This window comes from Pyrus communis, chromosome 11, assembly GCF_963583255.1.
Source record: "Pyrus communis chromosome 11, drPyrComm1.1, whole genome shotgun sequence".
In the NCBI taxonomy this organism is placed as follows: domain Eukaryota; kingdom Viridiplantae; phylum Streptophyta; class Magnoliopsida; order Rosales; family Rosaceae; genus Pyrus; species Pyrus communis.
Window position 1 is genome coordinate 12,552,652 of NC_084813.1, and position 72,089 is coordinate 12,624,740.

A 72,089-nucleotide genomic window follows, 5' to 3' on the forward strand; every position below is an offset into this window, starting at 1 on the left:
CAGGCTTGTATTTATAGAAGCAGATGTGTGGTGCGGCTTCACTTGTGTAGAATTTGATTTTAATTCAAACTCATCAGCTAGAGTCTAGGTCAAAGACTTCTCAAGGTAAGCAACAACCTATCTTTTAGATATCATTTATCTTTAAACGATCCGCTGGATATAGCTAATATTAGGCTTAGATAATCCAATATATATTAAGAGATAATATTATGATTAAAACCACAATATTATTCCTTAATAATAATTGAAAATTATCTCAACCACTTTATCATCCAACGGTCTAGAACTTTACTCATCTAACGGCCTTGATTGTATGGGCCGATAGCGTAAATTTAGGTCCAAACATTGCCCCCCAGTTTCCTTGAGCTTCGGCCCATAAGCCGAATGGTTAAGGAAATTAAGTCTTTCCAGCCAGTCAGGAGTACCTCGACCACCTACTTATCAGGCCGAGAGAAACCTGTTGCTGTGTTGAGCCGAGAAAACATGATCCTGGCTTCTTTTGACCAAAGAACAACTCATGGTTGAAGAGAAGTGATAAGCAATCATGAACCAAGGTCGAGAAGAATTAGGGGGTAGAAAAAATAATTTGGGGTCAATAGTTCGGCCGAACTTTCTTTTATTCGGCCGAAGAATTGTATTCGACCAAATAGTTTTGTAAAGTGGGCCGAGGCCGAGGCCAAGAAGAATTGGGTGTAGAACCTATATATATATATATATATATATATATATCCCATTGTATTCGGCCAAACTTTCTTTTATTCGGCCGAAGAATTGTATTCGACCAAATAGTTTTGTAAAGTGGGCCGAGGCCGAGGCCAAGAAGAATTGGGTGTAGAACCTATATATATATATATATATATATATATATCCCATTGTATTCGGCCAAACTTTCTTTTATTCGGCCGAAGAATTGTATTCGACCAAATAGTTTTGTAAAGTGGGCCGAGGCCGAGGCCAAGAAGAATTGGGTGTAGAACCTATATATATATATATATATATATATATATATATATATATATATATATATCCCATTGTATTTGGCCAAACTTTCTTTTATTCGGCCAAAGAATTGTATTCGGCCTTATAGTTTGGATTGCCGCACTGTAGTTGCCCCCTTTTATTTTCTTTACATCGGCTTGCATAGCCGTATGTTTAAGAAAATAATTTATTTATTATATATATATTTTTAGCATACGGAAATAAAAGTGGTCGAACCATAAATAGGAGGAGGCCAACGATGTTTTATTCCAAGCCGAGATCGTTTAATATCAAAATTTTCAAATTGATTTCTCTCTAGGCCAAATAAAGAATTTTCTCCAAATATTTGTAACTTGGTGAAAATTTTTCCATTTTCGGCCGCCGAATGTGTTGAACAATTATTATGCCCTACAAGCATAATTTCGGCTTTTAATTCAAACAACTTAGCCGAATGAGATTTCTCTATATCGGTGTTATCACCAATAATCATATTGATTGGCGTAGTTTCGGCATCTAAAACCATGTCTCCAATTACCATATCAATTGATGTGGTTTTATGGTCCGAAGTCGTGTATCGGTATTGTTCGTCATTGGAACACTCCTCTAAAGAATCATTTTCTGAGTCAATTTTTGGCTCAGAAACTTGAACATTTTCTTCTAGGCCTACCACACTTTCAGTCTCGACCGAAAAAATAGGTGGCCTTTGTTCCTTGACCAAATTAACAATTTTCTTAGGCCGATGTCTGATTACGGCCGAAGCGGAAAATTGCCCCCCAGTCTTTTCAACCAACCATTCCTCAAATGGAATTGATTTGTAGTCGAAAACGTAAGGAAAATATTTTCCATCTAGCCAGGCATTAAATCGAGCCCTGTCTTCATTTACCCATTGCTCTTGCAGAGCAACATGAGCTTTTAGTCTCAACATGTAAGCGAATGACTTTTGCAACTCTTTATGGCCACGAAGAACTTTTTCCACTTCCAAAGATCTTTTTCGTTCTTCATTGTGTTTTTTCAATTCCTCTAGGCGCTCGTACAATCGGCTACGTTGAGCCAGATTGGAATCTTGATATATCATATGAACTTCGTAGTTTTAGCAATGGGTGATATCAAAAGTGTATACTTTTGATGACTTGCCCGTTTCCTCGGCGGTCAAACGGGTTTTGGCGTCTTTGGTATTTACTTGCGCCAAAGCCTTGCAAACATAAGGTTTGTCTATTATTATCTCGGCCGCGTCCACACTAACATACTAAGGGTCCTCACTTTCGGCCGATGCATAGCTCACCGTGGGGTTCTTATACAACGTCCCCCGGGATGGTGACTTCGATATCTTTTCTTCTCGGAGCAGATAATCATATTGTTCGACATGTTGAGCAAGTTCGTACATATCCCGAATATTTGCCCCCAGAAACTTCTTTTTGTACTCCACGTCTAATCCGTTAAGGGCGATCCTGACGAACTCCACTTCGGGGAGTGGTACTCGGCACCAATTCCTGGCCAACTTAAACCTTGTTAAGTACTCCATTGGAGACTCGTCGGATGCTTGAGCCATCCTGGCCAAGGATGATACGGATATCTCCATCCCTGGCCGATAGAATTGTTCATGGAATTTTTCGACCAACTCTTCCCAACTCTGCACAGAATTGGGTGGAAGATTAATGTACCAGGCGAAAGCTGAACCTGTCAGTGAAAAATTAAACAAACGTAGTTTGTAGAAGTCGCTATTGACGTCTCCACACTGCGCTGTGAACCGAGCCACATGTTCTAATGAGGATAAAGACGACTCCCCGGCAAAGAGGCTGAAATCAGGGATCTTAAATCCTCGTGGGTATTCAAACCTTTCTACATAAGCCGGGTATGGATGAATGAATTTTGGAAACTTCGGCCCTTTCTTCAGGGCCGAATCAATCATTCTCTGGGCTTCGGTCACGTTTATGGAGGCGACTTCTTCTCCCTGGCTTGGTCCCTCGGCTCTATTCCCTGGTCCTCTTCTTTCTAAGGGGACTGGTTGTGGCCGAGCGGACCCTCTCTCGGCTGGTATGGGCACATTCGTCGGGAGCTGCCGCGGTTGGCCGACCTGGCCATCTTCGAAAGCTTTACTGACTAGTAGTTCAAGCATTCTGGTCTGTGTATCGCTATTACTACGTATTGCGTCTAGCAAATCATTCATCTTCTGACCAATCGACTGCTCGACCTGACGATATTGTTCATCCAGTCGTCTCCGAAGGAATGTCCTAGTTGGTGGATCGGAACCTTCTCCACCGTCGTCATCACAATCTTCTACAATCCCTTCCATGAACATTCCAGCTGTTTGATTCGGGACTGTGGGGTTGTAAGGTTGTCCGCCGAGACAGACTTCATTCTCCCGGCGTGTTATACTAGTGGCCTCGGGCGGCGCAATTATGATCGGATTTTTTGTAGAATGCAAATCCTGCCCAAGGCCTTGCACTGGCAAGTCAGTTGTTGACCTTCCCATGGTTGTTTTCTGCTTCGTAGACCGTGTCTCAATGGTCATGAACTCCGAAGGTTTAGCACAATGGTCCCACTGGGCGTGCCAAAATGTTGACCCTAAAAATTACAAAACCTACGTGGCGCGCAGGCCGAGCAACTAATAAGCTAACTACGTCCTTCGGTCGAATGCGGGGCGTGCCAACTCGTAGGCCGAGCCTGGCCGAGGAGTAAAACTTGTTGATGTAGCTTTGAGCGCGTTGCTGACTTCTTTAACTTGCGATTGCGACCGAGGAAGGAACACTCTCGGTCTCTGGGTTCTACAGCCTGAAGACAAGGCTGCTAATTCTGCGGAGTTCACAAATCGTCCGAGCCCGATTCGGTCACTGTGATTATATTCGTGAGAGTATAAGCACGTCGAATCAAGACCAAGGTGTATGGGCACAGGTACTCGAACGTGATATATGTTTTGATGGTAAACGTAGTTCGGCCGTCGGAGTGCCGAACCCTGAAACTCACCTGTGAGTATCCAATCATAAAACCACTCGGCGACCAGTACGCCGAGCAATGTAATTCGTAACACCTAACTATGCCTAGAAAGCTTAGTAAGGTGACCTCTGCCAACAAAGGTTCGAAAACCTTTCTCGACCGAGACTTGGATAGATAATCGGTCGACCTCGACGCAGTGCTGTTTATCCAAACTGAAGATGCTTCTTGGTCGGCTGATTCTGCGGCAGCAGTGCTGTTTATCCAAACTGAAGGTGCTCGCCGGTTGCTTCCACAGTGCTGTTTATCCAAACTGAAGGTGTGTCGGCAGGAAAAAGAAAAGGAAAAAATCTCAAGGTGATTGAGAGGTTTTGCGCAGGGCAATTGTATGTTGAATTGGAGGTCCTTTGAATGGTGTTCGCAGGCTTGTATTTATAGAAGCAGATGTGTGGTGCGGCTTCACTTGTGTAGAATTTGATTTTAATTCAAACTCATCAGCTAGAGTCTAGGTCAAAGACTTCTCAAGGTAAGCAACAACCTATCTTTTAGATATCATTTATCTTTAAACGATCCGCTGGATATAGCTAATATTAGGCTTAGATAATCCAATATATATTAAGAGATAATATTATGATTAAAACCACAATATTATTCCTTAATAATAATTGAAAATTATCTCAACCACTTTATCATCCAACGGTCTAGAACTTTACTCATCTAACGGCCTTGATTGTATGGGCCGATAGCGTAAATTTAGGTCCAAACAACTATGTTAGACTTGTTATCATAAATCTTAAGCTCCATAATTTGACATTAGAATATGTAGATTGAAAGTTTGGAATTCGACATTAGAATACATGTGACTTGAAAATGGTTAAATTTGATTTTGGATTAAAATGTGATGATACAAGAAGTTTGGATTAAAAATGTAATTGAGATCTTTATCCAAATACCAACAATGCACTAGTTCTTTTCTTTTTCCTTTTATTTTACAAACTGAAATTTAGACCAAATTTACATAACCTGCAGCTCTATAGCATATATCATTTAGCAAGCAACCAATGTTTTCTTTAAACCAAATTTATATATGTTTCAGAACTCCATTACCTCACACAAACTCAATGAAAGACCAAGATAATGACAACTCCCAAACAAAGCATTTTAACAAAAAAAAACAAAACAAAAAAAAAAAAAAAAACCCTTTCAAATCATCTAGAAAGAGAAATTAATTTATCAATGGAATCTATATATTGCACAGCTCCTCCATATAAGGGCAATAAAAAACTACAGAAATTTTCAATTAAAACCCAAATTCTACATCTAGACAAGGAAATTGAAAACCCCAAAAACTAAAACTAAACTAATCAAGGTACAAAGGCTTCCATGGGTTTAGGGGTGAAGAAGAATATGGAACTATGAAAAGCCTCGAGCTTTGGTTTCCCTGGCGAAAATTGTTTTGATGGGTCAAGCTTTGCTTTCACCGTGGCACCACTAGTTCTTGGGGTTGTGGGTTGCAGGAGCATTGTGATTCAGCATGCAAGATGGAAGGGTTATTTTTCCCCTTTTTTCCCTTTTCTAGCAAAGCAATTTTCCTCCATTTTCTCTCCTTCATACGATAAGGATGAGGAAAAAGATGGACTTCATATTGCTAGCAGCCCTATTGTGATGAGGCTAAGTCTTCATCCAGAACTTGGAAAAACAAAAAAAAATTGGCAGTAGCCTTGTTGTGATCGCCCAACGACAAGCAAAGTGTGAAAAAGCTTTCAATTGTTTGAGACTTCCTCCAAAATGTGCTTAAGTGAAGGAAAATGCGCAAGAGCTTTTCAATTGGGTGGAAGGAAAGGGGTGATTAATTTGTGGAGTAGTGTCGACAAACAGCAGTATAACGGAAGTCGAAAGATATAACAGAGTTAAAAGGACGTCTTTTGTTTTTGACTTTTCAGCCTCTCCATACGATTAAGTTAGCAAATGACAAAATTCAACTATCAAAGTTTAATGAGTTGGGAACACCATCTGCCTTGCTGAGGTGTATGTTCCTGTCACTCCCAAAAATTTCTCGTTACGTATGAAGAACAACCCATCCAAATCTTGGATCAAAAAGAAAAGACCTTGAGAAATCGAGTAATTCCTTTGGTCAAAGTTCTTTGGAAGCATCATGGGAATGAAAATGCCACTTGGGAAGTTGAGTCTGAGATGCTTCAGAAGCATCCACATCTATTCTAAAATTAAGGTACTTATTCAAATTCCAAGGACAAAATTTATTTTAAGGAGGGTGGATTGTAATATCCCGAAAATTTTAAGTGGTGATTAAGAATGGATTACTTGTAGCCATTGTTAGTAAATTTAAGTTGCCTTGTTTAAGGTTTGGATCAATTGGTCTTTGGCCCATTTCCTTCCTACTTTCTTCTCTTTTAGCTCTTAATTGGCCAAAAAATTTAAGGGAGAGGAACGTAGTTTTCTTTTCCTTTGCTTGTGAAGATTAGGACAATTGAGGATTCTTACATTTGAAATCTAATTGTTATTTTGTTAGATAACCCATGAATTAGTTTGGGTGGGAGTAGGAAAAATGAAAGTATCATATTTCATGTTATAGTTTTAAAGATGAGCACCAAGTGCTTTAATAAAGTCCCCATTTAACTCTGAATTAGGGTGATAGAAGCATATTTCTGCGACTTAGGTAGCTTGTTTTCTTGCATTTACATAGCTAATTTCTACTTGTTAAAGTGTTTTAAGCTATTTTCGTGTGTTTTCATGTTCAATTGACAAAGTTGGCAAGAAAGTGCAATTTGGAGCATTTTAGAGCAGTTTTGGGCTTGGAATGGATTGCACATGCATAGAGCAAGGTGGATGGACGAATTTGAAGATCAAGAGAGGCTAGGAATGTGATTAACATCTGGAAGAATTAAGTTGAAGACTTGGAAGATAAGGAATCAACTACAAAGAAGGAATATTATCCAAATTTCCTTATCTTATCCAAACCTTATCCACCTTATCCAACCTTATCTTATCTTATCCTATCCTAATCTTTTCCTACCTTAATTCCAGCTTCAAAGAGGACTCATTTTCACATTAAATTACCTAAATATCATGTTCTAGAAGCCCTATTTTCGTGCCCTAATTTTATGCTACATGTAACCCTTCTAGAAGTTCTAGAATCTGCCACAAGGACCATTCCTTCCTCCTTGGAATTTGATTGAAAGTGTCCTTGTTCTTTGGTGATTTGGAGTCCTAATTCCTCTCATTTTCAGCCCACATTCGTGCCTTCCCTTCATCCTATAAATACATGATGCCGCAACACTCATAAACGACCACCCTCTACCACAATTTGACACCACACCTGATGCCGTGCTTGCCATTCAAAACGTTGGATTGTTGGAGCTTTTCTAGGGGTATTCTATTCTTTGTTTTCAATGTTTAAGTTTAATTATCTTTGTTTTGCGAACATGAGGAACTAAATTCGTTTTAGTTAGAGGTGAATTCAAAGCCATGAACATATATGTGATATAAATTGATTTCATCTAATTATTGTTTCATAAATCATGAATGCGATTTACTTATCTGTTTGATTGGTAACTTATTCTTGTATGTTGATTAAGGAGGCCTACTTAGTTTGCATGCATGAATTTGATGCTAGAATATAAAAGCAAGCCCAGCGTTGGGTTTGCCTCGGGGGACAGGGTCGAAAACAAGGGCCTGAGGGCCGGTGGGAGGGCTCCAGCGTGGGCTAGCCCGACCGAAGGTGGAGGCCCGAGCTCCGGGCCCGTGGCGAATTGCCGCCCGAGAGCCTAAGGGCCATGTGACGTCAGCTTGGCGTCAGGGAATATTAAATTTTTTTTGTGTCAGGCGCGTGCACCCCACTCGCGCGTGGAGGCGTGTCGCCGACACAAAAATCAGAAAAAAAAAAAAAAAAAAAAAAAGTTTGTCAGTTACCGTTGGGAAGCCACGTGGCTTCCCACGGTTCGTTAGATCTCAACGGTTACTTAATGTGGACCGTTCGATCTCAACGGTCAAAAAAAGAAAGTCAGATTTAATATCCACCATTCGATCTGAAATCAACGGTGGATATTAATATTCTTTATAAATAAAAAAATAAATGAAAAAATAGTTTTAAAATTAAGAAAAGTTACCGTTGTGACACGTGGCACAATCTGGAGTGTTGGAATTCAAATTTTTTTATATCCAACGACAGAGATTAATTAACTGAATAAAAATTTTAAAAAAAATTCAAAAAAATTCAAAAAAATTCAAAAAAAAATCTGAAAAAAAATTGTAAAAAAAATTGTTTTTACTTTTCTATAAATACCTTCTCATTATCATCTACCTTACACAACAATTTCATATTTTCTCAACTACTTTCAATCACATTCCTTTCTTTGTCTCAAAGTTTGAATCCATTTTTTTCAACAAAATGACCACTGGTGCAGGTACGAATTGGTCGCTTATTGAAGATGTTACGTTGTGTACTAGCTGGGTTGAAGTTACTCATAGTTCGCTTACGGGTAATGAGATGCAGTTGCGAGAGATGTGGAGTCTTATTCATACCAATTTTCTTGAGAAAATTGGTGGGAAAAGAACCAAAGAATCGATGTCCAGTCGTTGGAAATTACTTAGCCAATCGTTTAGTACGTGGAGAGACGCCTTGGCACAAGCTAGTAGTAATATTCGAAGTGGGGAAAATTACTCGGATCAGGTAACAATATATTATTTATTTGATACCCAAATTTACATTATAATTATTTGTTTGTATTATTTATTTGTTACCTACATAATTTATTATTTATTGTTTGTATTATTTATTTGTTACGTACAAAATTTATTATTTATTGTTTGTATTATTTATTTTTTACCGTCATAATTTATTATTTATTGTTTGTATTATTTATTTGTTATTTATTATTTATTATTTTTATTATTTATTTGTTACCTACATAATTTATTATTTATTGTTTGTATTATTTATTTGTTACCTACATAATTTATTATTTATTGTTTGTATTATTTATTTGTTACCTACATAATTTAATATTTATGGTTTGTATTATTTATTTGTTACCGACTTACATTATAATTATGTTGTTTGTATTATTTATTTGTTACTTATTTTCATTATAATTATTTATTTGTATTATTTATTTGTTACTTATTTTTATTGTGTAGGAACTTCAAGCACAAGCTTGGTACGCTGCCAAAACCAAAAGCAAAAATAAATCATTCAACCGGTGGGAATGTTGGAATATTGTTAAAGATTGTCCTAAATTTAGAGTTGTGTCAGTCGGTCCAGAAGTGCACATGAACAGCACCCCTCTACACTCTACACCGGATCATGTTCATGAAGATGATGCAGAAGAAGTGCCCGAAACGCCCCTCCCTGAACAAGCGTCGGGTTCAACCCGTTATCCAATTAGGCCTCAAGGTAAGAAGGCTTCAAAGAGAAAAGGGGGTGCTTCCAAGAATGATTATGCAAAGTTCATGGAAGAACTTACTCGCCAAGGTGAATTGACTTTGGCGAGGGAAATGGCGAAAGATGAGGCTGATAAGGCTAGAGAGGCAGCAAAAGCAGCAGCTGTTGAGAGAGAATTTTATGCTAATGAGAGAGAAAGAGAGCTACTTAGGCAAGAAAGGGAACATGTTAGAGAAGAAAGACGGGCTCAACAAGATCGTGAGATTATGAACATGTCTTTAGAAGGGAAGTCTCCAAATTCTAAATTTTTTTGGAAGTCAGAGAAAGCAGACGTGGTGCGAAGGAGGCGTGCAAGAGAAACGATAGCAAGCCAAGGTGGTTCTAGCACCGCAAGAGAAGATCATCCTAGCACCACAAATTGGTTAAGTGATGATGAATAGAGTACTTTTTGTAATCGGAGCCCATAATTTTCCAATCACTTTGGTTTGTAATTTATTATTTATTGTTTGTATTATTTATGTTGTTTCCAATTTCTTGAATATTTATTCAAATTAATTTACCAAATTATTTATACTAAGAATTACATAAACATAAACATAAACATAAAAAAATTACATATACTAAGAATTACATAAACATAAACATAAAAAAATTACATATACTAAGAATTACATAAACATAAACACACTAAATGAACTTAATTATCTTCAGCTTGTTTCAATGCCCACTGGTGCTCTATCAAGTCAATTTGTCGGGCATTGTGCATGTCTGGCATTTGAAATGCAGTATATCGTTGAATGAGCCTTTCATTGTAACGTCCATCTCTTTGTAATGGCTCATGTTGCACGAGCTCATCGGTGGCGTCATGAGCACAATATATACATGTTCTTGAATTGTTCATCGGGTCTGGCTCATATTCATCAACAGCTTCATAATCGTACTCATCTTCCACAATCATGTTGTGAAGAATGATGCACGTTATCATGATGGATCGAAGTGACTCTACATCAAACAATCTGGCAGCACCCCTGACGATCGCCCATCGAGCTTGGAAGATACCGAAACAACGCTCCACATCCTTCCTGCACCCCTCTTGACAGCTTGCAAAGTGTTTTTCCTTTGCACTCCGCGGACGTGGCACTGTTTTGACAAATGTTGACCATCGCGGGTAAATGCCGTCAGCTAGGTAGTATGGGCCGTCGTACATACGTCCGTTGACCTCATACGTAACTTTTGGTGCCTTTCCTTGCAGGACATCGTTGAACACTAGGGATTGGCCAAGGACGTTGATGTCATTTTGAGCTCCCGGGACCCTGAAAAAGGTGTGCCAAATCCATGTATCAAAAGATGCCACCGCCTCCAGAATGATACTTTTTGCTCCTTTTCTGTCCCCGTAAGCGCCTTGCCATGCACTTGGACAGTTTTTCCATGTCTAGTGCATACAATCAATGCTTCCAATCATCCCAGGAAAGCCACGCATCTCCGCCTTCTTCAACAGCCGCTCCAAGTCCATGTGTGTAGGTTTGCGGAGGTACTCAGTGGTGTAGATAGATTCGATTGCTCCGCAAAACCTCATCAGGGACTCAAGAATGGTTGATTTCCCCATCCTCGTTATCTCATCCACTTGGTCTGTAGATGCTCCATATGCAAGCATCCTGATGCGAGATTTATACGCACACAAATTAAACCCTCTTTTCGTCAAATTGTAGTATATGTATAAGTAGGGATCGTTCTGGACCGGGGATTAGGAGGGATTGTTAACCACTTGGATTTGACTCAAAAACGTAAAATAACAATATGAAACACTATACTAGACTCAAAGAATGCAAAGCTAAACTTTAAAACACTAAGACAAACCAAAAGACTCAAAACAACACAAACACACTCAAATCTGCCTAAAAACCACTTTCTGGGCAGATTTGAGCACAAACACAAATTTGGACGAAATTAAGTAATAACTTGACTCAAGAACGTAAAAACACAATATAAAACACTAAACTAACTCAAAGAATGTAAAACTAAACACTTAAAACATTAAAACAAACCAAAAGACTCAAACATCACCCAAAACACTCAAAACTGCCTTAAAATCACTTTCTGGGCAGTTTTGAGCACTTTGGTGAATCTGGACGAAATTGGGAAATAAAATGAATCAAAACACTTAAAAGCACAAACTAAATTGATTTCTAACTAAATTGGACATTAAAGTAAAGGGGGATTTAGATTTATACGAAAATTGAAATAACAAAACAAGTTAATAAACTAAACAGATTGTAAAACGAATTTGATGGAATGGAATGAATGGATGATAGAATGGCTAAGGGGTTCATCTCCATACATGTTATACTTGCATAATAAAATGATTTCCAATTGCATTTCAATAAACTATGATACTCAACACCCCAAGTTAACCGTGATGCACTAATTAACCTTCAAATCTTCCTAACGTTATTGAATTGGATGATGCATGCGACAATTCAAAACATTCCCCACAAGTCCTCAACATGAATGCATAGAAGAGGTACAAGCAAGAATCATTACGCTCTATGAAAATTATAAGTGTTGACGAGGCATTCGTTACTATGGATTGCATGAAACTTATGCCAAGAATTCATTTAACGCGATTGTTTATAAGCAACCTCCACTACTTGTGAATATAAGTTCATAACGATTAGGTGAAACTCACTTATATTCTAGCGTCATATTCATGCATGAAAATTAAGTGTGCACTCTCAATGAACATACATAAATAAGTTATCAATCAAACAGTTAAACGAATTGAATCCACAACTTATGAAACGCAATTAGAAGTATTCAAATCAAAATGCAAGCATAAACATATATTCGAATCACCCCCTAACCAAGGGGGGTTTAGTTCCTCATGGTACAAAACAAAGAGAATCAAAGAAACACCTAAACATTCCAACAACTCAAACTTGAATTGTATGAACGTTTAGGCCCTCTTATCATCCATTCCTCATTCGTACAAAACAAAGAGCATTGAAATTAAACATTGAAATCAAAGAAACACCTAAACATTCCAACAACTCAAACTTGAATTGTATGAACGTTTAGGCACTCTTCTCTTCCTCTTCGTTGTGGCACAAGGTCTAAGGTGAGTTTGATGGTGTGAATGGTTTGGGGAGTGGTGGAGATATGGAAGAGGAGTGGTGGAAATGGAAGGATGGTGTTTGGATTCTAAGGGAGAGCACGGCACAAGGGAGTTTGATGGTCTACATTTCTGCAATGGATGAGTGTTTATGAATGGAATGGATGGACTTTGTGAAAGGCACGGCCCCAAGGGACCAATTTCTGTTGTGAAATGAATGTGTATGAATGAGTGTGAATGAATGAGTATTTATAGGTGAAATGGGGGGAACATGACAGCTAGGTTGCATGTGCTAATGCTGGAATGGTATGGTGAGTGAATGTGCATGGCAATGAGTGTTGTTGGTGCTGAAAATGCATGTGTGTGCATGTGAAATCTGCCAAGATGCATGTGAAAATGAATGTGCACGGCATGGGATGTTTGTGGAGTGGATTGCGCATGTGGGTTGCTGGAACAAAGATGGAATGCATGTGATTAAAGGGTGGAATGAATGGAATGCAATCTGAAATGCATGTGAATTAAAACTAGAGTGATGATGATGAATGCATGTGCAAAGGAAGTGGATTTTCTGAAAATGCAAGGTGAATGTGCATGGCTGAAAATGCATGGGAAAGCATGTGAATTAAATAGATGTGGGTGGAAATGTGGCTGCAATGATGAAGTGAATGCATGTGGAATGGATGCAAAGGGAATTAGGCTCGGCAATGATGGTGTTTTTCTGTGGTGAATGGTAATGCAATGTGTTTGCATGTGAATTAAAGCTATGTGAATGATTAGGTTGAGTGTGCATGTGCTTTGACAGCTAGGATATATTGATGAATGCATGTGACTTGTTTGTGGTGAGTGATGGCAGATTGTGTGGGTGAGTGATTAGGTTGGAAATGCATGTGGAATGCATGGTTGTGTTGAATTAAAGAATGGGAATGCAATCTGAAATGCATGTGAATTATGTTGGAAAGAAGGGGAATTGGGATGGGTAGCCACGGCAATGAGAGGTTTGTGCATGTGGAGTTCTTGATTGAATGAGTAAATGCATGTGTTGGCTGATTAGAACTAGGGTGAATGGTGTGTTGGATGTGCATGTTTTGCACGGCAAAGGGGAATGGGTGATGTGTGATTGAATGATTAAAGTGCATGTGGGTTGTTTTAAAGGATGGAATGCATGTGAATATGCTGAAATGTAAAGGGGATGCACGGCATGGTTATGATGAATGTATGTGCAAAGTTGGTTTAGTGATAAGTGGTGAATGATAAGTAGTGAATGATATGTGATAAGTGATATGTGGTGTGTGATAAGTGATTGAAATGTTGGAATGTTATGCACGGCTAAGGATAAAGGAAAGGTTTAAATGTCCTAAAACTAAAGGGAACAAGGTTCCAACACTTTGGTCTTCAATTAGGTCTTCAATTTCGTCCAACACTTTGGCTCCAAGCATAAGCTATCCATCCTTAGCCCAAAAGTGCTCCAAAAGTCTCCAAAATGCATCTTTTTGCTCCTTTAGCCCTTTGGACCTACAAACACACGAAAATAGCTTAAAGTACTAAAATAACTAAAGAAACATAACGTAAATGCACGAGAACAAGCCATTTAAGTCGCATGAATATGCTCCTATCACATCCGCAAGGCAACAGTAATTTTTTGCTCAGGCAGTAGACCCATATCACCAAAAGCATCTTTCTTTTGCACAAAATAAGAATCATGGTTGCAAACAGCAATCATGATTTTGTTGAACAAATGTCGTTCCATTCTAAAACGACGTCTAAAGTATGTATCAGGGAATGCACTATTAGGAACAAAATAATCATCCAAGAGTTTCATACCTCGTCGTTGACTGCTTCTATCAAGGTTTCCGGAACGGCTGGGCCTGCAGATCTGAGCCGCAGCTTGGATGACTCGACGGGAATGTGAGGCTCTGCCCATTCTTACTTCGTCATCTCTCCTTTGACGCTCCTCATCCTCTTCCCTCTCATTTCTTACCCCCTGGTGATTGAACATTGCTTCTGATTCGTTAAACAATTCTTCCTCTTCCTGATTGAATTCCCACATCATCCTTGAGGAAGAAGAAGAAGACATTGTAAGAAAGAAACAGAAACTATGAATAATGATATAGATTTTTGTGAGTAAGGAAGCAGAAACTATGAATAATGATAAAGATCTTGAGAAAATTGGTGTGAGATTTGTGAGGATGGATGGTGGATTATATAGAGGATTCAGAAAGGATTAGGTTGTATATAATGCCACGTGGCATGCCGTCATTCGTTACAAATCTGATGGAAATCTATCCTCAAAGATTGTGAATAGATTATGACACGTGGCATGCCGTCATTCGTTAATAATATGATGGAAATCTATCCTCAAAGATTGTGAACAGATTATGACACGTGGCGCGACGTGATTGGTTAATAATCTTATCAGAAATCCATCACCAATAATTGTATTTTCAGATAATGACACGTGGCATAACGAGTACGATTAAAAAATTTATCGGAAATCCATCCCCAATAATTGTCTTTTCGGATTTTATGACAAGTGGCGTAACGACAACGATTAAAAATCTTATCCGAAATTACAAATAAAATTATTTTGTATTATTTAATAATACTTCGGATAATGACACGTGGCGCAACGAGAACGATTAAAAATCTTATCCGATATTACAATTAAAATTATTTTGTATTATTTTATAAATAAAAAAATACTAATATTTTATTGCCTATTGCCCGGGCTATTTACTGTTCATTAAGGGCAGTTACTATTCATTAGGTGGATTGAATAGTGCATTGCCAGGGGGAGGGCTCCAACGCTGGAGTTGCTCTAAGGGAGTTTCACGTAATAGTTATTCACTTATATTCACAAGTAGTGGAAGTCATTAGTCATGATTGTGTTAAGTGAATCCTTGGCAGGAGTCTCATGTGTTGCATAGTGATGAATGCCTTGTCAATGCTTATGATTTTCATAGAACTTAATGACTTTTGATATGTATATCTATCATGCGTTTCATATAGGGAAATTGAGAAAGATAATTTGGTTGTAATGCGTATTCATTCAATTCAATGAAATAAGGGAAGTCTGATGGTTGGTTGTGCGATGCAATTAACTTGGGGCATTATCATTCATGCTTTATTGGAAAAGCAACTGGAAATCAATTTGTATGCAAGTGTGTCATGTGTGGAGAAGGACCCTCTAGCTAGCTTATCACCCATATTTTTCCTCAATTCCGTCCAAGTTGTTTAGAGTCTTTACAATCTGCTTGTTTTTACCTTAATTTCGTCCAAAGTCCAATCCCCCTTTACTTGGTTGTGTCTTTTAGTTAGAATCTGTCCAAATTTATGTTTTTAAGTGTTTTAAGTCAAAGTTAAAAGTAATTTTCGTCCAAATCATCCTTTAGTGTCTAGTTTGAGTCTATTTGATTATTTTGTGTTGTTTTGAGTCTTTTTCGTTTGTTTTGAGTCATATAAGTATAGTTTTCTATTTTTAAGTTTAGTTTAGTGTTTTAGAGTCTAATTTGAGTAGATTAGCATCCCTTCTAATCCCCGGCCTAAAACGATCCCTACTTTCATATACTACAATCATAGGATTTTAATTTGAGTGTTAGAATATTTCACATCAAATTTTGGCGCCATTGCCGGGGATTAGTAAAATTGCTAATCCCTCTAATAGTTATTTTGTTAGATAACCCATGAATTAGTTTGGGTGGGAGTAGGAAAAATGAAAGTATCATATTTCATGTTATAGTTTTAAAGATAAGCACCAAGTGCTTTAATAAAGTCCCCAATTAACTCTGACTTAGGGTCTGCTTGTCTGTTATTTGTACAAGCAATGTTTGACGATTTTTCCTACTTATAGATAAGGAAGAGAAGGACAAGGTGATTGCGAAACAAATTGACGAACACCGTGGGAGTTGAACATCAACAAAATTGTCTTGAGGTAGGGGAGTTTAACTATAAAAATATTTGGATTTTTCATTTTTCCTTATAAAGGATTGTTGGCATTTTATGTGACATCGCACATCGCCCAAGGGAGTGATCCTTATATGTATATTCTCATTCTTACCTAGCATGAGGCCTTTTGGGAGCTCACTGGCTTCGGGTTTCGTAGGAACTCCGAAGTTAAGCGAGAAAGGGGCTAGAGCAATCCCATGATGGGTGACCCACTGGGAAGTTGCTCGTGAGTTCCCAAAAACAAAACCGTGAGGGAATGGTAAGCCCAAAGCGAACAATATCGTGCTACGGTGGTGGAGCGGGCCCGGGAAGTGGTCCGTCCCGGGCCGTGATGTGACAAATTGGTATCAGAGCCTAACCCTGGCCCCGTGTGTGCCGACAAGGACGTCGGGCCCCTAAGGGGGGTGGATTGTGACATCCCACATCGCCCAGGGGAGTGATCCTTATATGTATATTCCCATCCTTACCTAGCATGAGGCCTTTTGGGAGCTCACTGGCTTCGGGTTCCGTAGGAACTTCGAAGTTAAGCGAGAAGGGGGCTAGAGCAATCCCATGAAGGGTGACCCACTGGGAAGTTGCTCGTGAGTTCCCAAAAACAAAACCGTGAAGGAATGGTAAACCCAAAGCGGACAATATCGTGCTACGGTGGTGGAGTGGGCCCGGGAAGTGGTCTGCCCCGGGCCAGGATGTGACATTTTAGCTCTATTTCAACCTTACTTCAAATGTTTTACATTTACGATTATATGAAAGAAGTGAAGAAAATGTTTCTCTATAGTTTGATTCTAATGATTTTAATTTTCTTTCTACAACTTTGGTGAGTTTAAAGTAATTGCAAAGGTTTTTCAAGATCGCGTTTTTAACATGCATGCCTTCTATTTTACTTATTATGAGGTTTTAAAGCATGTTGAGATGAATGTTTAATTGTGAAAGTAGATGAAAAGTAGTATAATACATGTGCAATTAAGAATGTTGAGAAATGTATGAATGGACACAATGACCCGTGAAATTGTTTGATTATGGCATAATGACCCAATGTTTCCCAAGGAAAGCTCCATGTGTGGGCTGCAAGAATGTGATAAATATGTGTGATATGTATATTGGCCAGGTATATTACGATTCTTTCCAATCTGCTAATCAGCTTTATTTCCAAAGTGACTTAGTACTGCTAAAGTTGTTTTTTTTTTATTTTTTTATTTTATAAGAAAACAGCATCATGCTTGTTTTAGATTTAAATTTTCATATGCTTCTAGAACTTGAAAATCCATGAAATTTTAACACAAGTTAGTTTTAGATGTCTACTTTGGATCTGGAAATTTTCATACTTTTTGCTTAGACGATTTATTTTTGGTGAATTTTACAGTACAGGTTGTTTCTGCAGTTTGTATACAACAAGAAGTCTTTAACTTTGTTTCTTAAAATTACCTTTGTAGTTTGGTTTTATATATTTGTTGACTTTAAATTTTCATTGACATAATCTTAAGCTAATATTTATTTTACATCCTTAAACAACCACTTTGTTCTATTTATTTCTCTTAATCTCACACCTCGAGTTTTGGGGTGTGACAATTTTATGTCTTAAGCATTAAACATACTAACAAAATGAAGGAGGATCTTTGGAACAAAAATATGTAAAAGAAAAATGAAAAAGAAGAATAAAATAAGATTATAAATGTATTCACAAGGGGATAGAGGGCTGGTTTGGTATTGCTGTGCTTTGAAAAAAAACTGATTCTGCTGTGCTGTGAGAATAAGCAGCTGTGAAATAAAGCAGCAGAATGTTTGGTAAACGTTTTTATAAAAGTGCTTTTGAAAAAAAAAAACCAGTATTATAGTGTTTGGTAAACTTTTATGAAAAATAGATGTGAAAAAAAGTCAGTTTTTCAAAGCTGTGTTTTGCAGCTTCTTGTTTTTGGCTTTTTTTCACCCAAAACTGTGAAAAAAAGCTGAAGCTGAATGTTTACCAAACACAAAAACAGCTCCCAACTTTTTTTTATACCAGCTTTTTTCAGAATCACCTCAGTACCAAACCAGGCCAGAGAGAATTTGGCTCACATGGACAACTACTTTTCATGTAGGACCCATTGCTTTTTGGGTTGGATGTAGCATAATTTTTAGCTACACAAGTAAAGAATCTACTAGCCCAAGTGGTGGATCCAGTCACATTTTTTGGCCCATTGGGATAAATTTCTCACTAGGACTTCATATGTAATAGTATGAAATATAAATCCCCTATTGAAGATACCCTGAACTAGATCAATTTCAAGAATCATTTGAGAAAAACCGATTAAGTGTTTTTTTTAACAAACGATATTTGCACTAAATGAGAAGGGTTTGAGCTTAACCTTAGAATGTGCTTGCAATTATGTGATTCAAATTCTCTTTTGAAGAGAATTGACAAGTGAAGACAAACATCACTAAATCGTAATATTAAGTGGCAACATTATAGTTATATTTGATAAAAAACTTGTAACAAGTAATATTTGCGAGAGAGGATTTGACGAGGATCCTTAAATCACATTTGTTTATCATATATCGTACGATAAAAAATCATTGTAAATTTTTTTTTATTTAAAATTGAATATAAACAGTACCTGATGAAAACTAACTGCACAATGCACGATGAATAAATATGATCAAAGATCTTAGCTAAATCGGATCCTCTCTCGATATTTGCAACCGAAACCAATGGGGTAACCCTAGTACATTCCTCCACGAAAGGATTTTGGTTTCTGAAAGCAACCAAAACGACGCCGTTGCGGGAATTCAATACCCCAAAAAGAAACAGGTGGGCGCGGGGCGTGCGAAAAAATACCCCTTCAATTCGATCGACGCGCGCGACAGGGCGTGAAAAATGTCATAACGCATTCTCACGGTCTTCTTCCTCTCTCTCTCTCTCTCTCTCTCTCTCTCTCTCTAATCCTAGACTTCTAGAGAGAGAAAGTCCTCACACTTTCCACTTCTATCCCTCCCCATCCCTCCAATTCCCATCCCTGCCCCCACCCGCTTCTCAAGTTTAGCTGACTCCCTCTCTCCAAGACTTAGGTTTGGTCAAGGCCTCGTACGGCCCCAATTTTTCTTTCTTTTTAGGGATTTTTTAGGTCTGATTTAGGGCTAGGGTTTCTCCGTGAGAGATCGTTTCGAGTTTTGGGGATGGCGATGGAGCCGCGGGTCGGCGGCAGGTTTCGACTTGGCCGGAAGATCGGTAGCGGATCTTTCGGAGAGATCTACCTAGGTTTTTTATCTTTACCTTTTCGGTGATGATTTTTGTTAGTTTTTATTTTTTTCAATGTTATTTCTTTTTTATTTTATTTTTCTGTTATTATTTTCAGGTACTAATATTCAGACAAATGAGGAGGTTGCGATTAAGCTTGTAAGTTCTGTTTTAATTCACTTATTTTCTTGGAATTATTAATTTTTTTTCCGCATTGAGAAATTATCAGTTTTTTCTTGGATATTTATGCTTTTATGTAATAATCTTTTTGCCAAATTGACTTCAAAACTGTGATCAATTTGTAGTTGTGTCATTGCTTGCTGAAGTGATGATCATGCTGTATAGAAACAGACTATGTTTGGATGAGTGTTTAGAAGTGTAAATTTGGGCTCGTTTTAATGCTCAAATGTGACTTTGGCGGGTTTTAAATTGTGTTTCGCTGTTGTAAACTTAAGGGGGGCATTATGATTGTCGCATGATGTTCACAGTTGAAACTGAACCTAGTTTGCTTTATGATCTTTGGATTTGTACTTGTCGACCCATCTTCCACGTTGTGGGTGGTTGAAATCAGGTGATATTGGGCAATGAAAATTTGAAAAAGCAGAATGTGATTTTGTATGGTTGAGCTTAGTTTGGGCACGTCAGTTCACTGTATTGGGTGCCCCAAGTGGAGTAGTCCGTTCGATACTTTGGTGTCAAGACACTATAGAAGTAGATATTGGAATGTCTAAACTTAGCTATTGACAGGTTGCTAGGTTACAATCAAGTGGCTCTAGTGAACCTGAACTTTCTAATGCTTCAACTGTCCCCTGTGGATTACGATAGTTTCATCCACATTTCTTTTTTTTCTTCTCTTTAGCAAGTCTTTGTGACTGTAAAATTGCCTGCTCTTTGATCCCTTGAACTTTGTTGTGAGGATAAACGTTAAGAAGTCTGGTTGTGTGCATATTTGGATGAATATGCTGTTTTATATATATATATATATATATATATATATATAATATTATTAAATTCAATGTACTTCTTTTTCTCAGGAAAATGTCAAAACGAAGCATCCACAATTGTTGTATGAATCAAAGCTGTATAAAATACTACAGGGAGGAAGTAATGGCCTTTACCATTATCCATGTTGCTTTTTAATATTTTGTAAGGTCCAGTATGTATCTTTCTGAACTGGCTGCTATATACAATTTTCGCAGCTGGAGTTCCAAACGTGAGATGGTATGGCACTGAAGGAGACTATAATGTTCTTGTGATGGATTTACTGGGACCTAGTCTTGAGGATTTGTTCAACTTTTGCAGTAGGAAATTATCTCTTAAGACTGTTCTCATGCTTGCAGATCAAATGGTAGGATTTTTTTTTTTTTTTTGCACAAATGCATATTCTTCTAAAATCTAATCTTCCTTACAGCTTGATCATCCTAGTCTTGAAATTTGTGTTAGATCAATCGAGTGGAGTTTGTTCATTCCAAGTCCTTTCTACACCGTGATATTAAACCAGACAATTTCCTAATGGGTTTGGGTCGACGAGCAAATCAGGTTTTTGGAACTTGCTATTTAAATTTGTTTTTCTTTCTTAAGATGTGTTCTATGTAACTCACTATTAAATCTCTTCTTTCATGTAGATTTACATCATTGACTTCGGTCTCGCTAAGAAGTATAGAGACACTTCGACTCATCAGCATATTCCTTATAGGTTGGTTTGTTTGGATTATTTAATAAATGACTCTTTGTTTATATTAATTAGTTACATAGCTCACCTCAAATATGAAATGCTGTAAGTTCTGTTTGTCTTGTTGCTATTTTTAATAGTAAAATGTGTTTTCAGATGTACGGCCAATTCTTTAAGTGGTTGGTCTTTTTTGTGTCTGTTTGTTTTAAACTCTTGCTGCAATTGATGTCCAGTGTACCATCGATGGATAATCACTTTGAAGTAGCACCATTAATAGAATAATTTAGGTGCATGGACTGTGTTCTAAAATCTTTTATTTTTGTCTGGTTAAGTTTTGATCTGGTCTAGAGCAGGTTTCATCAACCATCTTGTATCTAATGATTATTGATGTTTAGTTCCATTCAAGGGGATGGAGGGCTGGAGTTCGTCAGTATCTAGACCACAAATAAATTATTAAGGAAGAAAATCGCACAATATTGTTTGCATGCAATTTATTCTTTATATGGAAATCAATTTTTCCTTTCATTTTGGGAGCTGCCCCAGTTCCCAGTTCAAGACTGTTTTGACAATTCATGTCTTTCTTAGCTTTTCTATGTATTGTTAATTTGGTTTTTGTTTAACTACAGAGAAAATAAGAATTTGACTGGTACTGCAAGATATGCAAGCATGAATACTCACCTTGGCATTGGTAAGCAAGCTCTCTCACTCTCTTAACTTTTTCTCTTCCTTGTTCCCGCCTTTCATGTGCTGATCATGTTAATTTTATGCTGTGTAGAACAAAGCCGCAGGGATGATTTAGAATCACTTGGATATGTGCTCATGTACTTTCTAAGAGGAAGGTAATTGTTGTGCCTGCCATTGTTACGTATGTGTATATATTTAATTGGGTATTTATCACAAATGATCCTTGAAAATGACCAAACTCATCATTTTGGTCCCTCAATGTCAAAATCATTCAATGTCGTTCCTAAAATCGGCTGTCCCAAATTAATTTGGTCCTGTTACTATTCCTTCAAAACTTTTGTTAATATGCCCATGTGACATAAATGGGACCCATTGACACAATAATATGGTGCCACATGGTATTTTACAAAAACTACACTTTAAAAGAAAAATCTTTTAAATCAAAATTATATAAGAATAAAATAATAATTTTTTTTTTTTAAAAGCATAATATCGTCTCCTTCTGCGGCATATCCTTGTCATACTTTGACGTTTCTCGAACCTAGGCACCAACTGCTGCCAGCCACCTCTTCTTCTAGATTTGGGCCGCTAGTACCATCTCTTCGTCGAGCTGCCCATCCTTATTAATCCCCTGACTCCTCCGTCCCTGTCTATTCATATGCCCATCCCTTCCCGTCAAATTGCCGCCGCGAGCATCTAATCAGCCGGATCCACCCTTCCTCGTCAACTCTCCTCCCCATGGAACTGCTACACCGAGACCCTTTCCCTCTTCTCCTCATCGATCTGCTCAAACACAAATGCTCTCCCAATAGATATGTAAGTATTTGAATCATCTGATAAAGGTCGCAGCTCCTCTAGGGTTAGAAAGCACACTTCTTTTCTCCTTCCTTGTTCAGCGTCTGCATCTGCGCATGCTTCAATTTAGCAGTGGGCTAATCATGCAGCCTGTTGTCTTCGTCGACCATTTTCCCCAAGATTGAATCTTTCTGAGTTCTTGGTTTTTATTTAGTTTATTTTTCTTTTCCCTTTATATTTAGTTTTAATAAGTTACAGAACTTTAAAGACTCTTTTTTGTACTAACCATGTGACATCGTATTATTGGACTTGTAGACCCTACATGTGTGCCACATCAGTATAATTGACAGAATGCTTAAAGGAACAAATTGATTTGGGACAACCAATATCATGGACAACATTGATTTATTTTGAAATTGAGGGACCAAAATGAGGAGTTAGACCAATTTCAGGGACCATTTGTGATAAAAAGCCTATATAATTTCTCAAGTTCTATTATTTTATGACTTTTTTCCCCCTTCTTTAGTCTTCCTTGGCAGGGATTGAAAGCAGGAACGAAAAAGCAAAAGTATGAGAAGATCAGTGAAAAGAAAGTGTCAACTTCGATCGAGGTAAGCTGAAATCTATTGATAACAATTCTTTGTTAATTTTTGTATAAAGACATAAGATTATATATAATAATTCAGTAGAAATATTGACTGCTTTTCTCTTGATTCTTTCATAGGCATTATGCCGTGGGTATCCCACAGAGTTTGCGTCGTACTTCCATTACTGTAGGTCTCTGCGATTTGATGATAAACCAGATTATGCTTATCTGAAGAGACTCTTTCGTGATCTTTTTATTCGGGAAGGTTTGAAATCTTTCTTTGATAGGTTACTGGAAGCAGCTCTAGTGATGTTAGCGTCGTTAGACTTGCCTACTGACATGGTTATCTTCTTTCTTCAGGTTTTCAGTTTGATTATGTCTTTGATTGGACTATCTTGAAATATCAGCAGTCACAGATTGCCACACCTCCTACTCGACCTCTTGTAAGTGATGTAGTGGTACGTTTTCAGTGCATTTTAGTGCATACATTTATCTGACATTACATAATATGTAATAGGGTCCTAATGCTGGACCGAGCTCTGGCTTGCCTCCCATTGTTGCAAATGCTGGAAGACAATCTGGTAATTCTGCCATTCTTTTCATTTTCTACATAACAGCTCCATTTACACGTCAAAACTCTGTTTCATGTCTCCCTGTTTACTTAGTGCCTTGGAAAGTGCACTCACAAACTTTTTTGCTGCATCATGCGGGTTACTTTATATGGCTGCTTGAAGTGTTCTCCGTATCTTCTTGAAGAGCGGCTTATTATATTTTATTCTAGTAATTGTATGTCTTTCTCTTCAAGTAGCTCAAGTGTTAGTTATTCATCTTCTTGTTCTTAACTTTTCTGTAGGTGGTGAGGAAGGTAGACCAACTGGTTGGTCGTCGTCAGATCCTTCTCGTAGGAGAAACTCTGGACCACTTGTAAATTCTGGAAACCTGTCCAGACAAAAAAGTCCTGCAAATGATCCATCTCTTTCTAAAGACACAATGGTAAAACATTTCTGTTTGTATCATGATTCATTTAAGTTTCATCCTGTTTTGGTTGTTTTTTGATTTACCAGTTTGACAAGTTCATCTCAGTTCTACAGCTAGTTTGTTTTATTCATTGCTATTTGGGTTTGTACCGTCTTGGATTAATTTATTCCATTCATTTTGCTTTGATCATGCAGTTACCAAGTTCTAATTTCATGCGGTCAAGTGGATCATCGAGGAGGGCTGCAGTCTCTAGCAGTCGGGATGCTGTGTTTGCTAGCAGTGAAACTGATCCCTCTCGCCTTCAAACCACAGAAATAAGTCCTGGAACACTAGGTAAAATTTCTAGTGGCCAAAGAAGTTCACCGGTTGTGCCTTCAGATAGCAACCGTACTTCTTCAGGAAGAAATATTTCAAACACAAAGAACTTAGAGTCCACTCTCAAGGGTATTGAGAGCCTGCATTTTAATAATGATGATAGAGTACAGTATTAACAGCAGCCTCTCTCAATTTCCGGTACACTGTAAATTTTAAAAACCGTATACATTTGTCGGTGGAATTTGTTTTCAAAGTGTAGTATGTTTGAGGAAAGCTGCAACTTTTGGGGGCCGTCTCTCGAAAGCAGTTTGCAATAAAGACGCAATACAGAAGTGGAAATTGGATGCCCCGGAAACCTACCAGGTAAAAAGGCCTCTGTCAATACAGTTCAAGTTGGGTCGCCCTGGTTTCACCTTCTAAAATACCTTTGTTTCCAAGTAACTTGATGTTATCATGTATGTTTGTGCTTTTCATCAAACATTACGTGTGCCTCGAATGCAGAGAGACACTGTAAAACTGTAAGTACACCAATGTTTTGATTTGTTGATGCATACTATGATAATGTAATCCTCCTTGTTATAAATAGTTAAAGTACCGAGGGTTAAGACGTACGAGTTGATGTTACGTATATTTTCGGGGCAATGTGTGTCAATATTTACTTGTATGGAAATTTATTACAGAAGATTGTATCGATTTCTTGTCTTGGGTGTTTTCTCTAACTAAAATTATAGATTTGAGTTGCCAACCATCCCACGCTTGGCCACTTTGCTGGGAAATTGCAATTTCCCAGGCCTTGCTGCCCGCGTTTAGCGTGTTTCTTGAGCGCGCCCTACCTGCCAACCAACTATAGCCAAGAGAGGCCGGCTCACCGCGTGCACTGTTGAAATTTTACGAGGCTCGCTGTGCGTTCTGTCCATACTTTGTGAGGCTCATTTAAAATATGTTGACATTTTGCACGGCTTACTGCACGCCATGTGATGATGGCGAGGGTCGCTACACATGCTACCGTCCAACCAAACCTAAGAACCCTAGCTCACAATCTAGACATGCTTTCTAACAGTTTCTCGACAGCAACTCTTCTCTTGACACCAAAACTCGACACCATGAATTTCAAACATCAAATCTTGGCAGCCACCCATGTCATTGACATGTTCTCTCGACAACAAGCTTTCCATGACATCCAGATCCAACCCTAGCCACCCCTTGTAGCCTTCACAATAGAACTTACCATTGCCTTTCCTTTGCTATCGTGACATGATTTCAAGGCATCGCACCTTCTTGTGGCCATGTCACTTGGTACCCCAACAAAAGAGTTCGACACCAACCTTCTTTGTCGGAGGTTATCTCAACGACCTTCATTTGTTCCTCCTAATTATCGGAACTGATTACGAACATCTCTTTCCAAGACCACTCCATCTGATCTTCCATGCCTTGATCTTCTTCGCTTGGCCCGTCTAAGTCACCACCTTGGATTCCTTGTGAAACATCCAAGTAACCGCCTTGGACTTCCAAAGTTGCTGCCCTCCTCATTGCAACATTCTTCTCAATACCAGCTAAGGCCTCGCGACCGCACTCTTCTTCCAAGTCATTGTTGCACCTTGAATAATTAGCACCCTTTCTACACCACTAGCCTCCACATTTTCTGATATATTTTCAACTTAATATTGCACAATCCTCGCAAGGTTTTCTTGGACTTCCGCATCATCACTAGAATCTTCGGTCGAAGTTGGGATACTTACCTCGAAATCCCATTCAGAATTCTTGTCCAGGTTCATGGCAGAGCATCCAACCCTCTGTTCCTCTGCTCATCCTTAGCCACCATGTTAGCAAGGGTTGTCTTGTATGCCCATTCAAAGTCGTAGGAATTCAAGACATCCATGTACTGATCAAAGTCCCACCAATTTGTTCACTCGAATAAAGGTTCAAAACATTAACACGAGAATACATCACAAATCTTGTACCTCGTAACATCAAATCCCACATGTCAGTGCATGTTGCTACCGCATTGTAACGTTCCAGAGATGCAAGTTGTTGCTGTAGCAACATGCATTGACATGTGGGACATGATGCTACATGACACGAGATTCGTGGTGTATTCTTGTGTTAATGTTTTGAACCTTCATTCGAGTGATAGATTGGTGAGGACTTTGATCAGTATCATGGATGTATTTAGTGCCTCCGACTTTGAGTGGGCGTACATGACAACCCTGGACACGGTGGCTAAGATTGAGCAAAGGCAAAGAGGTTGAATGCTGCCATGAATTTGGACGAGAATTCTGAGTGGGATTTGAATGTAAGTACCCAAAATTCGAACGAAGATTCAAGTGATGTTGCAAATGTCCAAGAATACCTTGCAAGGTTATGAAGAAAATATAGCAAAAAATGTTGATGCTAATGGTGAGAAGAGTACTAATTCTTCAAGGGGCAACAATGACTTGGAGGAAGAGTGGGATCACAAGGCCTTAGCTGACATTGAGAAGAACCTTGATGTGAGGAGGGTGTGGGACCATGATTTTTTAAGGCCAGAGTAAGGCGGATCGGAATACAAATACTTCAAAAGTTCAGTCATGGTCTTAACAGCTTCTAGGCAGAGCTGCACAGACAAAGCAACGATGCCACCATAATCATGTTCCAAAGTAGCAGGTGAAGTCCGACTACATCACTAAGATTGACCATGCTTGTTTTGCAAGATAAGGAAACCTAATCCATAAAGGAATCATTAGGTTTCCAATATTCTTGGAGTCCTTACCATTTAAGGATTGGTGAGCACCGCAAGTAATCATACTCCTAAGAGGATACAATATTTATTTCCTAGATACCCTATATGATTCTCCCAGTTTAATACGGATTTCATATACTTTACTTATGCTCTGATGTCGTGTGTGAAATGGGTTCATTCCCGCTCACAGCGCACTCTTGTCTTTAGGCACTTTTAGTTTTAAATGTATTCACATTTTCCACATCACTATACTTTATGGCTTCGTCACCTTCCAGGTGTCAGCCAGTACAGCTCGATTCAGAGTTCTAGTGGACATTCCAAATCAGGTTGTGTTAGTTTGGTATCAGAGTCAGGTTGGGCTGTATTGCATTCATCATTCACATGATGTAAGCATTCTCGGTTCTTGAGCCTAATGTTCGAAGCTTGCCACCTCGTCGAATACAAAAAATATGTTGGCTTTTCCTAAGTTTTGGGCAGTTTTGTCGACTTGTTGACACTTTAGAATATCACTTTGGCAAACGCTTTTAGACTTAAAGTGAAGAACTTCCCTGGCAATGAAAGATGTGGATTTAAGACAAGTTGATGGCCCTAAAGCAGGGCTAATGTATCAATAACGGTGTATCACCAGGGAACTATAAATCAATCCCATCATTATTTTCGCACCATCATTATCAACCTTTTCAAGATAGGAAACTAGAACTGATTTTGATTCCTTGGCAGTACCCGTTAGCGTACCATTCATTAGGATTCCTACAAAGTTTACTTTGTCAAGATTCCAAAATTGTCTTAAGCGACAACCTGGTGCTAAAGTGGTAGCACTCGATGAAAGAAACATCTGAGGGACAATTGCTTTGGTCCCCAATAATACTAACCTTCTTAAATGCACTAGTTATCATTTTGGATTTTCAGGAGAAAGATCGATGTCCATTTAAACCCCGTTCTAAAGTAGATTATTAGTAAATTCCTCTTTCCAGCTTTGGGACATATTAACCAATATTAGTTTCTGAATTTTTTTTGGTGATGTACTCGTAGACAGTAGAATCGAAGTACGGGTTAATTTCTCATTGTTAGAGTGAATGGAATATCGAGGAAGCTATGAAGACCTATTAGCATGTGGCGTAGTGAAAGGAAGTATTATGGTACATTTTGAGGACGTACATTCAGGCGTCATATTCCAAAGTCTTACCTAAGATATTATCATCGATCTACTTTCTCATACTACACTAGTTTCCTTGCATCTTTTCGAGCAACTCCTACTGTTTGGAAGAACTTAGTTACTAAAGCTTACCGATTAGGAATTTATTCAACTAAGCCCCTTATCTAGGGAACTTCGAACCTTAGGATCATACCTAGATTTTAACAAATTCCTCGGGTGACAATTAAAGAACCATTATCCCCTACTTCAAGATGATGATCTAGCCTATCCACCCTTTGTAACTCGAGTTTCTTCCATAACCTGATGACTTCGCAGTAGTCTTTTCAACGACTTTCTCATTTGCTTTGGCAGTAAGATCAAATGTCTCAAACATTAGTTGTGTTTAGATTGGTACATATCTCAGGAGACGTGATCTTTGCAGATGATATTCTTTCTTTTTTTTTCCAAAAAGAGTTTAGAGAAAGAAGGTTGAAATTCTCACAAAGTGTTGTGAGATTTGAGATATCTTTAGTCTTGTCAAGTTTATCGACAATTGGTTAGCGATTTTCGGCTATAGTGTTTTTCCTCACTTATTGGCCAAGGAAAGTTAGTTAAGCTTGGGGTGTTGATTATGGATAAAGTTTCTAACAACCGAACTGTTGTTCTCACCTGACCATCGCTTTACACTTTTCAATAACATTGATCATTTTGGAAGTCCATGATGACATGTTCCTTGGATATTTCAACTATGTAGAGGTAGTACAATGGTGTATCATTTACATTTCCCAACGGTAGAACCACTCAAAATGAACCATCATATACATGACCTAGAGTCAACAGTTGTCATTCTGAAAATTGAATGGTACTTCTCTGTGGAGAAAGATGTCCAAAATCTTTATTAACCTTAAAACTTTCCAATTTTACTTACTTTTGGAAAGACCTAAGTTTCTGATAGTAGCATCGGAAGAACTAAGTCAACGTCTATGATTGCACTATCGTGGATCATCCCAGTTGTACAAACGTAATTATTAAGCATCGTAGTAAGAGTTGTTTCTACCCCTAAACATTTTCAATCTTCCTTATCCTATTCCAATTGAAGTTCACGATTATTGATATGACGTTACCTCTAACCCATTAAGAAATTGTTTGAATGGTTATAATCACTTTTTGTATCCAAATGCAAATGGGAAATATCACCATAAGCTCCTGGTACCAAGTATCTTGTACATGTGGAGATTATGATGATGTTTCAGTGTTTATAGATCGATTTGACATGACAACCCATTTTTCATTGGTTCAGAGGGACTACATTTTAGACTACTCAATAAAATTACCCATTCTTGAATTTATCGGATTTTCCGGCATTTCGATCAGCATCTTTTCCAACTGTGACTCCATATTCACTCATTTGTGCTAGAAAGACATTCTAGTTAACTTTGGGTACATGTCTACTTTACTGCAATTCGCATTATTTCAAAGACATGTAGACTGTTCAGAAGAATTACTTTAATATTGGAATCAAGTTGTAATCATTAATTCTTCAATCACCCATTAAATACTCCGTTGAATGGATCGTTACCGTTGGTGATTGAATATTCCGGAAGTTGTTTTTGTACTGTGATGGCAGACAATCAATTTAGATATCTTGAACTTTAAATTTGATGGACTTGTTTTGGCCCTCAAATTCTTGAGTGTTCTTTTAGCCTTCTCGACATGGTCTCTTGCTCAATCAGTGAGAAATTCACGATAGATCGATTCGGTAGATGCATGCATCCAGTTTCATATCGATGCTAGCAGGAACCATTGGAGTATAATCTTCTTATGAATTTACCAAACTTACCAAGGAAAAATTTCAAGCGACTTTGGGGATTAAGCAATATTACAGCAAGATATTGGTGAAGGTATGAATGTAGGTTATGAGCTTGGCGATTGTGGCATTAATTTTCAAGTATGGCTCGAAACTAAAACTATCATTCGAAGAATGTCATCAGAGATATGGTTTCTCTAAGTTAAGCTTTCAAATCTTATTCCTTATGATTTGGAGAACAACTCTAGTGAGTAGTCCCGAAGGAAGATTTTCGCAATATGTGTTCGTCTCCACGTATATCTCCACTGCTTCACTCCAGGGTCTTATTGTTGTGGGAACGTGGACGTCGAGACACCTCTAGCAGCTGGTTTGGTGTGATATAGGCATATTCGCACATAAGGAGCAAAACAAAATTTTGGCATCTTTAGGAACTTCTCACTAGCTTATTGAGACAACAATGAGTTATTGGCATTACAGGCTGCCGACTGTAATATCGATGGCTTAATTGTTGGGTTCACTAAGCAAGTGGGCAAGATGGCTCATCTACGGCAATACTTACCAGTTAGCTATGGTTTGGACTCATTCTCGAAGTTCGTGACACGACGAATGTTTGGCGAGGTCCATTTTCATTTTGGGTTTTGATTTTCATGCAATTATTTTTCTACTACGTTATTTTATTTATATGGGTATTTCTGCCATTACAAATTTTGGGTTAGTTATTTCCACTCTTGGTTTTAAACTCAATACAAGTATTTGAATCATACGTTTTTATAGTGTGTTTGTGTGTGTGTGTGTGTGTGTGTGTGTGTGTGTGTGTGTATTGATTTTTGAACATTTTATTATATGTATATTTCTTCCTTATAACTTACGTAGTAATTGGTGTTTCCGACTTTACGGCTTATACGGGTATTATACTACTATATTATCAAGGAAGGAAGAAGGTATGAGCTTGGAGGCATGAAAGAGGAATAATTACAATCCGATAGCGACGGAATGTCATTTTCTTTTATGCAACCGCTCTAACTCGATTTCTTCCTTGTGTATGTATTTATATACATATTTTCTCCCTGTTTTCAAGAATTTTACATTTAGCTAGTTATTTTAAATTTCAGGGACAAAATTTTCTTAAGGCGGGTAGATTGTAAAGACCCGTTCCTAATTTTACGGTTTATATAATTTTAATAAGTAAATTTACGAAAATGCCCCTTGAGGCAAAATGTTGACTTTTGTTGACTACCATGTCGTGTCACATAAGACTCGTTTTCTTGGCATATCCTTATAGTACTTGTCGCTAAAAACGCATGGACACAAACAGAACATGATTTGGAGTTATAATGAAGGAGATATTGAAGTTTAAAGTTAGGGGCATTTTAGTGAATTGGTTATTTTCTACAACTTAAAGAGGGGGAAATTGGGAGAAAAGATACAGGAGAGAAAGGAGGGGGAAATTGGACCATTGAGGAAAGGAAAGATGAGAGAGTGACCAATCAGAAAAGAGAGAAAAGGAAGGAAGGAGAAAGGAGGAAGAGGAAGGGAACCAAACCGGATTCCCCTTAAGCCGCGAACCCGATTGCGACCCATAGGTTTCTCCAACGAAATCCATCATTTTTCCGATGGATTGAGCCGATCTACCACTTCCAATCATCATATAGACCTTTCTTCTACCATTTCTATATCAAATTTAAGGAGATTAGGTTTGGAATCGGGAATAAATGAACCCGTGGGTGTTGTGAGATCCGTGGTCGAGATCCACCAAATCTGAAACGTGTTCTTCCAATTACCACGACCATTAGACTCGCCCGGAGGTCTGTAACAAAGCCCATCCATTGGCTAGGGCGTCGGAGTTGTTTTGGAGTCGAATCAAGAACACCCAAATTCGAGGGTTTCTGGTGATTCGAGGCTATTTTCAAGGGTTTTCCGGCCGAATTGGACTTCGGCCCAAGTATGAAAATTTATCCCCACATCGAGATCTACTTGCCTGTAAAATTTGGTAATTTTTAGAAATAGTTGAATTTTCCGGCAAGTCGGAGCGGTCGACATCCATCTGCGGCGGCACATGGCCAGTGGCCCGCTGATGCTATTTTATGCTAAATTGATATATTGATCTCAGATTTGATATCCATATGATGTGATTTGATTATTGCAAATCTAGTTTGATTAAGCTGCGTTACTTGATAATTATATGAATCGACGATCTGACCCTTGGATTGTGACCAAACCTTGACACGTTATAGTACGTAATATTTGAGGATATTAGAAACTTACGGATCGAGAATCCAACATACGGATCTTTCCGAATAGGATATGTAAGTTACGTATTCTATTGATAAGGATTCTGAGATATGGTTTGATAATTGTTCTAGGCACCGATTGTTCGTGACGCCTCAATGTTTGTGCTAAGGAGTTGTAGCGCGAACTCCAGGTGAGTGGGCTTTTGGTTTGCTATATATATGTATATATGTTTTCCATTTTCCCAGAAATGGTTTTAAATGGATTTACGTTTTTAAATGTCATGTCAATTGCATTCCATTTTAGTATATGCATTAGTATAGATATGAATATTATTGCATGACACTGCGGACGCCCAGGTAAGCTTCAGGTGAGTGCATATTGATGATAGTAATTGCAGTGTGTATGGTTATGTTTAGATGCATTTAGTGCTCATTATCCTGCACCCCGGTGTTAGTGCTCCGCCCGAGGCTAGGGCTTAGCCTTCACGTGATCATTCACCTCCTGCACCACACGCTGACCTTGGATCCACATTATTCACATTTTCCATATCAATATACTTTATGGCTTCGTCACCTTCCAGGTGACGGCCAGCACAGCTCGATTCGGAGTCCAGGTGGACATTCCAAGTCAGGGTGTGTCATTTATATTTATTTTCAACAAAAAAAAAAAAAAAAACAAGATCAAAGAACAAACTAAAAGATACAATGAAGAGCGGATTTTCATATACTCCTAATCCTTGTGGGATATGAACTAATAAACAAGTCATACACAAATTACAATTCAATATAAGTCTCGAACTCCTTGTCCATCCTAAACTAAACAGCAAGATTATACTGCAACAACAAGCATAGTTGATTCAGGCTTCTTTGGTTTATCACAAACAACTCGGCAATTTTTGCTCTTTGACTTCCTCCAACTTTTTTGCCATTTTTTCTTTTTTCTTTTTCCAACGTTCCAACGCCATTCCAAATAGAAACAAAACCTGAAAATTAATGGCGTACATATCATCTTTATTTGCAATTTGGAAAAATAATGAGGTGCATATCATCGTTATCTTTGAATTTCAAAATTCAAAAAATGTCCCCCAAAAAATTACCGAATAAAAAACCCTCTTCACAAATTAAAATTTGCAAATGATCATAACTTTGGTAGGCAAAAAACGTAGCTCTTCTTTATGAAGTAATAATTTAGAGCAATTATGTATTCACATAATCTACTGAAAGACTAAAAAGATGGATCAACGTATTAGCCTCTTGATAAAACCTGAAGCAGTAAAGAATCTTGATGAAACCTGCTCAACGTACCAGCATTAAACCGTCGAAAACAGAGAGTAAATAACATAACGTACCAGCATTAAGCTACTGGAAACAAAGAGTAAATAGCAGATCACATATACGTCTAATTATCTCAAATGATTAGAAAATAAAATTGTGAAAACAACCATTAATTGAATTGGATAAACCCATTCAAGATTCAAAGATGGGAGATCACAAAATCAAACGTGGGAGAGAAACCCACGTTCTCATCGAATTCAACAAACCAGAAACTACTTCCTAAAATAAAGGTCACGTACAAAGAAATATCAACGGATATATTTGGAATTCAATAATTAACATTTTAATTTAAAAAATACAATAATGACATGTAGTTTAAGTAAATATAAAAAAGCTGACGTGATTATTGTTTAAAGCTGCTTAATCATATCTTCAAATAGAACCAATATTTGATCTAAACAGTATTAAAAAGATGCCGAAGATTCTAATTTTCTCAATTAAAAATGATAAAGTAGGTATAAAAAGAAAATAAATGAGTCTGAATAAAATTTTCTTAAACTTTTCGTCCCGCCAGGCACTAAAATGAAAAGCCCAAAATCCTTCCGTCAGTTGGGTTGTGACTTGTGAGCGGCGGAGGAAAACCCTAAACCCCAAATGGGTGAAGGTAGAAAGAACTTCATGAAAAAGTAATTGCTGGCGTCTCGATACTGAGCAGAGAAACCGTTGTTGGTATTTGGTGAGTCCCTTCTTCTCTCTTCCGCTACAAGAACAAGAACTGCATTTCTGTCTGATTGTATTGTTTTGCTCCAAGTTATGATTCGTTATTGTTTTAAAGGATTGCAATTAGTGCTTCTAAGTTGTAAAATTGTTGGTGATTCAGTGACCCGTTTGAAATTTTTCCGAAAAGAAACTATTTTGATCAGACCATACTCATCGAAATCATTGTTAGTTGCTGAAAAGGTTAAACTAGGAGATGGTGGGGATTTTACAGTGTCTTACCTTATAAATTCATGTGGGTTGTCCCCAAAACATGCTCTTTCTGCGGCCAAGAAGGTTCATTTTGATACCCCGGAAGGACCCAATTCCGTTCTTAATCTTCTTGAAGATCATGGATTTGATAAAACCCACATTTCTCACCTTGTTAAGAAACACCCACACCTGCTACTATTCAATCCTGAGAAGACCCTTTTGCCCAAACTTGAGTTTTTGGGTTCCATTGGCCTTTCAGGCACTGGCCTTGCTGAGGTTATCTGCTTCAACCCGGACATATTGAAAAGAAGCCTAGAGAAATGTATCATACCTTGTTACAATGTCGTCAAAAATCTGCATCTCTTAGACGAGGAGTCCTCGTCGGGGACAATGTTGCTCGTTTCTTTAAGAACTTTCAGTGGATACTTTCAGCCAAATTGGTAAGCAATGTTGCTCCCAATATTTCAGTTCTGAGAAAACTTGATGTGCAAGAAGCCTTAATCTCCTTGTGCGCGGTCCGATATCTTTCTGTAGTGTTCCTTGGAGTTTAAGGAAATTGTCAAGAAGATCATGAGTATGGGGGTCTCCCCTTCGTCTGAAGTATTCACGAGAGCACTACATGTGAATGCTCTGCGGGATGCATCAGAATGGGAACAGAAGATGGAACTTTATAGGAAGTGGGGTTGGACCGAGGATGATTTTATGTTGGCATTTAGAAGGAATCCTTTATTTATGGGTTTCACAGAGAAGAACTTTTCGAGTAAAATGGATTTTCTTGTGAACAAAATGGGTTGGCAGCCTGCCGATGTGGCTGGAAGTCCAACTGTTGTAACTTATAGTTTGGAGAAGTATATCATCCCAAGGTGTTCAGTTATTAGAATTCTCTTGTCGAAAGGCTTGATATCAAAGGGAGAATTTACGTTAGGTACGTTTATCATGAACCCAAAGTCGTACTTCTTGAATAGGTTTGTGATCAAATATCAAGAGCAAGTGCCTGAATTACTGAGCATCTTTTAAGGGGAAATGGGTCTTGCAGAACTGGGCTTAGAATTTGAGCAAAAAGAGATCGAATGAAACAATTGTACGATGAAGCTGCTTTGGTTTTTCTTTCATTTGAGGATTAAGATAATTGTTCATAGAACCAGTTATGCACTGTAAGATCCTCTGCCAAGCTTGCCAAATCTTGCTCTACCTAAAACATTACAACAGGGTCGTAGGCATTTCTTTTTCAATTGGTTTGCGAAGAAAGATGCCGTTTTCTGGTGAGATGCAAGAGGTCAGTTTGTTTCTGATCGCAAGTCATTATGTTCTGAGGTTTCCAAACAAATCATATCTGCATTTAGAACTCAGGTTAACCTAACCCGAACTACTACTTTTCAAGCGTCTTGGCATGAATATCTGTTTATGCTAGTTTCTTCTTACAATTATTGTGTCTATATCCTATCTGAAATTGATTAGTTTAGATCTTGTGTAGCACTGTAGGTGCATTTTTATTTTTGTTTCTGCCACCATCAACTCAAAATTTGCCTTCTCGTGTAAGATAATGGGATTGCATCTTGTTGACATGGGCAGAAGTCTGCTTACTCTCAAAGTATAGCAATACCAAACCAGCCCGAAGTCTTGCTGCTTCATTTGTTTCATTACTGTGTTTTTCATATCTAATTAGAAATTGTTACATTGAACTGTAATTCCTCGCTGAGATTAGTTGTTAATTGGAGGTGACATTGTAGAGTGTGGATCATATAACCACGGGACAAAGATGGAATGAGCTCGATTTGGAGTGTAGAGAAACTGATTGAAACACCGAAAGGGTCCATATTCAACTAGATCTGATCTAAATATGGGTTTAGATGTGGTTTAAATAAGTCTGGATATTGAGATCACAACAGATTGCACTATATAAATCTCATTTAAACATAATTAGACCATCTAAACTAAACTATGTTTAGACTCACTCTATCAAGATATATTTTGATCAGATATCGACTGCATCTAAACCTCACGTGCCTTTCGATCCATCCATTCATAATCCACACTCCACATGCCATTAGATATCGACCGCAGTGGAGCTTTAGATTTTGGTTTCAGTGCGATTCTCTTTGGTTTTCTTGCTTGCGATCTCAGCATAGTATATGCATTGTTCATTTCAAACAAAATGCGCAACTGGCTGCACCAAAAAACCTACAATCATGCTGAAAGAAATGCAATGTAGAAACCAGCCTTCACAAGCTATTAAGTACTGGTTTGGTACTGAGGTGCTTTAAAAATAGTGGGTATCAAAAAAAGTTGGGAGAGTTTTTGGTGTTTGGTAAACATTCCAAACCAATTTTATTTCAAAGTTTTGGATGAAAAAAAGCCAAAAATCTGAAGCTGCAAGAAGTAGCTTAAAATTAGCCAGCTTATTTTGAAAAACACGGGTGAATAGTAAATTCATTAATGAATTTTTCAATTTGCCAACATTGCCCTTCTTTCTCCTGCCTTCCTCACACTTTCAGCATGCCCTCTCGCAAAAACCTTGTAGAACTAGAAAACTTCAATCCTTCCTCCCAGCGATCTCTCTCATTCTCCGGGTCGCATTCTTTAGCCCGGCGTCCTTCCTCTTGTAAGCTTCTCTTGTCTAAAATTCCGTTATTTATTTGTTTTTATTTTTAAATTTGGGGATGGGAGAGTGAGAGTGAAAGAAGGGTGGGAAGAGCGAAGGGATGAGTGTATGGGTGTTGGGAAGAAAAAATTGGGGATTGAGGGTCGGGAAAAAATTAATTGGGGAAGGTGATATGGTTTGTGGAAAAAATTAGGGTTTGTGGAGGAAACAAGAAAAATTGAGAGAGAAGTAAGAAAAATTGATTACTTCTCTATACATTTGTTTTAGAACGTTTCGAGGAAACATGTTTATAGTTGTTGATTACTTTTTTTTACATTAATTTCTTGTTTGTCATTATCTGAATTTGTCTGTGAACTGCTCTAAATTGGTCTGTGAACTCTACTTCTGATTTATCTTAGGGTTTAGGTATATAAGAAAAGATAAAGCTCTGCTCTGCTTTTGATCTGTGAACTCTGCTTCTGATTTGTCCTGCTCCGTTCCCTTTTCTCTTGCGATTCAGCACACCCCTCTGCAACGCTGTTTCATCTTCTTCTTCAAGCTCTCGCAGTCTCTTCTGAAACTCCAACCACCAAGTCAGTGCTCGTATCTTATCTCTCTCACTCCATCTGCTATCGTGTTTTATATATTTTTTTTTGAATTCTTCATTTATGTTATTCATTTAATTGGTACTAGGTTTGAGTTCTTGGTTCACAATGTTTGGTTTAGGCCGATTAATATCTTCTTCTTTTTTCCTTCTTTTTATGATTTCTGCTAATTTTAGTTGTCTAATTTTTGTTTATTTGTGGAAAAATATGGTTAGATTTGGTTCCTTTAATCGATTTATATATATTTTTATCATCGCAATATTTGAGGGAATGTTAAATAGTGATCTTTTTTTCTGTAATCTGATTTACTGGTTTTAATATTACCGGAGGAAGTTCGATCATCAGAAAGTTTACTTTGCAGATCGGTTCTTAATGGGATCTACCAAATACCATTAGTTTTGGATACCCTTTTGATTTTTATTGCTCCTTTTTCTGGTGGTTCTTGAATTTTAACTTGTGTTTTTGTATAAATGTTAAAACTTAATATATATTCCTTTTCGAAGTTTCATCATCGGAATGTTACTTTGCAGCTGATTCTTATGGCAGCTCTTACCAAATGCCATGAATTTTTCATCCCTATTGAGTTTTCTTGCTGTGTTTTGTGATGGTTCTTGAGTCTTAGCTTGTGGTTGACTTATTATCGTAAGTTCATAATGCTTTGTAAAGCGGTGTGCCCTCTTGATCTTCTAATACTGGCGGGGTTTCGCTTTCCTTTTTACCTCTTTGGTAGTTGTACTAGTGGATTTGTTCTGTTTCATGCTTTACAAACTAAGATAAGTTGTTGATCTCCCTGATCAAGAGGCATAATTTTGCATTGTTGCTTTCCTTTAGCTGCTGTCTTTAGCTGCTCTCTTCCCACCCCTTTTGTCTTGCGCCGTTCCCTCGTCTCTCACAATCTCTTCTGAAACTCCAACTTCTAGGCCAGTGCTTGTATCTTATCTCTCTCATTCCATCTGCTATCATGTTTTATATTTTTTTTTGAATTCTTCATTTATGTTATTCTTTTAATTACTACTAGGTTTGAGTTTTTGGTTCAAAATTTTTGGTTTAGGCTGATTAATATCTTTTTTTTCCTTCTTTTCATGATTTCTACTAATTTTATTTGTCTAATTTTTGTTTATTTGTAGAAAAATATGGTTCGATTTGGTTCCTTTAATCGATTTATATATTTTTTTATCATCGCAATATTTGAGGCAATGTTAAATAGTGATCTTTTTAATGTGGAATGGTCAACCTCATAACACTTATGAACGTATATGTATTCTATCTGTGTCTACTAGCTAGGCATAATAAAATGTTTAGACTTTAGTGTAACAGCTCTACGTACCCTCTTTTGCGGGTGCAAATGGCTTTAATGTTAAACTTCTTGAGACTTCCTGCTAGTATGATTGTCTATGGTTTGAGCCTGGGAGGTCCGCGCATACATATGGTCTTTGGGAGGTACTGTGGCTTTAGCTGCTTAGCATGATGATCTTGTCCTCAGCAAAATAGTTTGATTTCAAATTAGTTTGATTTCTTGGTTATATTACAATATCATTTGTTCTTGTCTTAATAAATACACACACACACACACACACACACACCAATGTTCTTAAAATCCCCGCCTAGGCGCTAGGCGCCTAGCCATTACCTTGATTAATGTTTAGGCGTTTGAAAATTAAGAAAGGGCACTTAGACATGTTGAGGCACCTGCCTAGGCATCTGCTTAGGCACCTGCCTAGGTTGCGACTCACTTAGACAGAAAATAGGTAACTTTCATTTTGCATTTTATTTTTTTTTAATAAATTGTAAGAGACTTTAAACAAAAAAAAAAAAAAAAAAAAAAAAAAAGATTGTAAGAGACTTGTTGAATACTTAAATGAGCACACATTATATGCTTGTTCCCTATGTTTTCATTATGTTCCAATATTTCATAATATATGTGTCATTCTATTTTGTAGTTTATGATGAAATTCATAATATATGTGATTTTATTTTGTAGTTTATGATGAAATTATATATATTTTAAGTATAAACATACACTTATTTACATGAAATATAATGGATTTAGTTAAATCTGCCTAGGCGGGCCTAGACCCAACCTAGCCGACTAGGCGCTAGGCCCCAGCTCGCCCGCCTGACTAGCGCCTAAGGTTTTTTTACAACCTTGATATATACGTATCACTAGTTGGTATCGATGGCAAAGAAGGGGGCATCTTCGTCAAATCCTTTAGCTACATGGAATGCCCACAATATATCTATATTTTGTGATGTATGCATCAAGGAGGTTGAGACCGCGCATCGTCCGGGCACTTACTTTAACAAAGAAGGATATGCAAATATTAGAGTGATAGGAGTATATTTATGCGACTTAGTTAGCTTGTATTTTTGCATTTACATAGTTAGTTTCTACTTATTATAGTGTTTTAAACTATTTTCGTGTGTTTGTAGGTCCTAATGGCAAAGTTGGCAAGAAAATGCATTTTGGAGTCATTTGGAGCAATTTTGGGCATGGAATGGATAGCTTGCATATGGAGCAAGGTGGATGGACGAATTTCAATTCAAAAGAGGCTAGGAACATGCTACAAATCTGGAGACACAAGTTGAAAACAAAGAAGATAAGGAAAGAGCAAGAAACATGGAATATTATCCAAACAATCTTATCTTATCCAAACTTTATCCTGACCTAATCTTGTTCTACCTTATTTCTAGCTACAAGGGGACCTAAATACCTGATTTCTAGAGGTCTTATCTGCTCCTAAAAGAGTGTCGTACCCTTCCCCTTTATCCCTTCTAGAAGAAGTCCCAATTTTTGCCACAAAATACCTAGTTTCTAGAAGCCCTAATTTCTGACAAATTTCCCTAACCTTTCTCCCTTTTGGATTCTGATTTAAATTGGCCAGTTTCCTTGTGGATTTGGATTGTGCAAGTCCATGTCAGAAATTAATTGGGCTATGACTCCTTTTCCAAGCCTTGTGCCACACCCTAAGGGCCCTAGTCCTTTATTTTTGCTAAGTTCTAACCCTAGTCTGATTTCCCTAGGGTGTGCCGTGCATCACACCTATATATTCATGTTTTGCCGCAGAAAACTACCTCCCACCATCCACTCATTTATTCATTCATTCGGTCATCAAACACCATAATTCACACCACAAACATCTAAATCACCATAGTGTCACAAGCAAGAAAGGAGAAGAAGAGTGTCGTGCAATCTGCCATCCAAGGAAGGTTTGAAATCTACCATTGGAGTGGGACATTCTTGGTTCTTTCTATCCTTAGTTTCAGTTCAATGTTTATGTTAATTTGGTTTTCAATTATGATGAACATGTGGAATTAATTTCTTTATAGTTGGAGGTGAATATGAAGCCATGATTATATGTTTTATATGAATTGATTACATCCAGTTATTGTTTCTTGAGTCTTGAATGTGATTTGCTTATTTGAGTTATCAAAACTTGTTTATGTATGTTGGTTGAGGGTCGATACTTAATTTGTATGCATGAATTTGATGCTAGAGTATAAGGGAATTTCACCTAATCGTTATGAACTTATATTCACAAGTAGTAAAAGTCACTAGTCATGATTGTATTAAGTAAATCCTTGGTATGAGTATCATGCTTTTCATAGTTACGAATGGCTTGTCAATGCTTATGGTTTTCAAAGAACTTAATGACCTTTGATATATCTTTCTATCATGCTTTTCATAGTTAGGAAACTTGATAAAGATAATTTGGTTGTGATGCTTATTCCATCCAATTCAATGAGTTAAGGAAAATCTGAAAGTTAATTTGTGCTTTTCACGATTAATTTGAGGCATTGTCATTCATGGTTTGAAGGAATAATAATTGGAAATCAATTTGTGTTTCATATGTGCATGTGTGAAGAAGAATCCTCTAGCTAGTCTTTACCCATTCAATTCAACTAATTTAGTGTCTAACCTGTTTAGTTTTGCAATATGCCTAGTTTAGTTAATTTCGTCAAAATCAATCCCCTTTTAATATTTAGTGTTTTAACTTGGTTAGAATATGTTTAAGTTTAGTTCTATTAGTGTTTTGAGTCAAGTAGAGTTTAAAATTCGTCCAAATAACCTTTAGTTCTTATTTGTGTTAGTTTTGTTTTAATTCGTCAGAATTTGTCCATATTGAGTCTTTTGATTCTTTTTAGTTCAACTTTCGTCCAAATCACTTTCTAGGACCTGTTTTGAGTCAATTTAATTTAGTTTGTGTGCTTTGAGCTTATTTAGTTTGTTTTGAGTTGTTAGAGTCTTGTTAAGTGTTTTTAAGCTTAGTTTTGTGTTTTTGAGTCAGTTTTGAGTTGATTAGCATCCCTAGTTAATCCCCGATTTAGAACGATCCATACTTGCATATATATTACAATTGTCAACAATAGGGTTTAATTTGTGTGTCAAGTTAATTTTCATATCATAGAGCTAACTTCAAGGCAAAGACAGGGCATGATTATGAAAGAGTGCAACTAAAAAATAAGTGGGATGCACTTAAAAATGAGTGGAAGTTGTAGAGAGAGCTAGTTGGTAAAGAAACTAGCCTAGGATGGAATTCGAGTAAAGGTACCGTTGATGCCTCTGAGGAGTGGTGGAATAATAAAATTCATGTTTGTGTATTTATCTTTTAATATGTATTATGATATCATGCAATATATATTAACCATATTCTTTCTTACTTATAGATAAACAAAGAATATGGAAGATTGCAAAAAAAAAAAAAAAGACATTAGTCCTGAGATGGAGAAGTTAGATACGATGTTCTCAAACACAGTTACTACTGGTGAACATGCCTGGGCACCTTCATCTAGAGTGCTACCACAAAAGACGAGAGGAATCTATAGGACAAATTGATTCAGATGATGAGGAAGAAACTGAGACTATTCAGGATCTAAGGCAAGCAACTAGGAAGGGAAAAAAAGAGCGGCTAACCAAGGAGAATTGCAAAAGAAGAAGGTTAATAAGAAAGGGAACAAAATTGGAGGTGTTGCAAAACTTTGTAGTCAAATTGACCGTCTTGTTGAAGCTTATGAAAAGAATGACAATAAGACAATGGGGAGGGAAGGGTTGCCTTTCTTTGTTGGTGTGTCATGTGTGTGAACGTGAGAATTAGTAAAATATTTATTTTTTTTATGTTTTAATATTTTTATATTTTAAACTAGTCTAATTTATGAAAGCGAAGTTCAAACTTAAGTATAATAATGAGGATACGATATCTTTGCCAATTTTCTTAACTAACACATGCTATAAGACGATATTTTAGACTGATTTAATTTACAATGAGAGAGATTCGAACTTAAGTAGGAAGAGCATATTGTTGTGACCAACTAAACCAGAGGCAAAATGCGTTTTTAATATTTATTATTTATTTTCCTAGTTTTGGAAACAGTTAAAGGTGCTGATTTTAGATTTAATTGTATGAGAAAGTAGGTGCCAAGTTTGACTGAGTTTGGACACACATGACGCATGAAACAGCTATAAGTTGAATTAAAATGTTAGATTTAGGAGATTGTTATAATAATGGCTTTGTACCATCAAAGTCTTGACTTTACAAATTGCATATGAATGGCACCAGGATGATCAACATCAATCATGATTTCGAGTTACCTTGCTTCTATTTTTCGTCCTTTCCTTTTCCTTGTTTTGGGTCGGAAAATTAAAGAATTGAGTGAATCAAAAACAAAAAGCGGTTCATGGCTAAAGGTAAAGATATATGGGTAACATTTATTTTAGATTGTACCAGTTGTGTTCGAAATGGTGTTAATATGGAATCAATCTTTTAAAACTTTATAAATCTGACAAAAAATTACTATTTTTTATTCAACCGGAAACCTCTGTGTTCTATATTTGGAGGTATCCCATAATTTGAATAAACGGTAACTTTTCGTGGGTTTAAACTAACGTTTTAGACTGGTTGGTAATTCTACTCGGTGTTACGATCTAATAATAGTTATCTTCACTTATAAGTTTTAGTTGCAACTTACATGGATGATAAGTTTGATACTAAATTATCATGGATGACTTGTTGTGTAGTTTAGCCCAAGTTTTCTACCTATTGAAATATATTGTTGTGTAAACAATAAAAAAAAATGGATGGTACTTATTCTTTTTTAAGGGTTATTGAGTATGGTTAGAGATGACAAATCAACTCATTGGGTTATTAATGAGTGCGTGATAAGAACTGTTTAGTTTTTTATATTACCATAACATAGAGGTGAGATTGGTAGTTGTGATGATAGTGCAAGGTAAAAGCCTGGTAGTTGTGATGATGGTGTAAGGTAAAAGTTAACACTATCGTAGCTGGTGGCCTACCACTAGGTACTAGGCACCATCAGTGTATGTGGTGTTGTAGGGAGTCCTAGTACCTAGTGGTAGGCCACCAGCTACGATAGTGTTGACTTTTACCTTACACCATCATCACAACTACCAGACTTTTACTTTGCACTATCATCACAACTATCAATCTCGCCTCTATGTTGTGGTAATATAAAAAACTAAACAGTTTTTACCACGCACCCGTTAATAACCCAATGAGTTGATTTGTCATTTCTAACCATACTTGAACAATTAAGGTTAAGCCATGTCAACATCTTATATTTTTTTTTTTTTTAAACTTTAACGAAAAACTCTCGATAATGTTCACTTTAATGAAAAACCACATTTTTACACTAAAAAGTCATTCATGGTACTATTCACTTTACCTTTTATTTTGTCCTTATTGTTAAAACTCAAAATTTTCAAGTCATTTTCATTAGTTTTCTTTTTTTTTTTTTTTTATAGAGACAATAAGACAAAAACAATGTGTGAGCGAGGAGGGGAGGAAAGGGAATGAAAATAGGAAGAGAGAGAATCTTACTCTGTGTTGGAGGGGTTTAGGTTTGTCTCAAATCAACTGTTAAGTTCAGGGCTATGGTCATATAATTGCATAGAAAACTATCAACACACAGACAAGTATCATCGTAACAAATAAATTAACTGCACAAGTAAAAATGTTGCATATTTGAATTATGAGATAAATTAACTGTGTAAGATACACCCGAGCATATTACGTCCCACATTAACAATCTCATCAAGACACATGCAAAATACTAAAACAATAAAGTATAAAGTACTTTCATTTTTTTAGTAGAGAGATAATTTTGGCAAGTGAGATGGTTAGTTATTAGAAAGGAAAGAAATAGGTGAAAATCAAACCGACAAAATAATATATAGGCATGATTACTTATTCATTGTAAAGCATCATTTGCATAGACTGTTAACTGCCTCATTATTGTCTACCTTGATCGTTATATGACAACTACATGCAAGAATAATATAAAATAAACCTCACCACTTTCCCCCTCACCGCCAACATTTTGTTCGGTTTCTTGTTCGTTGTTATCCATACCTTGGTCCTCATCTATGACAACATCTCTGTCACATCCCGGCTCGGGGTGGATCACTTCCCGGGCCCGCTCCACCACCGTAGCACAATATTGTCCGCTTTGGACCCCGACTACGCCCTCACGGTTTTGTTTTTGGGAACTCACGAGCAACCTCCCAGTGGGTCACCCATCATAGGATTGCTCTAGCCCCCTTCTCGCTTAACTTCGGAGTTCCTACGGAACCCGAAGCCAGTGAGCTCCCAAAAGGCCTCATGCTAGGTAAGATGGGAATATACATTTAAGGATCACTCCCGTGATGTGGGATGTCACAATCCACCCCCCTTAGGGGCCCGACGTCCTCGTCGGCACACCACGGCCAGGGTTAGGCTCTGATACCAAATTGTCACATCCCGGCCCGGGGCGGATCACTTCCCGGGCCCGCTCCACCACCGTAGCACGATATTGTCCGCTTTGGGCCCCGACTACGCCCTCACGGTTTTGTTTTTGGGAACTCACGAGCAACCTCCCAGTGGGTCACCCATCATAGGATTGCTCTAGCCCCCTTCTCGCTTAACTTCGGAGTTCCTACGGAACCCGAAGCCAGTGAGCTCCCAAAAGGCCTCATGCTAGGTAGGGATGGAAATATACATTTAAGGATCACTCCCCTGGGTGATGTGGGATGTCACAATCTCCATCTTGGTGGACACCGCCATCCATTTTAACATAAATTTAGTGGCAGATCTAGAATTTTAACATTGGATGGTTATAATATAAAAGTTTAAAAAAAAATTACATGAAAATAACATTGAAAAAAATTAACAAACTACAACTTTTCACTCATAATCTTTGTGCAAACAACATTACAAGCTACTAAATTTGTCCACAACAAGCTTTTTAGATAGTTTCATTTTCAATACAAGAAAAAATATATGTATAATTAATTTAGACTAAAATGGAGAACTTACATAAATTTAGAAAGAAGGGGATTAACTAGCGGTGGAGTCAGAGAAAAAACACTAGATTACCCTAACAAGTCAAGAGACATTAGTTGGTGAACTTGGTCCGGTCTGGTACGTGGAGAGGGAGTCTGGTGCTGCATTACTAAAGAGATATTTCAGTGGACCCGGAACACAGGGAAATATCACATGTCATTATACAATTGGAGGAAATTTTTTTTATTATTATTCAAGCGTTATTCCAATTGTATAATGACATGTGGTGTTCCGCCCTGTATTTCGGGCATACTGAAAAACCTCTCGCACTACTGATGGTGGCCTTCAGTGGAATCGGATCCCCTCCAGACCCAAATAAACTGAGTCTCCTGAGCAAAGGATCTGGGCCGTTGAATTTTGATTCAACAGCTACAATTATTATAACTTTTAGAGGGCCCCATGTTTGTAGTCATTGGATCAAATTTCAACGGTCCGGATCCTTTGTTTAGAAGGCTCAATTTATTTGGGTTCAGAGGGGATCTGGTTCCGCCTTCCATGGTTGGGTTGGGTGGGGTGGGAAATGGTGGATAACCAATTAGATATCAGAATTTGGTAAAGTGAAGAAGTAAATGGGACTAGATTGGAAGGAAAAGGATCCTCGCCGGATCCTTTTCCTGGGGATCTTAGGGATTCTGTGATCGTGATCGTTCATCGTATATCGTGCGATCAGTTTTCGTTAGGTACTATTTATATTTAATTTTAAATTTTAAAATGATTTTTGACCGCACAATGTACGATGAACGGTCACGATCACAGGATTTCTAGGATCTCTAAGAAAAGAATCCGATGAAGATCCTTTTTCATGTTGGAATTCATGTCTGACTACTCAAAAGTCATTTGGCTTTTATTTATTTTTAAATGCTTTGACCTTTGGAAACTAAAAATGGTGCTATTAGGTATGGTTTGGGGTTAAGGTGATTTAAAAAAAAAACTGGTATGAAAAAAAGTTAGGAGAGTTTTTGGTATTTGGTAAACACCCCAAATCAGCTTTTTTTCAAAGTTTCAGATGAAAAAAAGTTAAAAAATGGAAGCTGCAAAAAACAGCTTCAAAAAATGGCTTATTGTGGAAGATGCCATTATTGCCCTCCTTTCTCCTTTCTCATTTCTCCTGATTCCTCTCAGGAAGAAAAACAACGTCGTGGCCAGACGACATGTACGGTGTGGCCAGAAATTTCAAATGAGCTGCCTCCGATGAGCCTGCAACGCCGACGTCACTCGGGTTGAGTGGTGATAACAGTCTGAGTCCACCGATTCCATTGGTGGTGGAGCTGTCGAGAGCAACCTACTGAAGGAAAGATTGGTGGTCCACGAGTGCTATCATTGAGCATGATAAAATTAATTCCGCAGCCAATTTTATCCTCAGAGTGTGGATGATGAGCAAGAAGCTGATGTGAAAATTAACTTGACACACAAATTAAACCCTATTTGTGACAATTGTAGTAGATATGTAAGTAGGGATCGTTCTAGACCGGGGATTAACTAGGGATGCTAATCAATACAAATAAGACTTAAAAACACTAAACTAGACTCTATAGACTCAAAACTAACTTAAAACACTTAAACAGCAACCAACAATCAAAAAGACTCAATTCTAGACCTAACAAGTGATTTGGACGAAAATAGAACTTAACTTGACTCAAAAGACTAAAAGAAAACAGATTTTGACTCAAATAACAAGACTAAATGAAAGAGGGATTGTTTTTGGCGAATTTCAAACTTAAAACAAAAACTTTGTAGAAAATACTTTGTAAAAACGAATTTGTGTGAAATAAATGGGTGAAATGCTAGTTAGAGGGTCCTTCTCCACACATGATATATGCATATGAACCAATTTCCAGTTATTATTCCTTTAGACTATGAATGACAATGCCCCAAATTAGTTGCATCGCACAACTAACCCTCAGGTTTTCCTTATTTCATTGAATTGAATGAAAACGCATTACAACCAAATTATCTTTTTGCAAGTTCTTTATATGAAACCCATAACAAAGATACATATCAAAAGTCATTAAGTTTTGTGAAAACCATAAGCATTGACAAGGCATTCATCACTATGAAATGCATGAGACTCATACCAAGGATTTACTTAACGCAATTCTGACTGGCAACCTCCACTACTTGTGAATATAAATGAATAATTATTACGTGAAACCCCCTTCTACTCTAGCATCAAATTCATGCATGCAAATTAAGTGTCGACCCCCAACCCACATACATAAACAAGTTTTAATAACTTAGATAAGCAAATCACATTCATGCCTTAAGAAACAATAACTGGACATAATCAATTCATATAAAACATATAATCATGGCTTCAAATTCACCTCCAACTAAAAAGAAGTTAGTTCCACATGTTCATCATAATTGAAAACCAAATTCATATAAACATTGAACTAAAACTAAGGATAGAATACAACTAGAAACACTCCACACTACAATGGCATGCACGGCACTCCCTTAGATGGCAGATTGCACAAGTCCTCCTCTCCTTCCTTCCTTGCTTGCGGCACTAGGGTGATATAGCGTGAATTGTGGTGTTTGATGGCTGAAAGTATGAATGAATGAATGAGTGAGTGGATGCTTTGAATGGTGCAGCATAGGGTTGTATTTATAGGCTAATTTATGCACAATTTTTGAAGGAAAAGGATTGCACAATCCAATGGGAAAAGGGTTAAGTCTTGGCGGAAACCAAAAGGGAAAGGGATAGGGAATTTTCGCCAGAAATTAAGGGCTTCTAGATACTAGGTATTTTGTGGCAGAAATTAGACTTCTAGAAGGGATAAAAGGCAGATTTCTGGACCTAAATGGATAAGGACATATGATATAGGTGTAGGATATGAATTACAACTCCTAAACCTCCAAGGAATGACCTATATGCAGCACACAAGGGATTAGGCTTCTAGACTCTGAATTTAAGTGTTTAAATGTATAACTAATCTCTTCTAAATAGCTAGATATAAGGCACAAACTGATTTGGATAAAATAAGATAGGATAGTGTTCGAGTTAGGAAAGGATAAGGTTGGTTAGGATAGGATAAGATAAGGTTGGATAAGGTTCCTTATTTCTTGCTATTTCCTTATCTTCTTTGCATTAGAACTCCTTCCACCATATTTGTAGCCTTTCCTAACCCTTCTTGACTTCAATTTCGTCCATCCACTTTGCTCCATGGTTAAGTTATCCAGTCCATGCCCAAAATCACTCCAAGTAGCTCCAAAATGCACTTTCTTGCTCCTTTTGCCTTTAGGACCTAAAAACATACGAAAATAGCTTAAAAGACTAAAATAAATAGTAATTAACTCACTAAATGCAAGGAAACAACTTAACTAAGTAGCATAAATATGCTCCTATCAGAAGCCTTTCCACCACAATCTTTTCATCTTCCTCCGTCAGCTGCTCACCATCCATATACCTATCAAAGTGCAGAATCTCTTTGGCCAGCAAAACAATGAGCTTGATGTCGTTTAAAATCTCCCATTCCTTATCTTTCCACTTGCAGTAGTCAAGGTCATCCCAGCGAGGGTACTTCGGCGGCACCTTCACGCACAGCCTCTCAGCAGGGACCTCTCCGGCCAAGTCGACTCGCTCGCTCCGCTGCACCATGCCATGTCGCTCGGGATCGCAAGCCCAAGGCCCAGGCGTCGGTGGTGGACTCGCGCACAAAGGAACGAAACTGTACGCAGCAGCAACAGGTTCAGAGTCGCTATTCACGTCGTCGTCGTCGTCATCTCATTGTTTGAGTGGCATCAGTGTATGGTGGATCATGGTAGTGACTGTGCAGGTGTTTTGTTCTTAGGTTTCTGCAGATTCATGGTGGAGGTTGTGAGGGTTTCACGATGGTGTGATGAAAAAACGAACGACGTCGTGGCTTATCATAACACATCTAGTATTATAAAACGTCATTTCACACAGTCACGGCTGTTTTACATAAAAATTTACCAAACACTTTGCTACTTATTCTCACAGCACAGCAGAAGCAGTTTTTTTATTAAAGCACAGCAATACCAAACCAGCCCTTAGCCTACTACTAAATGCTCTTTCATGTGGATCTATAAGGTCTCTAACATGCTGTGATTATTTTTAATTTTTTTTATTGGTTTGGTTCAAAGTGACATCGTTTTGGCCAAGTCATTTAAAAAAAAAAAATGTCTTCTCCTGCTGTTTTGTAGACTGTGCAGCAGCAGGTGTCCTTGCAAGTCCTCACAGCCACTTATCTGAACTTTCAGGTAGTCTCAGACCATCCTTATCCCTTAATAGATCCGCCTCTGCCAACTTCTCGCATTAGTCAGTATGATCTCAATAATGTACTAACATGACAACAAGCTGAGCAAATGAAAATATATTATGTAGTGCTTGTGATGCTTGTGTGATACATATGAACTGGTCTTATTAATGGACTATTGTTTTGTTAATGTGTTATTTTATGAGGTCTATTTGAATATATTGGGATACTTAAAAATTCCTTTTTGTAAACAACGTACAAGTCAGAGCATCTAGAGTCTTTAAAACAACATTTGCTATCTATTTTAGCAAACAACCAACTAAATCTTAGGTAGCTCAGTTTATCATGTTATTGACAAATGTAGCCCCTAATAGCCCTTTTTTAGGGGCCAAGCTCCTCAATTACAAAATTGATTCAAATTCAACAGTTATATTTGAAAACATCCAACAGTAGTTTAATTAAATTAACAAATAAATTAAAGTATAAATTTAAAACTAATAAATTATTGAGAAGTCTATGTTTAACCCATTCGGTTGAAGATGATACGTAAGTATAGCTTAACATTGTTATTTAAAAATAATTTTTTTGGAGGCCTATAATTTTGAACCGGACTACATTCATTCCTTTCAGTTGGAGGTGACACTCATTTAAGTTTGTTTCTTCCCCCTCTGGGGATGCAGTGCTTTTGCCTCTGTTGTCCTTGTTCCAAAAATATACCCTCTAACAGTACCAGGAGATCAAATCCTCCAAGATTTGGTTTACATTTTGTTGGTGGGGTGTTAATTATAGAGTAAACAAAACCTATAAGAAAAAAAAAGGGCAAAAGAAATGAACCATCATTCATATTGAAACAACCTTAATATTTATAACCATTCAAAATAACAAAACCCTGAACCGCACAAAGACAGTATGCAACGAACATCCTAAAAGTCTTTCTTCATATATCGAAACCGAGCAAGAAGGCCGCATACCATTTAACAGTTAGATATGTTTGACAGCATAAATTGAGGACAAAACAAAACCAAAAACAGCAGCATTAAACAGTACTTTCAAAACAGGACAATTAAAAACTGCCTCAAAAAGAGAACCGGAACTAAACGCGCGAGCTCTTCAGAGAAGATCAGCAACATTCGATGGGAGCTCCTCGATCACCACATTGTAAAACCTCTGGATGTCATAGAGCATTCTCTCGTCATCCCTTGTCACAAAGTTTATAGCGACACCCTTTCTCCCAAACCTTCCACTTCGTCCAATACGATGAAGGTAGTTCTCGGGTTGAGTTGGCAAATCGTAGTTTATTACGAGAGATACCTGCTGCACATCGATACCACGAGCCAAGAGATCAGTGGTAATGAGAACACGGGATGAGCCAGATCGGAATTCACGCATGATGATGTCACGAGTGTTCTGGTCCATGTCACCGTGGGTGGCGGAGACAGTGTGGTCACGGCTTCTCATCTTGTCAGTAAGCCAGTCCACCTTGCGCCTGGTGTTAACGAAAATGACACTCTGGGTGATGGCCAGGGTCTCATACAGATCACAAAGGGTCTCGAGCTTCCATTCTTCTTTATCGACATTGACATAGAACTGCTTGATACCCTCAAGGGTGAGCTCATCACGCTTTACCAAGATCCTCACGGGTTTGTTCATAAACTTCCTTGTGATTTCCAGGGCTTCAGGTGGCATGGTAGCAGAAAACACCCCAACCTGAACCTTTGATGGCAGAAGCTGGAAAATGTCGTAGATCTGACCACCAAAACATCATACGTAATTAGGAAAACATTGAAGACAAAACAGTAATAGTGGTCCTAAGAAAGACACCACCTTAATACAAGTAACCAACCTGATCCTTAAAACCACGAGAAAGCATTTCATCAGCCTCATCCAATACAAACATCTTGATGTAATCTGGGCGAAGTGATTGCCTTCTCAACATGTCAAACACACGACCAGGGGTTCCTACAACAACATGAACACCAGCTTGAAGAATGCGCTGATCCTCACGAACACTTGTCCCACCAACACAAGCATGAACCTTTACACCAAGGTAGTCACCAAGTGCTCGCATAACCTTCTCAATCTGCTGTGCCAACTCCCTGGTAGGTGCCAAAACCAAAGCCTGGCACTGGACAACACCATAATCCAGTTGCTGCAAAATCCCCGAGCAAAAGGTTGCTGTTTTCCCGGTTCCGGACTGAGCCTGTTGAATCACATCAAGGCCTTTGCAGAAGGGAACAATTCCCCTTTGCTGAATGGCAGAAGGCTTCTCAAAACCTTCAGAACAAAAACAAAATTATACATCAAGGCTTTTAAAGATGAATATAACTATAAAGAAACATTCTTTAATAAACGCTGCAAAAAGAGAATTCAAAATTCAGAAATTGAACATGAATTCCTACAGCAGTGGGATAAATTAACACAACTACACAAAAGAGAAGCATCCTACCAAACAAAAGACAACTAAATAATGAACGCAGCTGTACCTACCATACGCATAAATGCCTCTCAGAAGATTTTCCTGCAATCCCATGGCATCAAAACTTTCAAAAACTTCATCATACGACGTGAAGAAATCTTGCCCATCAGTTGAGAGCCTACAAAGGTTGTCAAAACATTAAGGCGACATCAAATCATAATATGATAAATTATCTTCCCCCAACAAACTTAACCAATAACGTATAAAAATAAATACCAGGCAAGACACTTACAGCTCACTCATCTTAGTATCATACTGTTTTGCATCAAACTGTGACCCCTCGGGTGCAACACCTGCCATGACTGCAGAAAGAATTCCATTTAAAACTTTAAGGATCATAAAATCCCAAAAGAATACAATGTTTTGAAATGGGATAATTTCCGGAGCATGCACATAAAACATGAGACAATTAATATGCACATATTACTCTCTTCACAATATATATGAAAATCAAAGGCTTGCCAGAGATGTGAAAGAACATTATTCAAAATAATATAACAGAAGAGCCAAACTTGTTAACCAAATAAAAAGGCGGGCAATCATTTACTCCTGTTTGAGTCTTCGGAGAAGCGTTTTGAAGAGGGCAGATGCCCGTTTGCTATCCAGAGAATGAACCCTCAAGCAAGCGGACACCTCTTTGCCCACTCCCCCAATAGTCAAAGAAGTTCCACACCACAATGAAAAAAGGTAACGCGTAATATAACTCTTTATCTAAACATTGCCAGATATAATTCAGAATTACAGTATCTACTAAATCAACTTTCACACTCAAATTGGGATACTAAAATACAATGATTTCGATGCCAGAACAGAAAAAAAAAAAAAAAAACATAAGTGAAAAGCTTTTCATCCCCAACTCCTAAACAACATAATTTTCTTCACAGAAACAAAAAGAGTGACCAAAGATACATCAATAAAAATAAGACAAACTGAAACTTTTTACTAGCGTAACAAAACTATTCACTCGCTGATGGGTCGCTGAGAAAACAGATGAATCCTCAACTTTCATATTCGAATTGGCTCCAAACACGTAAAAAATCCATAAAAAGTTAATATGGTAACATCATATTTCCCGCTACTTTCTCGGGAAACAAACAGACCGCCATTGAAATCCATCCGTCAGAAAAACGACACAACTTGAAAACGAATCGAGCAGTTGGATCCAGATCCAAAACACGATTAAAACCCACAAGCCAATCACCAAAACGAATAATTCCCCCCAACAAAATCAATCAAATTAACAACTTTTCAACCAGATATATAGATACACAAGAATACGTACAAACATACGAGAGAAATAGAGAGAGAGAGAGAGAGAGAGAGAGAGACCTGATGATGTAGATGAACGCTGGAGAGAGAGAGAGAGAGAGAGAGAGAGAGAGAGAGAGAAGCAGAAAACAACTGGAGGTTGCTAAAAGAGAGCTAGGGTTTCCCAAACTCCTCGGATCTGCGCCGTGGAGTTTGAAAGTAGGCGAGTGATAAAAAGAGGCTGGGTTTATACTCTCAATCTCTTTTAGGTTTTAGGTTTTGGTCTTTCCCAGCTTCAAATTCCGGATATGCCCTTGGGCTTCTCCTCGAATCTCCTACTCCCGGGGCCCGTTTCGTCACTTGTCAAAATTTGTATTCAAGTAGTAAGGAAAACTTTGCAACTGGTTTACCACTCATATTCTTCTTTTCCTTTTTTTTTTTTTTTTAATCACGAAATTGTTGTTTATTGTGAAATTAATAATCTTGGCAATTTGGTAACACAAGAAATTCCTCTCTAGCTAAATAGAAAGGAGGAGAATTTAATTTTTTTAGACCGAATCAATTTATACCTACATTTTGCTTCTTTACCAACTTTTTTTATTTAAATTTTAATATTATTAAACGAAGGGGGAGGAATCGAAATAATTTAGGGAATGAAAAGTTTCAAATCTGTAACTCATGGGTAGAAACAAATATCATATCTATTAAAATATTAGAACACCCTTCACTAACTTGATAGAAAAATAAACTACTCTTTTAGCGTGGGGTCATATGCGGTCCCACACCTCAAATCTTTTGAGTGTCCCATAGAAATTCACTCATAATAGAAGCTAGAGTATAGTATTCGAGGATAGTATTCGTGGATGGATGAGCGATTGGACCACCTATGATTGACAAGAGAGAGAAACGCATATAAGTTTTCCTCACCACTAAGACCAATTTCAATGGTGGGCTAAAAATCAAATTACCCCCCAAAATTTCCCCCCAAACTCACTCCAACCCAAGGGGAAATTTTGGGCTAAATGCTAAATGCTAAACCAAAGCCAAATTCCCCCCAAAATTTAGCCCAGAAATCGGAGTGGACTCCACCCAATATTTATCGGAATTTAAATTTTTTTAGATTAAAATGTCCATAAAATTAATTTATGATAGTCTACATATTTATTTTAAAAAAAAATTAATTTAACAAAAAAAAAAGCCTAAATTCATTCTTTAATAATCCCGGGCTAAAATTTTAGGCTAGAATGGTTATAGCAGAAAAATTGTTTATGGGCTAAAAGCTAAATTTTCCGGGCTAAAAAATTTAGCTTTTAGCCCAACCATTGGAGATGGTCTAATAAATGTATAATATCAACCGTCATTTTTTTTAATTAACATGTGTATGTGAGCATTTATGCATATTGACGCATTAATATAAATTCCTGTACAGCTGCAATGCACCATTCAAGTGCACCTTTTTTTAAGTTGAAAATCAAGTTACTAAAATACAAGATTAAAAGCCATATATTATCATGAATTAAATATAAGATAAACTGCTGATTTAGTCTCTAAATTATTACTGAGTGAAAATTAGGTTTCTAAATTATTTTTTCCCAGAAAAATCAATTATTAAACTAATACAAATCAGCCAATAATATCCCTAACATTAGATTCGAAGCTATTCTATTCAATTTTTCGTCAATTTAAGCCACGTGACTTGCATGTGATGTACTTAGAGGGTAGATTGGTAGTTTTTCATAGTTTAAGGACCTATTTTTTCGAAAAAAGAAGTGCATAAAATTAACTTTGGAGGATAAATTAGACGTTAGATTCGCAAGCTATATGCAACTTTAAGGTCTTATAGGCAAGCAAATTATGGCATTATCCTCTAAAATGTGTCATGTGACTTAAGTTCACGAAAAATTGGATAAAATAGCTTTCAATATTACAGGGATGAAATAAAGTTTTTTGAATTTAGGACTTATTTTACCGAAAAAATAATTCATGAACCTGATTTTCATTAAGGTGATAATTCAAAAACCCAATTTTCATTGAGATGACAATTCTATTTGTCTGACCCAAATGTTGGGGGCCCACCTTTTTTTAACAGGGCAAACGATTTTGGCTAATGGTCGAACTGGTAGTCAAGGGTAACGGTAAAAAACTGAGCCTTTTGATTTTTAGGCCATTAGTGGTCAACGGTTCATATTAAAAGCTATTTTCTTTTGGGTAAACTTTTGAATTTGACCTCACGGTCCATATTTATTTTTTCAAATCCAATGAAAAAAAAGTATCCAACAACTGAAATTTAAATTTAACGGTCAAAATAAGAAAATAATTTTTTTAAAATATATCTACTTTAAATAAATTTCTCAAACTCTATATATACTCATTCATTTGTTGGCTGAGTGGTTGGTTGGTGTGACTTGTTCGGTTTTTCTTTTTTTTTTTAAATTTTGGTGAAATTTAAATGTTTTTAGATTAAAACATTCGTAAAATTAAATTGAGATTGTGACAACCCGTTCCAAATTTTACGTTTTTATTTTATTTTAAAAACGTGAATTTACGAAAATGTCATAGAGGCAAAGATTTTGACTTATGTTGACCATCGTCTAGAGAGATGACTGACTTATTCTTTTAACATATTCTCATAGTACTCGTTGGTGTGAACGCACAGGCGAAAGTCGTTTACGAGTCCGGATTATAACGGTATAGTTATGGACGTTTGAAAATGGTTATTTAAAGTTTAGTTAAAAATTATTTGAATTCCCACCTTGTGGGAATAGTGGACCAATTAAACTAAAGGGACAAGGAACCAATTAGAGGAGAGGAGGAAAGCCTTCAACCAATCAGAAAGAAAGAAGGAAAAAAAAAAAAAAAAAAAAAAAGCTCCCAGCTTTCCCGTGCATGTTTCCCCTCGCAACCACCCATTTTCCAAGGCCTATTCCGGCCAACTCCGATGGATTTTTTTGACGCCACCACCACCATCTTGAAGCTTTCATTCCCCTCTACCAAACCCACCCAAGAACCACCTTAATTAACCACGGTATGTGGCGGTTTGAGGCCACGAAAGTTGGCGATTCTCATGGTGCTCCGGGCAGCCTTTTTGATTTTCCGGCAAATCGGCAAAGTGATGGCCGATGCCACCACTTGGGCTTTGTAGCCCATCATCCCAGGAGCAAAACCCAACCAACCTTGACCCCATTGGACCATCGTAGATGACAAATCGACGTCGGGAAGTTTTAGGCACCCGCCGGCTTTGTGGGCAAAATTGACCATCTTCCGTCCACTTTTAGACTGCGTGGCAAACACCAATCATTCAGGACGCTTCGATGTGTGCGCTAGAGAATCATAGCGTGGACTCCAGGTGAGTGGACCTTTTCCTTTTATCGTACATATTATTGATAGTTCCATCAACACTTTTAAATTGATTAGGTATATTACCTTCATATAATTATTGTGAATGCTTGAAGTACTAATATGAACTACGAATGGCTTGATCCATGTTTAGGGTACGTAGGCAGTCTAACGAGACGTTAGATGCAGCCATAATATATTTGAGACAAAGCTTTATTTGGGAAATTGAGTAATGCGAAGGAAATTGGTAAAGGTAAGTTTTAGTTTTGTGAATTAGTTAGTTAAATTAGTGTTAATTGGGTTGTCATGGATAATTATCCCTGAAAATAAGTAGTTCGAGAGTAAGGCATTATTGGTTGTACATTTCACACCGTATTGTATATAATTGAAAATGCTACGACATGGTTGAGTATTAGATTGCATCATGGTATATTCATATGTATATTATTTGCACATAATTATTGGGAATGCTTTCAAGTGCAAAGGTGAACGCAGGACACCCAAGTAAGTTCAGGTGAGTTTATGGTATTAGTTGAATCGATGAAGTTATAGCATGACTATATTTATGTGTTAGGCAACTCCAGTACTGTCGTACTGGTTACCATGAGTTGTACATGTTATATTGAGATGCATTGAGAGCTCATAAACCTGCACCCCGGTGTTAGTGCTCCCGCTCGTGGCCAGGGCACAGTCCTTCACGTGATGTTCACCTCTCGCACCTTACGCTCAACTTGGACTCAAGGTAGGTGCACATGCTTGTCGTACAGACCAGTATAGGTAGTTTCGACTCGTAGGTGACCCGCGATTATTCACCCAGTCTTCACATGATCGTAGCACTTGAGCGTATTTATTTGCACCCAGTCCTGTCGTACAGACCACTAGAGGTGGTTCCAACTCGTGTGCAGAGATGTTTGATGAGCTATAGATTAAGTCGTACAGGTCACTATAGGTGACTCCCGACTTGTATGCTAGTATTGATTGATGAGATATGGATATCTGCACCCCGATGTTAGTGTTCCCGCGCGTGGCCAGGGCACAGTTCTTCACGTGATGTTCACCTCCCGCTTTACGCTCACCTTGGACTCAAGGTAGGTGCACAGGCCTATCATACAGACCACTATAGGTGGTTCCGACTCGTAGGTGACCCGCGATTATTCGCCCAGTCTTCAAGTGATCGTAGCACTTGAGCGTACTTATTTACACCCAGTCCTATCGTACAGATCACTAGAGGTGGTTCCGACTCGTGTGCAGGGATGCTTGATGAGATATGGATAAGTCGTGCAAGTCACTAGAGATGACTCCCGACTTATATGTTTGCATTGATTGATGAGATATGAGTACAGTCATATGGGTCACGTTAGGTGATTCCGGCTGATGTATCATTTTATATTGATTAAGTTCATTTGGCCTACTTGTTAATGCATTGTAGAGTCTATGGACACGGCATACCTGTGGTTTTGGTCATTTCATTAGCATGGGTAGATATATAGATATATATATATATATATATATATATATGTGTGTGTGTGTGTAGTACTGTCCTATAGAAAATGATAAGGGAATTACAGTGAGGGGTTATTACTGTTAGAAAGGTAATAGTTTTGGGAAGCTTGGTTTTACTGCTTACTCACACTTTCTGTTTTGTACCCCCTTCAGATTTTAACTGCTGAGTTCGTATTGACGAGGATGTATGGCTAATCTTAGTATTGGTAGCTACTTTTAAGGGTATGATTCTTACCCACACTACTGTACTTTATTTATGTTCTGGCATCGCATGTGAAATGGGTTCGCTCCCACTCGTAGCGCACTCTGGTATTTAAACACTTTTAGGTTCAAATTTATTCATATTTTATACACTATCACACTTTATGGCTTCGTCACCTTCCAAGTGTCGGCCAACACAACTCGATTTGGGGTCCTAATGGACATTCCAAGTCGAGGTGTGTCAGAGATAACTTAACTCAAAGTTACAAAAAATATCCTTACAAAAAAAATTAGGGTTAAAACCATCCCACAACAATTAATACATTTTAGGCCCAACCTAAATTATGTCTTTTAGTGGACCTAGTGGGTTTAAGTTGGTTTAAGGAGAGAGATCCAAACGAACAAAATATCGCAATGTATGAACTGGCCTTTGTGGACCATACGCGCAGACCAACGCAATTTGTTGGATCTGATTTCAACAATTGAGAACAAATCAATCAAAGCAAACTTACTGGGTCTCTCCTCTCTCTCTCTCTTTGTTCCCCATCTCTTTCTCTTTCCTTTCTCTCTTTACTTCTCTCGTTCTTTTCTTAATCCCTATCTTGCAGATAGATCACAAACCACCATCAGCCTTGCTTCATCGTTGTTGTCACGTCACAAACCACCACAACAGTCCGACTACCTCTAATAGGCCCAATCCAACTTCCTCTCCATCTCTGAGTCCAACTTCCTTGGCTATGGCTCCCATGGCCATAAGAGTCGCTAGGCTAGAGCAGTCTTAATGTCGCAGGGTCTTCCCAACTCCTGTCATCAGCTTTTTGTTGGAAATGTGTCCAAAAGTCAATCATGTGATGATACTTCACAAACATTTCGCATATTAAACTAAACTAGTTTAATCTAAGGACAAAGATTATTGTTTAAAATCGTCTCATAAATGTTATACGCTTAAACAATAAGTTGAAGGAATATATAGTAAAGGGACTGTGATCTAAAGAAGTTAGATACAGTTCTCTTTCATACACATATCCTAAATGTTTTTTTTTTTTTTTTTTTTGACAAACGACATTATCTATATTAAGGGAGGGGAATGAGCTTAGCATTTGACGATAATTGAACCTAAAACATCTTACTTACAAGTAAAGATGAATACCACTAGACCATAATATTAAATAGCAGACCAAATTATGTTGGAAAGTGAAATTAGTGGCGACAATTGAGATTATATGCCAAGTGAAACTTGGCTCAAACTATAGAGATTAAACTATAACATTATATGGAAAGTTAATCCCTAAATGTGAGAAATAGAATATTCAAACCACTCCAAAGATCGGTCAAATGAGCAATGGGTTTTGGCTCTTTGGAGCTACGTAAGGTTTAAACATGAACAACTTAAAACAAATGGGTCACCAATGCTTTTAATTGTTTATTTCAATGTGTTGCGTGTTGGGATTATTCTAAATGTTAGGTTCTGATTGGAATGCGTCAACTTTGATTATCTATTTAAAAAAATTACTAATAAAAATGTACCTAAAGGAAATTCAAAATTGATCATTTAAGTTGTTGGAATTAAATTTACGCACTATTGTGGGACATGGAAATACACAAATCCAAGTAATTTGTAAAGAATAAACAACCGTGAGCTAGCCGAAGATGAAGGGGGTGTACCATCAAAGACTATCCGATGGTCAAGTTAATAAGCAACTAGCATATGGGCACACACAAAGTGTGAGAATTTTTTTTTTTGAAATAAGGAGAGAGGAAGAGAGTGATAGAGAAGGTGGGAGTGGGAAGTTTGTTTTGTTTTTATTTTTTTTATTTATTTTTTTTATATATATGTTAGGATTACATGTATGTGAGGTTTTGAAAAAAAAAAAAAAAGAAGCTAAATTTGGTTGTGTGAAATTACATTTCTGCCCCATATTTCTTATTCATGTTATGTTTTAATTAGAGGATTAAACTGATAATTTCATAGGATTTTGGTTGATAATGAGTGTTTTATTAATTAGTAGAGATATAAGACTTAAGCTGTAACATCCCGTCCCGAAACTAACGAGACGTACATTTAAAATGACAATTTTACCCTAATTTGTTTGTGTACGTTAAGTGTTGTGTAGTGTGGTGTTGTAGGACCACACACACACTCACACCTCACCCTCACTTTCCCGGGATTCCCTCCCTCATTCCCTCACTCTTTGTCTCTCTGTCTCTGTCTCAGTCTCTCTCTCTCTCTCTCCCCGAATCCATCTTCTTCTTCTTCCTTCAACACACACGGCCACACATACAAACATACTCAAACCTGCACCAATTAAGAAACCAAGACCACCCTCGTGCTCGTGAGGTTGTGAGGAGCACAACCATACCAATTCCAGGTAAGAATTCGAACGTTTTCACGTCGTTTCAACAATGGCCGAATTTTACACTGTTCATGCAAACCTAAACTAGCTTGTTTTTGGAATTTCTAAGCTTGTAGTTGTGCTTGTGAGGTCCCAAGGAGCCTCGGAGTAGTTCGTTGGGTGAATTTGGACGTCGGGATCGTCCTGTACGAAGTTGGCCGATTCTTGAAGTTGAAGACAGGTATGATCTAGCAATTTTTAGGCCTTAAAACTAGTCTAACGTGATTCTACTAGTCCTAAGCTTCATTTTGGTATAAAGAACGTGAAAAATGGTTGAAAAACGAAGGAGAAAACTTAGTTTGAAAATTACCCAGTTTTCCGGCGCCGTCGCCGGCGCCGGCGTCTCGCCGGAGAAGAAAGGAGAATATTCCGTTAAGTCTAACGGAATATTCCTAACGGCAGTGACAGAATCCGGTTAGATTTGACGGAATATTCCGTCAGTTAACGGAATATTCCTGACGGCGTCAACTGACGCCGTCAGTGTGCAGTGCACGTGGGCCGCGCGTGGGGGCGCGTAGGTCCGTGCGTGTTCAGGCGCGTGGGGGCGCGTGCGTGGTCCAAAAATTTTTCTAAAAATATGGGCGTGATCCTGAGGTTGTGTAGGTCACGTTGGTATATTCATTTGTCCATTTTGAGCAATGTATGAGAAGTTATTACGAGAAGTTGCTTAGGTGCTTTTAAATTAATGTTTTCGTAACTTTGTCGCGTATAGGTGATTCGTTTTCCGAGGACGAGCGTACGCACTCGAGGCAGGGGGGCTACGACCCTTCTAATTATCAGTGAGTGGGCTTTTGTTTTCCGTATATACCTATATACATATTAATTCCCAGAAATTAAATAGAAAAGGTTATATGTTTTATGCCATGCATCATTTGAATATTGTTTACGCATCATCACGTGCGTTGGTAGTTGGCATACATATATAAATGTGTATTTGGTGCTGTGGACGCACAGGTAAGTGCCAGGTAAGCGGTATTCATGTGGTTATGCATTCCTGTTTATTATGCAATAGTAGTTTGAAATGCTTAGAGAGCTCATAATCTGCACCCCCGGTGTTAGTGCTCCCGCCCAGGGCCAGGGCACAGTCCTTCACGTGATGTTCACCAGCACCACACGCTCGCCTTGGATCCAAGTTAGGTGCAAGCCTTGTCGTACAGACCACATTAGGTGGTTCCGACTCGTAGGTGACCCGCGATTATTCGCACAGTCTTCACGTGATCGTAGCACTAGAGCGTATATATTACACCCAGTCTTGTCGTACAGACCACGTTAGGTGGTTCCGACTCGTGTGCAGATTCAGATATTGAGTTGAGATTGAAGCTCTATATGCAGCCGTACAGGTCACGTTAGGTGACTCCCGGCTGCCAGATTATATATATTCGATGTGAATTACGCTTGAGCATTTATAATTGATTATGATATTCTGTAATGGCATATTCTCAAGCATGAATGGCATATTGCAAAGCATGAATGGCATATTGTGAGCATGAATGGCATATGTGGAGCATGATTGACATATCTATACATACGTATATATGTTCATTTTCTGGGAAGTATACAGGTTTTACGGCGAGGGGTTAGAATGTGTTTTGCTAAAGAGTTTTCAAAGAACTTTGTTTTTGCCCACTCACGCTTTTGTTTTTGCGCCCCTCCAGGTTCTAGTGGTCTAGCAAGTTCGGTGGTCTATCCCAGAGGGCGTCCCGGCATTTCTGACAGACACTCACCATTGTAGGGTCACCTTCGGGTGTACATATGTCGTAACTTTCCTTTTTCGACTGCTGTAGACTTGCTCTGAATTGTGTCTCACATACACTAGTACTTTGTATGCTATTAGGTTTTTAATTATTCGTACTTTTATATTACTATACCTTTAGCTTCCGCACGCGCACATGGCTACGTCACCTTCGCGTGACGGCCAGCATGCCCTGATCTCGGTCGGGGTGTGTCAGCTTGGTATCAGAGCCTAGGTTTGGCAGTCCTGTGTCTTTGTGAGTATTCTAATAGTTGGTGTCTTCTGTCAGAATCATGCCGCCTCGTCGGGAACCACGTCGCTCAGATGAGTCTAGTTTTCCTGATCTTACTCAGTTGGGGGAAGTGATTGCTACAGCCCTTCAAACAGTGATGCGCCCTCCCCAGAGGACTCCTCTGGAGACTATGTATAACTTGAAGTTGGATAAGTTTAAAGGTAACGAGGGTCATGAAGGCGCAGAACGTTGGTTGGAACACATAGAGAAGACTTTCCGTGTGTTACATAACCAGGGGAACCTTCCTATGGAAAGGTGGGTTGAGACAACCTCTTGGTTTCTGGAGATGGAGTCTGCAGCTTGGTGGGAGCAAGAACTTCGTAGGTTGACTCCAGCTCAGAGGACCGATTGGAATGTTTTCAAAGACGTGTTTCAAAGGAGATTTGTACCCCCTGAGTATATCGACCGTAAGAAACAGGAATTCACTGAATTGAAACAGCGAAAGATGACGGCTAACGAGTACTATCGTAAGTTCACTGATTTGTCTCGTTACTATCCTGATGTCGCTGGTAATCCGGCGGAGATGCTTCGTCGTTTTCGCTTGGGCACTAAGAAGAAATGGCGTTCTATGGTAACTACTACTCACTGTGAGTCATATCAGGAGTTCTATGAGATATTGTTGAGGGTAGAGGACTCTGAGAATATGTCAAGTGATAGTGACGAAGAGAAAAACGGCAATCAGAAGAAAGACGACAAAGGAAAAGGTCAAACATCGTTGGGGCCTCGCCAAACTCAGAACTTTAAAAGGGGTGGTGCAAGTTCAAGTTCGTCTAGTGGTGGTTTCAGTGCCTCTGGACAAGGACGTGGAGGTAGGTTTTATGGAGGTGCTCGAGGCCAGAGACAAGATGATGGTGGCCGAAACCGACTCCCATTTTGCCGTAGATGTAATAATCGACATTTCGGCGAGTGTAGGCGTGGCAACGGTGCTTGTTTCACGTGTGGGCAGATGGGACATAGAGCGGTGAATTGTCCCCAGGGTCAGCAACAGAAGCCGCAGCAGACCTTTATGCCGCCACCTGCACCGATTCGGCAAATCCAAGGTCCGAGTAATTATGGTCAAACAGGTAGAGGTGGTGCCTATCACTATCAGGGTGATGCTGTTCCCTATGCCCCGGGACCGTATCAGTACCCCCAGGACCCGTATTCACAAGGTGGTTATCCCCCGTATCCCAGCAACTACATGCCGTATCCTCCAGCTCCAACAAGTGGTTCTCAGTGGTACCAAGGAGGACAGTATCAGCAGGGTGAGAATGCCACTAGTAGTGCAGGGTCTTCGAGGCAGATGGGTCAGCCCAGTCAGGGGCGTGGAGCTCAAGGTCGCGGTGTTCAAGCGAGCAGAGGTCGTGGAGGACGACAGCAGGGCCAGGGGCGTATTCACAATATTTCCCTGCAGGATGCTCAGAACAACCCGGACTTGATAATGGGTACGTTAAACATTCTTGGTTATTTTGCTAGAGTCTTAATTGATTGTGGAGCTACACATTCCGTTATTTCTCATACATTTGCTCAAGTAACGCAACCTCGCCCCACACCTCTAGGGTACGATTTAGAGTTCGCTATGCCTAGAGGAGAGAGATGTGTTGTAGATTGTGTGTACCCAGGATGTCCAGTGATAGTAGAGGGTGTAGTTATGCCCGCGGATCTTATTCCGTTAGATATTGTCGATTTTGATGTGATTTTGGGCAATGATTGGTTGCACTTCTATCGTGCCAAAATTGATTGTTACGGGAAAGTAGTTACTTTTCACCGTCCTGGATTACCTGAGGTTACTTTTGTGGGTGAGCAGAGTGGGGTAAGACATGGTGTTATTTCGGCTTTACGAGCGAAGAAGTTGTTGACTAAAGGTTGTCAGGGGTATCTAGCTCATGTGGTACTAGAGGAGGCCGTTCCAAGCAGAATTGAGGATGTGAGAGTGGTTAGACACTTCCCTGATGTTTTTCCTGAAGATTTACCTGGTTTACCCCCAGATCGAGATGTGGATTTCACTGTTGAGTTGCTTCCAGGTACCAATCCTATTTCATTAACTCCTTATCGTATGGCTCCCGCTGAGTTAAGGGAATTGAAAGTGCAATTACAGGAATTAGTGGATAAGGGATTCATTCAGCCTAGTATTTCACCTTGGGGCGCTCCAGTGTTGTTTGTGAAAAAGAAAGATGGGACTTTGAGGCTGTGTATCGACTACAGACAATTGAATCGGGTGACGATTAAAAACCGTTATCCATTGCCTCGTATCGACGATTTGTTTGATCAGCTGAGAGGTGCTTGTGTATTTTCTAAGATAGACTTGAGGTCTGGGTACTATCAGCTGAAGATTAGTAGGGATGATGTTCCTAAGACGGCGTTCAGGACTCGTTACGGTCATTACGAGTTTCTGGTTATGCCATTTGGGTTGACGAATGCACCAGCAGCTTTTATGGATTTAATGAACCGGGTATTTCAGCCTTACCTGGATAGATTTGTCATTGTCTTCATTGACGATATTCTGGTGTATTCTAAGTCCAAAGCGGAACATGTCCGACATCTTACTTTGGTGTTGAAAAGGTTGAGAGAACACCAATTGTATGCTAAGTTTAGTAAGTGCCAGTTCTGGTTAGATCAAGTCGCGTTTTTGGGGCACATCATTTCTGCTCAAGGTATTCTGGTTGATACTCAGAAGGTTGCAGCTGTGGAGAGTTGGGAGCAACCACGAACCGTCACTGAGGTGAGAAGTTTCATTGGTTTGGCGGGATATTATCGGAGATTCGTTAAGGATTTTTCGGTAATTGCTTTGCCACTGACGAGGTTAACAAGGAAAGATGTTAAGTTTGAGTGGAATGATAAGTGTGAGCAAAGTTTCCAGCAGTTGAAGCATTGTCTTACTAATGCACCTGTTTTGGCACTTCCAGACGATAGTGGTGATTTCGAGGTTTATAGCGATGCTTCCTTGAATGGTCTGGGATGTGTATTGATGCAGCATGGTAGGGTGATTGCTTATGCTTCGCGGCAGTTGAAAACCCATGAAATGAATTACCCTACACATGATTTGGAGTTGGCTGCTATTATCTTTGCGTTGAAGTTGTGGAGACACTATCTTTATGGAGAAAAGTGTAGGATCTTCACAGATCACAAGAGTCTTCAGTATCTCTTTACCCAGAAGGAACTTAATCTTCGTCAACGGAGGTGGTTGGAGTTGCTCAGCGATTACGATTGCACGATTGATTATCACCCTGGTCGTGCGAACGTAGTAGCCGATGCACTTAGCAGGAAGTCACATGGCCGTATCAATGCGTTGTACGCTAGTCGTATTCCTCTTTTGGTGGACTTGCGTGCTACGGGAGTAAGGTTAGAAGCAGAAGATCGAGAAGTGGCATTACTTGCTAATTTTCAAGTTAGGCCAATCTTAGTTGATCGGGTGCTTGAAGCTCAGGTAGCTGATGAACAGATTCAAGAACTAATTCAAGCTCGAGATCAAGGAAGGAGGCGAGATCTCAGAGTTCGTGATTCTGATGGCATGTTGATGTTAGAGGGTAGAATGTTCGTGCCTAGTAATGTGGACTTGAAGAAGGAAATTCTTGATGAAGCACATATCTCGGCTTATGCCATGCACCCAGGGGCAACCAAAATGTATCATACCATTCGACCATTTTACTATTGGCCGGGTATGAAAAGGGAGATAGCTGAGTATGTAAGCAGTTGTGCTGTTTGTCAGCAGGTTAAAGCAGAAAGAAAGAAGCCGTTTGGATTGTTACAGCCGCTTCCCGTTCCAGAGTGGAAGTGGGAAAATATCACTATGGATTTTGTGTACAAGTTGCCGCGTACACATAATGGCTTTGATGGCATTTGGGTGATCGTTGATCGGCTCACTAAGTCGGCACATTTCATTCCAGTAAGAGAGAAGTACTCTTTGAGCCGGTTAGCAGAGCTGTTTATTTCAAAGGTTGTGAAGTACCATGGTGTCCCTGTAAGTATTGTCTCGGATCGTGATCCACGATTCACATCAAAGTTTTGGGTAGCCTTTCAGGAAGCTTTGGGTACGAGACTACTTTACAGTACGGCATATCATCCACAAACGGACGGACAGTCTGAGAGAACTATTCAGACCTTGGAAGATATGCTGCGAGCATCAGTGTTACAGTTCAGTGATGCTTGGCACCAGCGATTAGATTTAATGGAATTTGCTTACAACAACAGTTTCCATTCGAGCATTGGCATGGCGCCATTTGAGGCTTTGTATGGTAGATCTTGTCGCACTCCGTTATGTTGGTCGGAGGTTGGCGAAAGAGTCTTGGTAGGTCCGGAGATTGTCGAGGAGACTACTCAAAATGTTCAGGTAATTAGGTCTAACCTGAAAGCAGCTCAGGACAGGCAGAAAAGTTTAGCAGATCGACATGCTACGGACAGAACGTATGAGGTCGGAGATTGGGTATTTCTAAAGCTTTCACCGTGGAGAGGTGTTGTGCGGTTTGGAAAGAAAGGGAAGTTGAGTCCCAGGTATATCGGACCGTACATAGTCACAGAAAAAGTTGGTGAGGTAGCTTATAGGTTGGAGTTGCCTCCGGAGTTGGCTAAAGTGCATAACGTTTTTCACGTGTCTATGCTCCGACATTACGTTGCTGATCCATTGCATGTGATACCTCCTCAACCGTTAGAGATAAATCCAGATTTGACGTACGACGAGGAACCGTTAACGATCTTAGATTGGAAAGAAAAGGTTCTGAGGAACAAGACGGTGAATTTGGTGAAAGTTTTGTGGAGGAGTCACTCGGTTGAAGAAGCTACATGGGAGACAGAAGAACGAATGAGGGATTTGTATCCTAGATTATTCTTTGACTATTAGGGGTGTATTGAGGTTGTTTTGAATTTCGGGACGAAATTCTATTAAGGAGGGTAGGTTGTAACATCCCGTCCCGAAACTAACGAGACGTACATTTAAAATGACAATTTTACCCTAATTTGTTTGTGTACGTTAAGTGTTGTGTAGTGTGGTGTTGTAGGACCACACACACACTCACACCTCACCCTCACTTTCCCGGGATTCCCTCCCTCATTCCCTCACTCTTTGTCTCTCTGTCTCTGTCTCAGTCTCTCTCTCTCTCTCTCCCCGAATCCATCTTCTTCTTCTTCCTTCAACACACACGGCCACACATACAAACATACTCAAACCTGCACCAATTAAGAAACCAAGACCACCCTCGTGCTCGTGAGGTTGTGAGGAGCACAACCATACCAATTCCAGGTAAGAATTCGAACGTTTTCACGTCGTTTCAACAATGGCCGAATTTTACACTGTTCATGCAAACCTAAACTAGCTTGTTTTTGGAATTTCTAAGCTTGTAGTTGTGCTTGTGAGGTCCCAAGGAGCCTCGGAGTAGTTCGTTGGGTGAATTTGGACGTCGGGATCGTCCTGTACGAAGTTGGCCGATTCTTGAAGTTGAAGACAGGTATGATCTAGCAATTTTTAGGCCTTAAAACTAGTCTAACGTGATTCTACTAGTCCTAAGCTTCATTTTGGTATAAAGAACGTGAAAAATGGTTGAAAAACGAAGGAGAAAACTTAGTTTGAAAATTACCCAGTTTTCCGGCGCCGTCGCCGGCGCCGGCGTCTCGCCGGAGAAGAAAGGAGAATATTCCGTTAAGTCTAACGGAATATTCCTAACGGCAGTGACAGAATCCGGTTAGATTTGACGGAATATTCCGTCAGTTAACGGAATATTCCTGACGGCGTCAACTGACGCCGTCAGTGTGCAGTGCACGTGGGCCGCGCGTGGGGGCGCGTAGGTCCGTGCGTGTTCAGGCGCGTGGGGGCGCGTGCGTGGTCCAAAAATTTTTCTAAAAATATGGGCGTGATCCTGAGGTTGTGTAGGTCACGTTGGTATATTCATTTGTCCATTTTGAGCAATGTATGAGAAGTTATTACGAGAAGTTGCTTAGGTGCTTTTAAATTAATGTTTTCGTAACTTTGTCGCGTATAGGTGATTCGTTTTCCGAGGACGAGCGTACGCACTCGAGGCAGGGGGGCTACGACCCTTCTAATTATCAGTGAGTGGGCTTTTGTTTTCCGTATATACCTATATACATATTAATTCCCAGAAATTAAATAGAAAAGGTTATATGTTTTATGCCATGCATCATTTGAATATTGTTTACGCATCATCACGTGCGTTGGTAGTTGGCATACATATATAAATGTGTATTTGGTGCTGTGGACGCACAGGTAAGTGCCAGGTAAGCGGTATTCATGTGGTTATGCATTCCTGTTTATTATGCAATAGTAGTTTGAAATGCTTAGAGAGCTCATAATCTGCACCCCCGGTGTTAGTGCTCCCGCCCAGGGCCAGGGCACAGTCCTTCACGTGATGTTCACCAGCACCACACGCTCGCCTTGGATCCAAGTTAGGTGCAAGCCTTGTCGTACAGACCACATTAGGTGGTTCCGACTCGTAGGTGACCCGCGATTATTCGCACAGTCTTCACGTGATCGTAGCACTAGAGCGTATATATTACACCCAGTCTTGTCGTACAGACCACGTTAGGTGGTTCCGACTCGTGTGCAGATTCAGATATTGAGTTGAGATTGAAGCTCTATATGCAGCCGTACAGGTCACGTTAGGTGACTCCCGGCTGCCAGATTATATATATTCGATGTGAATTACGCTTGAGCATTTATAATTGATTATGATATTCTGTAATGGCATATTCTCAAGCATGAATGGCATATTGCAAAGCATGAATGGCATATTGTGAGCATGAATGGCATATGTGGAGCATGATTGACATATCTATACATACGTATATATGTTCATTTTCTGGGAAGTATACAGGTTTTACGGCGAGGGGTTAGAATGTGTTTTGCTAAAGAGTTTTCAAAGAACTTTGTTTTTGCCCACTCACGCTTTTGTTTTTGCGCCCCTCCAGGTTCTAGTGGTCTAGCAAGTTCGGTGGTCTATCCCAGAGGGCGTCCCGGCATTTCTGACAGACACTCACCATTGTAGGGTCACCTTCGGGTGTACATATGTCGTAACTTTCCTTTTTCGACTGCTGTAGACTTGCTCTGAATTGTGTCTCACATACACTAGTACTTTGTATGCTATTAGGTTTTTAATTATTCGTACTTTTATATTACTATACCTTTAGCTTCCGCACGCGCACATGGCTACGTCACCTTCGCGTGACGGCCAGCATGCCCTGATCTCGGTCGGGGTGTGTCATAAGCAGTGGGCAAGATAATAAATGTGTTGGGGCCAAAAATCTCATGTGCAAGCCCAATCGCACCTCAAAGCCTGATTGCCATAAAAATACCTCGAGTCAAGCTTAAATACATGCAAAGTTGCAAAATCGAGAAGGAAAAATATTTACACTCATGCAATGTTAATAAAATAATAATTTATGGGTTGAACATTTGTATAATTGCCCAAAGTCCATGCACATTTGTCATGCCAACGACTGAAAATTTTGAAACAAGTCCCTCACCCTATTTCATATGCGAAAAGGAAAACAAAATGAAAAACTCAAGACGAGAGAAGGGGGAGTGAACGATCGAGAAAGAGATGCAGAAAGGAAGAGGATGTGGATCAGAGGCACGATAGGTGAAAAAGACAGAAGATTTTACGCAAGAATTTTGTTTTAATTTAATCACTTTGCAAAATTATTGGTTTTTTGATGTAACAACAATTATTTAAGTTGACAGTTTAATCTACTATAAGATTAATTTGATAGCTCGTATAAAAAGGAGCTTACAATCTTCAAAATAAAGACTTTATAAGAGCGGTTTTGAATCTATAAAATATCACTAGACTAGAATAGAGTGATTCAAACACTAAACAAAGGTACCTTGCGAATTTTTTTCTTTCTTTTTCATTTTCCATTTTGGCCGCAACAAAATAGAATTCATTTGGGGCATAATATTCAGTTATTCACACAAAATAACCCTATCTTTATGTTTATATTTACATTGCAAACCCAGTGCGATCTGTTTCGATCATTTGTATTTATATTTATATTTATATTTACACAATTTATAAATATTTATATTTATAGTTATTCACACAAAACACAAAATAACCCTATATTTATATTTACACAATTTGCAAAGCCAGTGCGATCTGTTTCGATCATTGAACCCTAAACTCCACCGGTTCCTCTGCCATTCCCACTGATCTCTTGGATACTGTTTGTTTCATCAGTTTGATACCGGACAAAAATGACTTACGCATCTCGTATCATCCACCACTCCAAAAAGGTGCGCCTCAATTTTCACCATTTCTCCCTTCTCTCGTGAACTTAGTGCTATTTTTTGCTCTTTTTTGTGTGTTAATTGTCAGAAGTTTGTTTAGGCATTGATATTCTGGGTTTAGAGCTTGTTTGGTTAATGGGATTGTGGCCAAGCACTTGTTTTTACTGTTTAAATTCCACAAATCTTGAATCTCAGCCTTCTTTTGTATTGAATTTA

At 38.5% G+C, this 72,089-nt stretch overlaps 4 protein-coding genes across 4 annotated transcripts in view; 3 read left to right on the top strand and 1 right to left on the bottom strand.

Moving 5' to 3' along the window:
* The first annotated feature begins 19,251 nt into the window (after positions 1–19,251).
* On the top strand, positions 19,252–25,302 carry LOC137707565 (casein kinase 1-like protein 2). Its single transcript, XM_068446462.1, has 14 exons — positions 19,252–19,593; positions 19,691–19,731; positions 20,607–20,676; positions 20,772–20,920; positions 21,016–21,111; positions 21,198–21,268; positions 21,871–21,932; positions 22,020–22,083; positions 23,250–23,334; positions 23,448–23,574; positions 23,670–23,752; positions 23,827–23,890; positions 24,163–24,302; positions 24,482–25,302. Exons 1-14 carry the CDS (start codon positions 19,512–19,514, stop codon positions 24,776–24,778), a joined length of 1,431 nt encoding a protein of 476 aa, XP_068302563.1. The 5' UTR covers positions 19,252–19,511; the 3' UTR covers positions 24,779–25,302.
* Positions 25,303–26,938: 1,636 nt separating this feature from the next.
* Positions 26,939–35,755, top strand: LOC137709024 (transcription termination factor MTERF15, mitochondrial-like). The gene is made up of 3 exons (XM_068448171.1): positions 26,939–27,129; positions 34,693–35,014; positions 35,273–35,755. The coding sequence occupies exons 1-3, from the start codon at positions 26,939–26,941 to the stop codon at positions 35,753–35,755; spliced, it is 996 nt and encodes a 331-aa protein (XP_068304272.1).
* Positions 35,756–51,319: 15,564 nt separating this feature from the next.
* LOC137749473 (eukaryotic initiation factor 4A-8) lies at positions 51,320–54,444 on the bottom strand. Its single transcript, XM_068489568.1, has 5 exons — positions 54,286–54,444; positions 53,189–53,258; positions 52,968–53,074; positions 52,324–52,754; positions 51,320–52,226 (listed from the first exon to the last, which is right to left on the bottom strand). Exons 2-5 carry the CDS (start codon positions 53,254–53,256, stop codon positions 51,591–51,593), a joined length of 1,242 nt encoding a protein of 413 aa, XP_068345669.1. The 5' UTR covers positions 53,257–53,258; positions 54,286–54,444; the 3' UTR covers positions 51,320–51,590.
* Positions 54,445–71,687: 17,243 nt separating this feature from the next.
* Positions 71,688–72,089, top strand: part of LOC137749572 (dihydrolipoyllysine-residue acetyltransferase component 3 of pyruvate dehydrogenase complex, mitochondrial-like) — a 6,970-nt gene continuing 6,568 nt past the window's right edge. Inside the window, exon 1 of the mRNA XM_068489691.1 lies at positions 71,688–71,879. Within this exon, the coding sequence (XP_068345792.1) occupies positions 71,841–71,879 (39 nt within the window). The 5' untranslated portion in view covers positions 71,688–71,840. The remainder of the gene's footprint in view (positions 71,880–72,089) is intronic.

Excerpts from the sequence above, each read along its gene's own strand:
- LOC137707565 (XM_068446462.1), top strand. The coding sequence starts at position 19,512 with ATGGCGATGGAGCCGCGGGTCGGCGGCAGGTTTCGACTTGGCCGGAAG. Across the intron at positions 20,677-20,771 it reads TAAAATACTACAGGGAGGAA|CTGGAGTTCCAAACGTGAGA; the intron begins GTAATGGCCTTT and ends CAATTTTCGCAG. Across the intron at positions 22,084-23,249 it reads ATGTACTTTCTAAGAGGAAG|TCTTCCTTGGCAGGGATTGA; the intron begins GTAATTGTTGTG and ends CCCCTTCTTTAG.
- LOC137709024 (XM_068448171.1), top strand. The coding sequence starts at position 26,939 with ATGTCCAAGAATACCTTGCAAGGTTATGAAGAAAATATAGCAAAAAAT. Across the intron at positions 27,130-34,692 it reads CATGATTTTTTAAGGCCAGA|ACCATACTCATCGAAATCAT; the intron begins GTAAGGCGGATC and ends TATTTTGATCAG. Across the intron at positions 35,015-35,272 it reads CAGGCACTGGCCTTGCTGAG|TGTTCCTTGGAGTTTAAGGA; the intron begins GTTATCTGCTTC and ends ATCTTTCTGTAG.
- LOC137749473 (XM_068489568.1), bottom strand. The coding sequence starts at position 53,256 with ATGGCAGGTGTTGCACCCGAGGGGTCACAGTTTGATGCAAAACAGTAT. Across the intron at positions 53,075-53,188 it reads GATACTAAGATGAGTGAGCT|GCTCTCAACTGATGGGCAAG; the intron begins GTAAGTGTCTTG and ends CAACCTTTGTAG. Across the intron at positions 52,755-52,967 it reads GAGAGGCATTTATGCGTATG|GTTTTGAGAAGCCTTCTGCC; the intron begins GTAGGTACAGCT and ends TTTGTTCTGAAG.